The sequence below is a fragment of the Gastrolobium bilobum genome, unplaced genomic scaffold (assembly GCF_033153095.1).
Source record: "Gastrolobium bilobum isolate Gb01-03AN ecotype WA unplaced genomic scaffold, APGP_CSIRO_Gbil_v1 utg16768, whole genome shotgun sequence".
Lineage (NCBI taxonomy): Eukaryota > Viridiplantae > Streptophyta > Magnoliopsida > Fabales > Fabaceae > Gastrolobium > Gastrolobium bilobum.
Window position 1 is genome coordinate 11,457 of NW_026896315.1, and position 72,089 is coordinate 83,545.

General features: G+C 38.1%; 3 protein-coding genes across 4 annotated transcripts; 1 reads left to right on the forward strand and 2 right to left on the reverse strand.

Annotated features, from left to right (window-relative positions):
* The first annotated feature begins 4,411 nt into the window (after positions 1-4,411).
* Positions 4,412-10,743, forward strand: LOC133298908 (ABC transporter B family member 1-like). 2 transcript variants are annotated; one of them, XM_061498297.1, is made up of 11 exons: positions 4,412-4,949; positions 5,086-5,140; positions 5,261-5,436; positions 5,570-5,770; positions 5,874-6,133; positions 6,216-6,532; positions 6,784-7,007; positions 7,936-8,309; positions 8,408-9,122; positions 9,275-9,839; positions 9,927-10,743. In XM_061498297.1, exons 1-11 carry the CDS (start codon positions 4,512-4,514, stop codon positions 10,556-10,558), a joined length of 3,957 nt encoding a protein of 1,318 aa, XP_061354281.1. In that variant the 5' UTR covers positions 4,412-4,511; the 3' UTR covers positions 10,559-10,743. The 2 variants fall into 2 exon arrangements, with proteins under 2 accessions (XP_061354281.1, XP_061354280.1); XM_061498296.1 differs by having other exon boundaries at positions 9,275-10,743.
* A 23,820-nt stretch (positions 10,744-34,563) lies between these two features.
* On the reverse strand, positions 34,564-35,220 carry LOC133298911 (uncharacterized). The gene has a single exon (XM_061498301.1). It carries the CDS (start codon positions 35,218-35,220, stop codon positions 34,564-34,566), a length of 657 nt encoding a protein of 218 aa, XP_061354285.1.
* A 35,756-nt stretch (positions 35,221-70,976) lies between these two features.
* LOC133298912 (glycine-rich protein-like) lies at positions 70,977-71,461 on the reverse strand. Its single transcript, XM_061498302.1, has 2 exons — positions 71,353-71,461; positions 70,977-71,185 (listed from the first exon to the last, which is right to left on the reverse strand). Exons 1-2 carry the CDS (start codon positions 71,459-71,461, stop codon positions 70,977-70,979), a joined length of 318 nt encoding a protein of 105 aa, XP_061354286.1.
* Positions 71,462-72,089: the final 628 nt, after the last annotated feature.

Consider the following 72,089-nt stretch of genomic DNA (forward strand, 5'->3'; position numbering starts at 1 on the left):
ACTGTGGGGGTTAGTATTTAGTACTCTTCTTAAATGCATCCGATAAAAAGTTTTCAGAGTGCATGTTCTACCCTGAGTAAAACAGTATGCCTTAGTTTACCGAAAGAAAAAAAAAACAATATGCCTTAAAGTTTGTTAAAAATGCCAATAAAATGCTTTAAATAAATTTTAAAAAAATCTAACAAAATTGGTCAAATGAAAACGAAGAAGCCACTTAGTCAATCCGCAAAATTAGTATTCATTAAAAAACTCTAACAACCACGAGAGTGCTGAAGCTAATTAAATACTTTTTACATTAAAATAAGTAAATTAAAACGTAACTAGTTGACCATTATCTAATCATAACCAAAGTGGAGAAATGCGCTAATGTTTGCTTTCCCAATCTCCACCCTCCTTGGTTGCTTCAAGATTAGTAAAACAAAGCCACATGACAATGCATAGTGTAATTATTAATATGTATGATTAGATATACATGTAACTAATATGGCATGATTTGTATCAATATCCCTATGTCTCACACAGACATACATGAATATAGGGTTAAGATAATTTTATACTATATAAATTACACTCTAAATCTTGATTGCTGATTTAATTTATATCTAACGTATCTAATTATACGTGAGTCATCATATACAAGTAAATCAATAATTAATATTTAGTGTATGACTTATTGTTCTTATATCGGTATATATACGTTAAGATGCGATATGTTATTGCATGGCAATTGCAGTCAAAGCCTGAAACAACTGAAAATCAGGACGGTTGAGATATTCAAGTGTGATGAGTCTCATGTTGTTATCTCTTCTCTCACTGGGTCTTTGGTATACTTGATGTTTAATGAGGTAATGTCCGATAATGACAAATCTCAAGTGGACAAGGGGTGTTTTTACCCCCTCCATATTATTTCCCTTGTATTTTCTCTCCGTCGACGATTTTTCTCAGTATTCATATAAATAGTCGCTTGCAAAAATCAAGTAAAGGTCTTTTTAATAGTTTATAATATTTTCTATCATATCTTCTCACGCAAAAGCCCTTTGTGTTTGAAGGTAGATTATTGCATAGGTCCAATTTTTGATTTACCTTATGCTTACTTAATTAAAGAATCACTTCAACCCCAAAACTTTAAGGTATCGAGTTTATAGATCCTTCCACTTATATATTCTTCACTTACCCCATTACCAACCAGACTCATCACACTTAAATATCTCAATAATCTTTTTCTCAAGTGTGAATTCCAATATTGATATGTTCTCCCTCAATCACCGAGTACCCAGACCCAAAATACCCAATCCATCTCCTAACCAATATTCAAGTTAGCTCAAGTCTAACTCGATTCTGATACCATATAAAGAATCACTCTGACTTAAAACTTTGGATCGAAGTGGTTGTTTACAAGTAGTGACTTTCTCCAATAGAATTTATGATTTTCCCATTGGGGTTTTAGATTTTCAATATCTGTGGGTCACCTATGTACGCATTTCCATATTAAGAACAGTTCAGCAAGTAGTAATTGGGTTCAGTTTCAGTCAGTCCCTTACATAGAACACATGGATGCAGTTTTTCCACCCTCAACAACACTCACCACGTCACACTTATCATATCCATGAGACTTGTGAATTGTGATTGTGTGTATATCAGTCTTCTCAGACGCTTTCTTCTCGTACAAAAGTTTTACTACTCTCACTCAGGGCTAGGCATAGCTCTAGGTTCCTATTCTTAATATTTGTTTGTTTTTATGTGGATGGAAAATGGGAATGAAGTTTTTGTTTATACACGATAGTGCGATAACATATAAGAAACTAAAAATGTCTCAATCGACTGAGCATAAAAGTACCACTTATCAGTGTATTATTTTTACGGGAAGGATTTGTTTATAATTTTTTTTATAAATATTATATTAAATTTGATTAGTTATATATTTTTGAGTGAAGTATGACTCTTCAGATATAATGTAGTTTATAAGAATTTATAAACAAAAAATTTATAATATAATCTTCCTCTTATTGCTATAGAAAAATTATTATAAAATTTTGTTTTAGAGAGAATGCAGCATAAAAGGTTTCTGTTGGATGTAACATTAATATCCATACAACAGAAAGCCACTATAGGAAGAATCAAATCCAAAATTCACCGTTCTTATAATTGCATTGAATACTAGACATAAATTTAACCAAGTCACCATATTTCATCCAAATTGAACTCGATATTACTTTTTTTATTTCCTAGATAAAGGCCCATGGGAAATAACTATTTTTGTTGGGTGCATGTTATTAAATTTTACCTAAAAGCCAAAAGGGAATTTATATTTTTGTTGGGAAAATAAACTAAAAACACAAGCTAAGTAAGCTCTTTTTCTGGTTTGACAAGTGCCCCTTGTGGAAGGGCACTGAGCAGAAATATCCTTAAGCAGTTAAGCTAACTCTGTACGGCAAACGTGTAATGGGAGAAAGAAATCCAACATACACCTTTTCCCTTTCATATTTTATTATTATTTTTTTAATTTGATTTTTAAATAAAAATTTCAACTTTCATATTCTTTCATGTAGGAGTTTAATATTTCTTATATATTATTAGAAATAAAATTAATTTCTATACATACATAAAAATATACGAGAGTCATATAAAAAAAAAGAAAAAAAATAAAATATAAACTTCATACACTTTTTTGCAATAATTTTATTTCCTATAATATAAGAGACATTAAATCCTTCCAATATATATATATATATATATATATATATATATATATATATATTTCAAAACCTGCCATTATTTACTCTAATACATTGATCTAATTATTGACATAATGCTACTGACTACAAAATTTAAAAAATCCACCTTTAAGGAATTTAACAGTGTCAGAAGACTCAGAACTAAGGTCACGTTATTTCTTTTAAGCTTAATTAAACCCAGAGCGTGATGTTAGTTAGAGGCTCCTCTCCGGTCTCAGAAACATAGATTAATTTAATTTTTGATGCTTAAATATAATTAATGTTTTGAACATTTTTAATTGAACTCTGATTTGAAATAGTTGTACCTTAAACAAACCATTTAATTTGCTGTCATTTTCAATAAAGAATCAAATTTCGGAGGAATCCCCCAGATATGTCGACGATTGCCTGACAATTTTGTTGAATCGTATACTTTGATTTTTTTCATTTTCAGCAATTAAGATTCTTAACATGTTACAAGGTTTTAGTGACGCTGCAAGTTTTAGACGGGTTTAATATATGTTGTTTTAAAGGATATAAATATAAAATTATGTTCTTTTAACAATTATAATTATGTGTTTTTGAAAATATATCATTATAATATTAAAATTATATTTTTTTTCTCTTTCTTTACAAGTTATTTGTTGACATAAAAAATAAAAAAAATATAATTTTAATATTTTATTTATGTATTTCCAAAAATATATAAGCATATATCCCTAGGATGATACTTCTTTTTCCCCTTTTTTTTTTTTTTTTTTGGAGAAAATTCTTTTTCCCGTTTTAGATTTGCTAATTGCACTGAGCCACGTTTCACATTCTTAACCGCATTTTAGCTGGTGGACTAAAATTTTTAATACTCTTTCTTAATAAAATGGAAATAAATGATCATTCACTTATTTTGAAAACAAACAGTTAGGAAAAAATCGAAAATCTATTCTTACAACGTAAGTTTTCTCTTATACACATTCTTTGATGATTGTGTCACTTTTTTTTTTTTTTTTCAGGTGATGAGACTCACTAGTTTGTCTTTATGACATGAAATAACTATTTCTTTAAACATGAGATTAATGAAACCCTATATATAATATAAAAAAAGTTAAAAAGTGGAAATAGATCTTTTTACGTAGAATTATTATATCTATTTTTTTCATTAATAATAATTTTTTTAATATATATAAGAAAAGAATTAAATACAAAAATTTTACGTCATATGACATTTTAAGTTTTAACACAAAAAATTCCTTGATTTTTATTTTTATTTTTCCTTGAATCTGCTTCAGTCAAAATCCCATGTTCAGGTTTGTACACAGTGTTGTTTGTCGGGTGGAAAATCAAACTCTCTCTCTCTTAAAATTTCCAAAATTTCCCTGTCTAGGTTCTCACCATGTGTCACTTTCCAAGTTTTCTTTTCTTTACAGCAGAAGCAAACTGCACATTAACCCACTGAAACAGTTGGTGTTCCCACTCTCACAAGATAAGAGTAAATACTAATAATATTCAACAACACACACACCGCCACATACTTACTATTCCCACATCACCAACAACAAGAAGAATGAAGAATAAGAGTGAAATTAATAGAGGAAGAGAGAAAGAGAAAGAACCCAATAAAAAGGAGATTAATAAACAATAATAGAAAGGAAAAAAAAAATAGAGAGAGAGAGAGAGAATAGAAAAAAGTTGGCAGAAGAAACATGAGCACAATAAAAGCCAGGTAGAGTAGAGTGAGATAATAATAAAGGAAGGGTGGTGGGAAGGTCAAGGTGTTGTTATAAAAGCATAGAAAGTTTCACAATGTCACAAGTTTCTGAGGAGATAAAGAGTGTTGAACAGTGGAGATGGTCTGAAATGCAAGGCCTTGAGCTAATGTCTTCTGATGCTTCCATTTCTGAACCAAATAAATCAAACCCAACAACCACATCATTGGAGGAGGAAAGTGTAGACACCAAGGAAGAGCCAAGGGGAATGGAAGAGGCCTCAGAACCCAAGAAAGGTGGTGTTTTTGATAATGGGACTAATGGTGAGAAGCATGAGAGTGTTCCCTCTGTTGGGTTTAGTGAGCTTTTCAGATTTGCTGATGGGTTGGATTACATTCTCATGGCAATTGGAACCGTTGGAGCATTTGTACATGGCTGTTCCTTGCCACTGTTTCTTCGGTTCTTCGCTGATCTTGTAAATTCTTTTGGTTCCAATGCTAATGATGTGGACAAGATGACCCAGGAAGTCGTGAAGGTCATAAACTAACAATACTATTCAAAGTTTGATGCTTTTTTGTGATTGTTGTAATGTATTGAATGTGAATGTGAATGTGAATTTGAAAATTTGAAAGTTTGAAAGCATTTCATTTTTTGTTTTGTTGTGTTTGCAGTATGCATTTTACTTCTTGGTTGTTGGTGCTGCTATATGGGCATCCTCTTGGGCAGGTGAATTTCCCTCTAAACAAACTTGTGCTTTTGGATTTTGTTGTGTTTTGTTTTTGTTTGTTTGTTTGTTTTTGCCATTTTTGAGGTTGTGAAAGTGAAAAGAGCTTTGGTTTGTTGCAGAGATTTCGTGCTGGATGTGGACCGGAGAGCGCCAATCAACGAGGATGAGGATCAAGTATCTTGAAGCTGCTTTAGACCAGGACATTCAATTCTTTGACACTGAAGTTCGAACATCCGATGTTGTTTTTGCCATTAACAGTGATGCTGTGATGGTACAAGATGCCATTAGCGAGAAGGTGGAGCAGAAAAACACTAACCAATTCAACTGTTTCTTCTTTTTCTTTTTCTTTTTCACTTTTTTTATGTCATTGAATTGGATTGCAGACTAGTGTTTAATATGGTTACTATACTTTTTTGCTTTGTATGCAGTTGGGTAATTTCATTCACTACATGGCTACATTTGTTTCTGGATTTGTTGTTGGTTTCACTGCTGTTTGGCAATTAGCACTTGTTACCCTTGCTGTAGTCCCTATGATAGCTGTAATAGGAGGCATTCACATGACCACCTTGGCCAAGCTATCTGGTAAAAGCCAAGAAGCTCTTTCTCAAGCTGGCAATATAGTGGAACAGGTAAGAATAAGACACCCTAAAAAAATTAACCTTTTTTCTTTTTGTGATCATTTTGTGTGTGTTTCTACATCTGGGTGTTGTTCATGATGAGCAAAATTTGCAGACTGTTGTTCAAATTAGAGTGGTTTTGGCGTTTGTTGGGGAGAATAGAGCACTACAAGGCTACTCCTCTGCATTAAGGATTGCCCAGAAGATTGGTTACAAGAGTGGATTCGCAAAGGGTATGGGATTGGGTGCTACTTACTTTGTTGTTTTCTGCTGCTATGCTCTTCTGCTATGGTATGGAGGCTATCTGGTTAGGCACCAATACACCAATGGAGGACTTGCCATTGCCACCATGTTTTCTGTTATGATTGGTGGATTGTGAGTACTGCATTTTCATGTTTTAGCAAACTTTTGTGATTAAATTGTTTAGCCTTAGTGATTAATAATTTCATCCACACAGGGCTTTAGGCCAGTCAGCACCTAGCATGGCTGCGTTTACAAAGGCCAGAGTTGCTGCTGCAAAGATTTACCGTGTGATTGATCACAAGCCTGGTATAGACAGAAACAGTGAATCAGGTTTGGAGTTAGAGACTCTTACAGGACTAGTGGAGTTGAAAAATGTGGACTTTTCATACCCATCAAGGCCTGAGGTTCTGATCCTTAACAATTTCTCCTTGAATGTGCCTTCTGGCAAGACCATAGCTTTGGTGGGAAGCAGTGGCTCTGGCAAGAGCACAGTTGTCTCCCTTATTGAGAGATTCTATGATCCTTCTTCTGGTAAATTGGGAATTCACTCTATATCTATTTAATAATTATTGGTTTAAGCGATAAATATTTTTATTTTATTTTTAATTAAAGGTCTCAAGTTCGAGTACTAAGAATAGACACTCCTATGAATTTCATTTCCTTTGAACTGATTAAAAAAAAATTGGATTTCTGGTACAAGGTTTAACTTGTTTATTGATTTTGATATTGTAGTTGTGCTAGTTAGTGACTATGTGGTCTGAATAATCATGCTTTTGTATTAGGACAAGTTTTGTTAGATGGGCATGATGTTAAGAATTTGAAGCTTAGATGGCTGAGACAACAGATAGGACTAGTGAGCCAAGAGCCTGCTTTATTTGCTACCACAATTCGAGAAAATATACTCTTGGGTAGGCCTGATGCAAACCAGGTTGAGATTGAAGAAGCTGCCAGAGTAGCTAATGCTTATTCATTCATCATCAAACTTCCTGATGGTTATGAAACTCAGGTCAGTCAACTTTTGAATATTGTTTTATGAAAATGGTTCCAGTGAATGCATATTTTGTAATGGTGGTTGTTAACTTAGACTAATGTTTTATGAAAATGGCTCCAGTAAATGCATGTTGTGACAGTGGTTGATCAACCACCACCATGTAATGGCCCTGTGAAATCAGTCACATCATCTAGCCACTTTTAATATTTAAAAATAAAATATATATGTTGGAAAACAGAAGTATATATGATGTGTCATGTAATTATTAGAGTAGGTAGCTAACGTTATTTAGAAAGAGGGTAATGTCTTTAGACTTCATGGCAGTTGCGCATGGTACAAGAGTAAAGTAAAGCTTATCATTGTAAAATGTGAAACCCAAGTATACGGATCTTGACCGGGTTACTTGTTTGGTTGGACTATTTAGGAGTCTATATAGTTGCAATTTCTATATTATATTCAAGTTAGACAGATTAATATGGTCAACAAGCAAAGCCCATTTTTTTTTTTTAATCAAGCTTTTTAAAAGTCAAAGTCAGAAAGTGATTGGTCATACATTGCATTTTAAAAAGACCAAGTGGGTAACATGCTTCAGTCAACAATGCATGTGCAGGAATACAGAGAAATTGATATCTATTATTAAATAAGCACTGAAACCATCAAGCTTGAGATGCCCAGAATATAACAACAGAAAAATTGAAGAATGACATTAAGCTCGTTTTATAAAACAGATCAATGCTTTCTGTAGAAATCTGAACTCATTATTATGATTTACAGAAGGAATCATATGATATATGATAATTTATATATGATGGATGAAAACTGGTAATAGATTTAAAACAAAAACATAGTCCTAAACTGGCATGTCCTTTGTTATAAGACTTCTAGAAAATGACAGTTACTGAACTACTATTTGGTAAAAAAAAAAAATTATTTGGAATTGAAGGTTGGAGAGAGAGGACTGCAACTTTCAGGAGGACAAAAGCAGAGAATAGCAATTGCAAGAGCAATGTTGAAAAACCCTGCAATTCTTCTCCTTGATGAGGCAACAAGTGCATTGGACTCTGAGTCAGAAAAGCTGGTTCAAGAAGCACTTGATCGGTTCATGATTGGTAGAACAACTCTTGTAATTGCTCATCGCCTCTCCACTATTCGCAAAGCTGACCTTGTAGCTGTACTTCAGCAAGGAAGCGTTTCTGAAATTGGAACTCATGATGAGCTATTTGCTAAAGGTGAAAATGGAATCTATGCAAAGCTTATCCGGATGCAGGAGATGGCACATGAAAATCTTATGAGTAATGCCAGAAAGAGTAGTGCAAGGTAGCTTTCACCAATGTTGAACATTGGCATTCTTTGAAAAACTCATTTTGTACATTAAGCTGAGGATATATCATTCTCTGACACTTTTTCATTTGCAGGCCTTCAAGTGCAAGGAACTCTGTAAGCTCACCCATAATTGCTCGGAATTCTTCTTATGGCCGGTCACCGTACTCAAGGAGGCTATCTGACTTTTCTACATCTGATTTTAGTCTTTCCCTTGATGCATCACATGCAAATTACAGGCATGAAAAACTTGCCTTCAAAGAGCAAGCTAGTTCCTTTTGGCGACTTGCAAAAATGAACTCTCCTGAGTGGCTTTATGCTTTAATTGGCTCTATAGGCTCTATTGTTTGTGGATCCCTTAGTGCTTTCTTTGCTTATGTTCTTAGTGCTGTCCTCAGTGTCTATTACAATCCAAACCACAGACACATGATCCGAGAAATTGATAAGTACTGCTACTTGTTGATTGGGCTTTCATCGGCTGCACTTATCTTCAATACATTGCAGCACTTCTTCTGGGATATTGTTGGTGAAAATCTTACAAAACGAGTGAGGGAGAAAATGTTGACTGCAGTGCTTAAAAATGAAATGGCATGGTTTGATCAGGAGGAAAATGAGAGTGCTAGGATTGCAGCAAGGCTAGCTCTTGATGCCAACAATGTCAGATCAGCCATTGGAGATCGGATTTCAGTAATTGTGCAGAACACTGCACTTATGCTAGTTGCTTGTACTGCAGGGTTTGTATTGCAGTGGCGCCTTGCCCTTGTCCTTGTAGCTGTCTTCCCTGTTGTTGTTGCAGCCACTGTTTTGCAGGTTTGCTTTCTAACATTTCTTTCTGTCATGCTCAGTAACTCAATTTTGTATTTCATTTGTATTAGTCATTTGCCAATGCCAACTAGTTTGAGGTAAAGGTGGTGTTGTTTTTGTATTTGTATTAGTCATTTATTCCATTAAATTTTGAACAGAAAATGTTCATGAGTGGTTTCTCTGGTGACTTGGAAGCTGCTCATGCCAAGGCCACACAACTAGCTGGAGAGGCTATAGCCAATGTAAGGACTGTTGCTGCCTTCAATTCAGAAACAAAAATTGTTGGCCTTTTCACTTCCAACCTTGAAACTCCACTGCGGCGCTGCTTTTGGAAGGGACAAATTTCTGGAATTGGATATGGGATAGCTCAGTTTGCACTCTATGCTTCCTATGCACTTGGTCTTTGGTATGCTTCTTGGCTTGTGAAGCATGGCATTTCTGATTTCTCAAAAACAATCCGAGTTTTTATGGTCCTCATGGTGTCTGCTAACGGTGCTGCCGAAACTTTAACACTGGCTCCTGATTTCATCAAGGGTGGTCAAGCCATGAGATCAGTCTTTAGTCTCCTTGACCGTAGAACTGAAATTGAGCCAGATGATCCAGATGCTACACCTGTCCCTGATCAACTTCGTGGGGAAGTGGAACTCAAGCATGTTGACTTCTCTTATCCCACTAGACCTGATACGCCAGTTTTTCGCGACCTTAGTCTTCGTGCAAGGGCAGGTAAAACTCTTGCCCTTGTAGGGCCTAGTGGCTGTGGTAAGAGCTCAGTCATTGCACTTATACAAAGGTTCTATGATCCAACATCAGGCCGTGTCATGATTGATGGAAAGGACATAAGGAAATACAATCTGAAGTCCCTTAGAAGGCACATTGCTTTGGTACCTCAGGAGCCATGCCTTTTTGCTGCTACTATTTATGAAAACATTGCTTATGGTCATGACTCAGCTACTGAAGCTGAGATTATTGAGGCTGCAACTCTTGCCAATGCACACAAGTTCATATCTTCTCTGCCAGATGGATACAAGACATTTGTTGGGGAGAGAGGAGTTCAACTATCTGGAGGACAGAAGCAAAGAATAGCAATTGCTAGAGCTTTTGTGAGGAAAACAGAACTTATGCTTCTTGATGAAGCAACAAGTGCACTTGATGCTGAATCTGAGAGGTCAGTTCAGGAGGCACTAGATCGTGCCTGCTCAGGAAAAACTACTATTATTGTTGCACACAGGCTTTCAACTATCAGGAGTGCCAATCTTATTGCAGTGATTGATGATGGGAAAGTAGCAGAACAAGGCTCACATTCACAGTTGTTGAAAAATCACCCTGATGGGATCTATGCACGCATGATTCAATTACAAAGGTTCACAAATAGCCAAGTCATTGGGATGGCCTCAGGTTCAAGTTCTTCAGCAAGACCAAAAGATGATGAAAAAGAAGGCTAGCTATTCAAAAGAAAATTACCAGTAATAGAGTAGTATATGCCGTATACCAATTATAAATGTTGGCATTTTTGTTTTGACCATAGTATAGTTTGTGTATCATCCTTCATCTCTTCCCATTTAAGAATGTAACTTCTTATCTTTATGAATCTTACTAAGGAAGAATACAGGAATGATAATGAAATAGATGTCCATCTTTATAAATTTATAAGGCCTCCTTTTTGCATCTTTGTCACCTTTGCTCTAAAGCATCAGGAACTGCAATGAGTTAGGCCCTTGTCTATTAAAATGAGTGTCACAAATAGAAACAAAAAATATAACTTAACGCATAGTTTTACATGATTAGATTATGTAAAGAATCTTGGGATACACACTCCAAAAGCTAGCTCAAAGGGTGGGAGTGTCCAAGGCCTTATAAAGGCCACATTAGTTGCTCACACAATCAATGTAGGACTGTATATCTCAACACGCCCCCTCATGCAAGAGCTCAATTTTTGGTTTACCTTTTTGTGCTTTTTATTTTAATTCCACTTGGAAGTGGGGGGGGAGGGGGGGGGGGCGTGAGAATCAAACTTGTGATCTTATAGTCACTCAAGCTCTGATACCATGTAAAGAACCCTGGGATACACCACCCCAAAACCTAGCTCAAAGAGTGAGAGTGCACAAGGCCTTATAAAGGCCACATTAGTTGCTCATACAACCAATGTGAGACTATATTCTCAACAGATTAATACTAACAATGAATCCAAAAATTACCATAATGGAAAAATTAAATGTGGGTCTTATAAGTGTATGACTAATTAATGAGTTTGTTAGTGCAACAGACATTAATGTTAAAAACAATATAAATTTCTCTATTCACATTAAAATAGACTAACAATAACTGCAACTAAATGTTGGGTGAGTCAGTGAACTCCTATTAGTATTCTGTCACTTTCCAACATCGATAGAGCAGGAATGGTTGTGGCTAGCACTCTTGCCCCTTGACTATTTCATAGAAGTTGCAATCAAATATTGAACACATTATCCTATCATGGCAGTTCTAAATCTCAACTGGGTGCAGGTGCATATGCTGTGGCTTGTATGGAACAAGCATTATTGAGTTTAAACCACATGATTGCTGCACGAACATGCATGCATGACTTGAAGATATATAACAACTGGAAATCGGACAAGGATCTAAATGTAGGACTAATTTGTGGACATGCGTGGGACAAAAAAGAAGGAAAGGATGAGAAAATGACAGAAAAATAAAATAAAAGGGACTCTGCTCCAGTAGGTGCTATATCCCATATGGGGACCAAATATTGGTCAGTGTCCAAAAGTAACAATATAAATACCAACGCATGAGCTTTGACACAAAGTGGCTTCTTGGTGGGGATAAGATGGTCCAAAGTAAGTGATGAGACCTTGGGACGCATAACCCCAAGGCCTTATAAAGGCCATATAATAGTTATCTATACAACCAGTGTGAGACTCCAAATCCCATACCTTGCAAATAGAACCCAACATTCCACCATATTTCCCTAGTGCGTGCCCTCACGCACAACTCCACGTGATGGATGCTCTGATATCATTTGATGAGACTTTGGGATGCATAATCCCAAAAGCTAGCTCAAAGAGTAGGAGTATCCAATACCTTATAAACCCCACATTAATTGTCCATACAACCAATGTAGGATTCCAAGTCCCTTACCTTGCAAATAGAACCCAACAGTAAGGTTAAGACTTTCAGCTCATGTTGTGAACTCAATATGGCAATTGCTTAACAACAAATCTAGGGACATCATCATTTACTGTGGCCCTGCCATAGCTCAAGAATCAAGATCATGTGTGTTTATTTCAACCAACAAAATAGACACGGTGTTATATCCAAATGGAGCATCCAATGAAAGTTATCAGCTTAGAATAACTCCTATTTTCTGAAGTTAGATCCAAACTTTTATGCAATAGAGACTAGTAGGGCACCCAACATTGATAATTAGCCATTAGGTGAAGTTTACATGCTTTGAATTTTTTGTGCACCTGGGCATGTGTATTAATTAGTGTGTAATGTATAGGCATGTCAATGTTAAGTGGGTTATTATATTTCAAACTGAATGAGTCCTCAACTGAAGGAACTATTGGATTTATGCGGAAACGGTTTAGGACCTAGTACATTGGTATGTTTACCGAATTATCCTCGTTTTACAATTACCTCTTGGTGCGCAGGTCTCGTGTAGAATCTTTCCTTGTGTGATTCCTCTTCACGAACAGCTCACCTCAGCGTCGCAACACGGACAACCTCCTTGAAGCTGGACTGTGGCAGATCTTCCGGACTATGTCTCAAGGAGAAATGGGAAGTGTGTGGGCACTCTCTCACTTTCAGGAAGACGACATTACCTCAGCCTCTACAACTGCCAAAAATGAAGACTTAAGAGGCTGATGACTATAAGTGTAGAATATATATGGGTTCCAAGAAACCCTAGCCCTAAGCAGAATGGGCTTTAGGTTTCTTGGGCTCTTCTTACACACTAGACCCTATTGGGCTTTAGTGAAAGAGCAAAACCCAATAATCTCCCACTTGCTCTTGAGTACAAACTTGAGCCCAAAGCCCAAGTCCATGTATCCCACTAGTCGTCATCAAATGAAATTGTCTCGTCTCTTTTCTTGAGCTAGCCTGGAGATCTACCATCTGTTATTAATCAAGGCTCTTGATAATCAACGAATGATTATCTAATTCGGTGTTACTCCACTAAAAGCTTGAACTTGAACTCCAAGATTAATAACACTTATAACACGAATATGCATCGTCCCTTTGTAGAATGTCTACAATTGATTGACAAGTTTTCTGTAACTCAATCAATTATTTATTCCCTTGACTATGATAGTTTCTCTAATGGATTACATGCACTGGCCAATGTCTTTAATATCCAAGTACCGAAACATATCAAGGGGACATATCCTACAAATTCCATGTTGTTTATCTCATAAATACCGATAATCAAATAATCTCACTCCCAAAATACCGAGTTATTGGCCGTCAATAGATCGAACCTCACCCGTTGGTAAATCAAAGAATGAAAACTATTTGATTACCTATTTATAATAAACTCAGGATTAAGAGCAATCACATAACTATAGTTAACTGGAGATTTGATACCTTATGATAGAAAAACAACCTTAATCAAATCTCTCCTTGATCCTTTCAATGTGAATGTTAATTCACACCAATATTTTACAATGATTTGGACAAAACCATTTCATAAAATATTGCCGCCTAAATAAAGTGCCCAACTTTACTTAACAGTTGTGAATCTATTCATCAATTGTGAGAACCTATGATCATGTCCTCCATGAACGTATCCATATGATCATATACTCCACAATTGATTCGGACCTTGATGTTTGTAAATAGTGCGCAAAATAAATAATACCTTATTTGTAAAATTCAGAAAATGATTACATTATTTCATTGTCTTACTCCAAGAGCACAATGAACCCAATATCTCCCACTCTCTTAATGCAAGTCTGGGATCCTCTTAAGACCCAAAGAAGTAACATGTCTCTCGAACACAAGTTCAGGCAAACTCTTAGTAACTGGGTCTACAAGATCCACCTCTAATGCTATCTAAGTTTAGTGAGAAACTCATAGCTCGTGGTTGATTTCTTGAGTCAATATCCACTTGAAATAACTGAATTTGTGAAAACTCAGCTTTTCAAGACTCCCACTAGAATATACCAGCATATAATCTCTCGTTCTCCAAAGATACTTGAGTACATGCTTAACAATAATCTAGTGTTCCTCTAGGTCCATAATAGTACCGTCTCACTACTTCCACTGCGTGGCAGATGTCTGGTTTAAGGCCCAACATGGTATGCATGAGACTACCTTTTGCCAAAGCATAAGGTATCCAACTCATGCATTCTTCCTTCTCAGGAGTCTTTGGTTACTCTTTAGAAAGATGAATTCCATATCTGAGAGTTATAATTCTTTCTTAGAATTCTCATGTTGAATTTTGGCAATAGTTTTTGTTAGAAATAATATTATTTCTAACACTCCCCCTCAAGCTGGTGCGTATATATCAAAAGCTCCCAGATTGTTACAAATATGATCTATTCGGGGACCTCTAAGAGCTTTAGTGAATACATCCGCAAGTTGATCATTGGAATTGACAAATGCTGTCTCGATCTCCCTTGACTGGATCTTTTCTCTAACAAAATGACAGTCAATTTCTATATGCTTGGTCCTCTCATGAAAGACTGGGTTAGAGGATATATGCAAAGCGGCTTGGTTGTCACAAATGAGCTTCATAGGCCTTTGTTCACAGAGATGGAGTTCCTTCAGCAATTGTCTCAGCCAGATGAGCTCACAGGTTGCATTTGCCATTGCCCGATATTCTGCCTCCGCACTGGATCTGGCGACCTCAGTTTGCTTCTTACTCTTCCAAGAGATCAAATTTCCTCCGAAAAGAACACAATACCCTGAGGTGGATCGTCTATCTGAAGGAGAACCTGCCCAGTCAGCATCTGAATAACTAGAGATCTCTGAACTCCCTTTATTTGTATATAATAAACCTCTTCCTGGCGCCTTTTTAATATATCGGAGAATTCTAATAACTGCATCCCAATGGGAGTCACAGGGAGAATCAAGAAATTGACTTGCAACACTCACTGCGAAGGAGATATCTGGCCTTGTCACAGTAAGATAATTCAATTTTCCAACTAGTCGGCGGTAGCGACTAGGATCTGGCAGTGGCTCCCCCTGTCTGGTAATAACTTAACATTGGGGTCCATAGGTGTATCAATGGGTTTACAGCCTAACATTCCAGTCTCATCTAGGATATCCAGTGCATACTTCCTCTAACAGATGGAAATGCCCCGCCTAGACTGTGCAACTTCGATCCCCAAGAAATATCGAAGTCTGCCAAGATCTTTGGTTTGAAATTGATTGAATAAATGCTCTTTCAACTGATCAATCCCGATCTGATCACCGCCTGTAATGATAATGTCATCAACATAGACCAGGAGATAAACGCACTGGCCAGAAGAGCTATGCCGGTAAAAGACAGAATGATCGGCTTTGCTTCTGATTAAGCCAAAGGATTCAACACCTGAACTAAAGCGGCTAAACCAGGCCCGAGGAGATTGCTTTAGGCCATATAAAGATTTCCGAAGTTTACATATCATTCCAGAATTCTCCCCCTGAGCAACAAAACCTAGTGGTTGCTCCATATAAACTTCTTCCTGCAAGTCACCATGTAGAAAAGCATTCTTAATATCAAGTTGGAGAAGAGGCCAGTGATGAATGGCGGCAAGGGCAAGAAACAGGCGAACAGAAGCCATCTTAGCAACAGGAGAAAAGGTATCCCCATAATCAAGACCAAAGATCTGTGTGTATCCCTTGGCCACTAAGCGAGCTTTAAGGCGATCAACAGTGCCATCAGGACCAACTTTAACTGTGAACACCCATCGACAACCAACAACAGACTTCCCGGGAGGAGCACGAACAAGATCCCAAGTGCCATTAGAGTGAAGTGCCTGCATTTCATCAAGCATCGCCTGGCGCCACCCTGGATGAGATAGTGCTTCACCTGTGGTTTTAGGGATGGAAACAGAAGAGAGACTAGAAACAAAAGTAAAATGTTGTGAAGAAAGTCTGTCATAACTCAAGAAAGAATAAAGGGGATGAGGATTTCGAGTGGATCGGATACCTTTCCGAAGGGCAATGGGAGGAGTCTCTGATGGAGGATCCAGAGGAGAAGAGCCGACGGGAAAAGGCGATGAGTCATCAAGAGGCAAAGTCGGAGGAGGTGCAGGCTGACGACGCTGGTATGTGAGGAGAGGACGATCTGCAGGTATGGAGGTAATTGGTTGCTCCTCTGGAATAGGGGAACCTGCAGCTGGTAAAGACAAGTCAAGAAAAGGAACAGGAAGGACCTGATCAACTGCAGGTATGGCCCATGCTAATTCAATGAGTTTTTACACAGCAGTGCAACTATTATATTTGCCTTTTGCCTTGACAAAAATTATATGTTCTTTAAAATTTTATGCAAAGTCAGTATGCAAATTGTCGCTTCCTGTTCTTCTGAATTTAACGGTGAGTTTCTGAATATTTTTATCTTTTGTTTGAGTTTTTTTTTGTTATCTTATTACTTTGTTCTTCCTAGCAGGTAGTTAATTGGATTGATGGGGGATTTGTTAAGAGGAATAGGGGGATTACATTTTCTGTCCTAGTGTCTGTTTAGTTTGAAAATAGTATGATTAAAGCTGCTTGTGGAATCGTCAATCCTCTATGTTCATATGTGCACATTTTTTCTGATCACAGATCAGGTCCACAGGCTGGAAAGTATGATTCCTTTGATGGAATGTTTAATCTGAATTTTGGATATATATTTGGTAGAAATAAGGAAAATCATATTATTGCATGAAAATATAATTTCTTTTTGTTTAATCGGTTATTGGTTGGCGTAGCTCTCCTGGATTTGGAATTTCACTGGTTGCTTCATCTCTGCAGATACTGTTGTTTCTCATGTTAGGGATGAAGAGATACAAGGTCTTGCTGCTTTTTGGGAGCTTCACAGCTTAAGAAAATTCTCTAATTTCTGTAGGAAATATCTCATGCTAGTGGGCTGGGTAGGTATGCTGATGAAAGTAGTAGTCCCATGAATGATTTGCACAATATCAGTTAAGATCTTGAGATCAAAGAGAAGATTGTTCTCGATGGAGATGCATCATGCCTTTTTCTGGATGAGGCTTTACTGCCAACACAAGTTACCCCTGGTACAGCTCAGGGGGCTATCTTGGATGATGTGACCACCCCAAGTTCTTCTAATGGAATTTCACAGTATAACGATGCTTTGCTATAATATATATTTTCAAGTTCACTTATTGAGGATCAATTGACATCATGGATGCGGACCAGAGAAGATAAGAAAAAAAAATCAAGGAATGGATATTGTCCAGATGCTCTAGAAGGAGTTTTATCACCTACAGAGCTTATGTGAGATGAAGTGTGATCACATAAGTTATAAGGAAGCACTGCAGACAGTAGAGGATCTTTGCCTTTAAGAAGGTAAGAAGAGGGAAAATGTTGGTGACTTTGTCCAGCGAAGCTAGGAGTCTGTTTTAAAAAAGCGGATAGAAGAGCTCATTGAGAGTGAGAATGATGTAATTTATATTAGCAGAAGGTTTGAATGGGATGCTATATCAAATGTTTGGCAAAAAGCAAAAACAATTAATGCTAATAAATTTGGCTATGAGGAAACTTATGCTGGTGTGATTTCTCAATTATGTGACTTGGAATCGGGTGAGGAAGATGAATGGAGAATGAAGGACTACTTGCATCAAATGGATGGTTGTATAGAAATTGCTACTCAGAAACTGAAAGAGCACTTATCTAGAGGTCAGTTTCTCCATAATTGTCAAATACTTTTGCCTTGATGTTATAACCTAGTTCTTTTGTTGTGCAGCTTAGCAAAATTGATGCACGAATCATTATAAATGTTACCGAGATGCAACAATTGGAACTCATGCTTGGGCCTGTTTATACTTATGATTATCAAGCAATTTTAGTACAATAGTTGTCATAAACAATAAACCTATTATAACAATATCAGTATCCCAAGCAATCAAAAATTAGAAATGTTACATAGAAGCAACAATTGCAACTCAAGCTTGGGCTTGTTTCTGCTTATGATTATCGAGCAATTTTAGTAGAAGAGTTTGTTATAAACAATAGACATATTATAACTATATCATTATTCAAAGCCCTCAAAAATGGTTGTCTAACATTTTCATACTCGTACTCTTTTCTCGCGGGCTCCATAGCAGTGGAGCAAAGAATGTAGCACTAAACTAAGTATGAAACAAATAAAAAATCATGTAAAAACATAGCATGAGCATAGGGATACACCAAGTGATTCTCACGACTTTACAGAGCAATATATTTGAAGCATCAATATTAATAAAGCCATCAGTTTGGTCATATATTCGTGCCACGAATTTTCATTGTTTATATATATATATATATATATATATATATATATATATATATAATGCATGTTATACGTTTTCATGATTTCCTTCATTTCAATTATAAATATATAAGATCATAAGCATTACATGAAAACAGCTTCATAAAAAATCATGTTTATGCATCATAGAAAGGTGCTTATTTGCCTTTGGAAGTCAAAACCCCATCTCAACTAAGACATGGAAACTTCACACCAATAATACATATTATATATATAAATTCGACAACCATGCAAACCAAATGTATGCAAGTTTATGTATGCATTATGAAAACACATGTAATCAAATAGCACTCCAACTCTAAATATACATATGCCAATTTTAAAAAGCAACTTCCTTCGTCTTTACATGTAACTAGTCATCATTACCGTATGTGATCCACTTTACTATTAATCTAAAAAGTAACTTCCTTCAGCTTTACATGTAATTAGTATCATTGAGAAGGGATTAGTGTTTGTCCTATTAAAGGACATAAAATTATCTCATTTTAATCAAAAGTTGTGTGTTTTATACTTAGAGAAGCAGAAATCATGGTGGAAAAAGTGAGAGTTTTTTAATTTAAACATTAAATAAAAAATAAGAATTTTAGCTAAAATGACTATCTTTAAAAGGACAAATATTTTTTCCTTAAAAGAATTGACAATGCAACCATCACATTCCAACTGTTAATACCCTTATCAAGTTTCCACTAAAAACACTGTTGTAAAACCCGTCCCGACCCGGTGAATCGGGTCGAGTCAAGTATTGGACCGGTCATGCAGTGATACGATCAAAACCTGAACAAAAGCGCTCAAACCCGGTAATCCGGTCGGGTTATGCGTTTGTTAAAAAAAAAAAACCAAAATTGTTTTATCTTGTCAGAAAAAAATGTAGAACTCATTTTAATTTTTTTTTTTGTAATTTTATTTTCTAGTATACTCTTCTACAATGACTTCAAATTTCAGTTTCCAATGTTGAAGCAATTTGCGGAATAATAAATTAAGAGAATGTAACATATGTCATGTTACTGTAATTGAATTTGAAAAATATAAGTTCAATGTCATTGAGAAGTAAGTTTAAGGGAATTCTGAGTTGCAATTTAAATTGACATAATAATAGCGTTCATTTTTATTTATTTATGCTTCATATTTTTGAGCTTATTTAGTTTTTTTTATTCTTAAATTTGATATTCTTTGTAACAGCCTCAAACCCTGTAGCATGATATTGTCCGCTTTGCCCTCGGGCTCACGGTTTTGTTTCTTGGGACACCCCACAAAAGGCCTCACACTAGAAGAGGTATCCACACCCTTATAAGGCATGCTTCGTTCCCCTCTCCAACCGATGTGGGACATTACATCCTCCCCCACTGGGAATACAGCGTCCCCGCTGTACACGCCGGTCCAGGGCCAGGCTCTGATACCAAATGTAACAGCCTCAAACCCTGTAGCATGATATTGTCCGCTTTGCCCTCGGGCTCACGGTTTTGTTTCTTGGGACACCCCACAAAAGGCCTCACACTAGAAGAGGTATCCACACCCTTATAAGGCATGCTTCGTTCCCCTCTCCAACCGATGTGGGACATTACATTCTTTGTCAAAAGCCAAATTTAAATTTTTGAGTATTGTGTGCATCATTTTCAAGCTTTCATTTGAAAAGGCTTACATGTGTGTCGATTGTGCATTAATTTTTAAGCCTTATAATGAAAAGGTATTTATTGTGTGCATCATTTTCAAGCTTTCATTTGCAAAGGCTTACATGTGCGTCGATTGTGCATTAATTTTTAAACCTTATAATGAAAAGGTATTTATTGTTATTGATATAATGATATAATGATATAATGATACAATATGTATATATATATACATTGAGAATTGATAAAGAATAATTTTCTTTATTGTTGTTATTTTATTTTTAAATGTGTTTATTATCCCTAAAGGTTTCTATTTGAAATTGAATATGATAAATTTGTTAGCCGCCAAAGTGGCCAAATTTATAAAGTTTAATTTGATTTCAAATAGGTTGGTCATATAAATATATTTTATTTATGTAAATAATAATCGGCCCACAGGAAGGTTATTGTTTGGCCAAATAACATATGTTGTGTGATCATGTGTGTGTTTATTGCTTATGCGGATAGTGATCGGCCCACAGGAAGGTTATTATTTGGCCAAGTAACAAACATACCTGTGGTAATAAATATGTGACAATTATCAAGAATTCTCCATGTAATTCATAGTCGGCCCACATGAAGGCTATGATTTGACAGGACTTATTGTCAATGTTTGATTACTACACTAAGAGTACCACTTACAAGTTGATATTTTTGTCCACAGACTAAATATTAATGTTGTGCTAGGTATCTTATAATAAACTCATTTTACTTCGGATTATTTGTATGTCATCTTTTTTGTTCTCTGTATAGTTTCTGCTACCGCTGCCAATTATGTTGCTCAAATGAATATGCTTCAAATGCTTAATGGGGCAAATTTCAAGCTGTGGAAAGAGAATGTGGAAATTATTCTCGGCTGCATGGATCTCGACAATGCGCTAAGGACTGAGAAACCCACTTCCACTCAGGAAATTCCAAACACGGATAAAATTGAGAAGTGAGAACGCTCAAATCGCATGTGTCTGATGATCATGAAACGTTCCGTTCCGGAGGCGTTTAAGGGCTCGATTGTTGAGACTACTGATGCCAAGTTGTTTCTGAAGGAACTCGAGCAATACTTTGCTTGAAACGAAAAGGCTAAAATTGGTCAAACCTTGTCCAAACTCATAAACATGAGGTATAAAGGAAAGGGAAACATAAGGGAGTACATTATGGAAATGTCTAATCTTGCTGGAAAACTAAAGGCATTAAAGTTAGAGCTGCCCTCTGAGTTGCTTATGTACATAGTTATTATATCTCTTCCTGCACAATACGGTCAATTTGTGGTGAGTTATAACACTCAAAAGGAAAAATGGACTCTTAATGAGCTCATTTCTCACTGCGTGCAAGAGGAAGAGAGGTTACAGCGAGAGAAGACTGATAGTGCTCACTTGGCATCAACCTCTCAAGACAAGAAGAGAAATAGAGCTAAGGATAATGCAGATGCTTTGCCAAAGAAGCAGGATCAGGAATTCACCTGCTTCTTTTGTAAGAAATCGGGACACATGAAGAAAGAGTGTTCCAAATACAAGGCATGGCGCGAAAAGAAGGGTATGACTCTCACTTTAGTTTGTTCTGAAATTAATTTAGCTACTATACCTATTGATACTTGGTGGGTAGATTCTGGTGCTACTACTCACATTAGTATGTCTATACAGGGTTGCCTGTGGAGCCGACCGCCAAGTGATGTTGAGAGATACATCTTTGTGGGCGATGGCAAGAAGGTTGCAGTTCAAGCTATTGGGAATTTTAGATTATTGTTAAAAACTGGTGTTTATTTGGATTTGATTGAGACATTTGTTGCACCGTCATTTAGACGGGATTTAATTTCTATTTCTAGTTTGGACAAATCTGGTTATTCTTGTTCATTTGGAAATAATAAATTTTATCTTTCGCTTAATTCAAATATTGTTGGTCCTGGTTCTTTGATTGATAATCTTTACATGCTTGATACTGTTTCTACTGATAATGAAATATTGCACTCGAGTGCAAATGGTACAAAGCGAAAGTTAAAAGAGAATTCTGCCATTCTGTGGCACAAACGTTTAGGTCATATCTCTAAACAGAGAATTCAGAGGCTTATGACTGATGGAATTCTTGAACCCCTTGATCTGGATGATTTTGAGGTGTGCATTGAATGCATAAAGGGGAAACAGACAAACATAAGGAAAATAGGTTCCAACAGAGCTTCAGACGTCTTAGAATTGATTCATACGGATATTTGTGGACCATTTCCTATAGTGTAACAGCCCGTTACGTACCGGTATTGTTAACATTAATTGTGATATTAAGCGCAGTTACAATCACAGCAATTCATTTATAAAAATACGAATAAACTTTTTCCGATTATTACGCGTGCATTTAAAACAATAAAACGCGTAATAATTAAAAGTTGTGACAATAACTGTTAACTCTTGCGGAATATTTATTTTATCTATTTTTACATCACAATATACTTATTATAAGTTACTAAGGGGTTCCCATAAACTCACTTAGCCAATTACCAAACTTTACGTTTTTACTTTTTCGAACATGGTTCACTCATCAATTTTCCGCAAACACACCGCTCACAACCATACCTTATTTTCAGATTATATCTTTGTCTTACTTAATTTCCTTTTCAGCAAGCTATCACACGCTCAATTCGGAGCTCATTTGCTCTGGTTATCGCCGTTTGAAGTTGGATAAGCAAAACAGCCAACCAATCCCAAAATAGCATAAAAACCACTTACACTTCTCGAATTACTGCGCACAATCCACTCATCAAATTGCTCTCAAATTTTTATCCTACAAAATAGACATCTCAAACTTCATTTTGGTGTATAACACGCTCAATTTGACTGAGAGACGAAGTGGGAATCAATTTCCCAAAAACTGGCCAGAACAGCCCCTGCATCAGAGGTACCTGGACAGACCAAACTCAATAAATTCCACAGGGCTGCTTACAACCCAGAACTGGCTCATACTTTAACAACATATAGGGTAAATCTCAAGCTTCAAAATGGCGTATGGCACGTCCCTATCAGACATCTGTAGAGGGAGATATGCTCTCCCAAAGTTCACCTAAAATCTGCCAATTCTACAGAAAATTCGCTAGAGTTTCCTTTGTTTTTCCAACAATCCCCAAATTTGTACAAGCTCACTAATGCCTCAAAGTACCTAATAATCCAACAATAATACATTAATAATCCAATGGGTGGCACACACAAGGACCTACAATGCCTTGGGGCACTTACAACCCAATCCAGTTTATATTTATTACACAGTTATACTATAGAGCTAACATTATATTCCTTACTTGTTTCAATCACAAAGGTCTCATTTACATGTAGTTTCACAATATAAGCATATAACCATAACTCTAACATAGGCCTAAAATCCTTCCATCTTAGTACATCATGCATCTCTTTTACATTTACAACATATACTTAAATATTACAACTTACGACTTCAACTTCAAATTACCCTTTACAATATTACAACTTCAATTACAATTTAAACATAAATTCAAATGATACAAACTACTAGACTTAGGCATGCCAACATGAACAATATGCCAAATACTGAAAATGTTCCTCTATCACTCTGCGGGCCTCTTGCCCGCTGCTCCAACGCCACAGGTACATCCTGAAATAAAATGCTCCGAGACGGGGTGAGATATACGAATATATATCAGTAACCCAGAGGTTCTGGAGAAAACTCTGCCCAATGGTTCACTTCGATGCATATGAATAGAATACAACAACCAATTTTAAAACGGGATATAGCAAGGGTTTTAGAGAAATGGGGAATATAAAGATACAAACTACGACGATACGGGATGGTAACCCCAATTCCACGTACACCCTGGACATATATAAGCCTATGGGTATCATCCAAGGTGTGTTCAAAAAATCACAACCATGATGCCCCAACCATCCAAAACGCCAAAGACATTCCTAGTGTGCTCCTACCCGGATCACACACCATGACCCACGGTCAACTGGAACTCCCTCCTGGAGACCTATCCAGTGGAAGTCCGAAACTGCCCGAAGGCTAATAAAACTGTCTATTGGCCAGAGACTCGGTACATAAGTACCCATTGTAATAATGCATGCATGCTCATGTGTTCTATACTACTCATACACACGTCCTACCGTTGCCATCAACTGGCAAGGTAGAACAGAAAAGAGGAACAAGCCCCAGTACCAAGAGGTTACCTTAAATATTGTTTTCACAAGCTCCGCAGCAGCTTATCCCTCAACTTGGTACACAGCAGAATGCCTACACTGAGGACATTCCCAATCTCTTATAATTCAAACAATACATGCTAATTTACAATTATACATGCTTGAACCAATTACATACCTCAATCCACTTGGTCCAGGACCAAGGGAAACTCCTAGATTCAAGGTTCGGGATTCAAGTCAACGTACGGCAACCTATACAATCACGTACATCCATCAGTACGCGTCAAATAGCATCAAAACGCAAAACGTAAAATCACGAAATCACCTCACCCACACTTGGTAGGTTCGGCCATCCTAGGCTTATTTCCACTTTTATTTTTCTAAATTTTATTTCTTATTTTATTACGCCTCAATAGGTTGTCAAGAGGCCAGTTCAAGTGTCGTTTCGCCATTTTCGCGTCGAATTACATCAGAACGCGAAAACCGCAAAATCCCCCCACCTTCCTTGGTGGTTCGGCCTTTGTAGTGTTAATTTAGGATTTATTTTTCTAAATTTTCTTTCTCATTTTATTACGCTTCCTTAGGTTGCTTAGAGGCTAGTTCAATCGTCGTTTTTCCGTTTTACGACATTTACGCATCGTTTTGCGAAATATTTCACTCTAGGTTCTTTATGCCAACTAAGCCACTTACTATTTTTGCATTGATTCTTCCACTTTCCAATCACCACACAACCCATCTAATTACCTTTTTAACACATAATTCATCACTCAAACAATTTCCAACAACATCAATTCCATAATTTTCCTTTAAAGGCCAAGTTGTAACCTAGGGCAATTCTAGGATTTCCATTCACTTTTAATCACTCCACATCTCACACAACCACATTATATCATCATATAATCATACCACAATTCATCAAACAATGCCTCAATACAAAATTCCAAAGTCCCAAAATCATGACCTCAAATTCACTAAGTTAAAAATCATCACATTTCACCTAAAATTTTCATTGCGTTTCTAGCATTAATAGGCTTTTTGACCCTTTTGCCCCTCATTAAATAATTAATAACCAATTTTCCCCTTCCCCAGAACTATCCACCATCCTACCCCCATTTAGTCGATTAAGTTGCACTTTTAATCGACTAAATAGGCAAAACTCAGAAATCATGAAACGCGAATTTTAGTCGACTAAAAACTCACCTTAATCGACTACATTCGTTGCACTTTTAGTCGACTAAGCCCATTATTTAGTCGACTAAATGTCGCAGATCAGGTTTTTTAAAAAATCCCCATTTCGCAAAGGGGGTTATTTTGAAACCCTAATCGACTAAATCTCTCCATTCCGTCCCCTCTCTCCAACCAAGTCTGAATCTCAAACCTTGAAGGTGCGATTGAAGCATCCTTGGTTCACACTTGCGAAATAGACATTTAGGTAACGTTTTCTGACTTGCATTTGGTTTTAGGTTTAGGTTTTTTTTTTGTTTTCTCCATGCATTTGATTTCTGTTTGCGGTTTTGTGGATTTAGGTTAGGGTAGGGTGTTAAGTTTGTTGTGAGGGTGAAGGTTAGGGTTGATGTGGTTCCTTAGGCTTAGGGTTAGGGTTAGGGTTAGGGTTAGGGTTAGGGTTTATGTTGCTGTTTTGTTTGGGTTGTAGTGTTAGGGTTGATGTTTTTATGTTAGGGGCTAGGAATGGTTTTTTGTTATGTGCTAGGGTTAGGGTTAGGGTTTCTGTTTTCTGTTTTATTTTAGGATTAGGTTTTGTTTTTTATATTGAATTTTAAATTTTTTGATATTGTTATTGTTCATTGATATTGTTTCCACTTGCATTGTAGGTACAATTGTTCCTATTGCTGGCCGTAGAAGATCGTCTAGCACTGGAAATGAGAGATGACAGAAGCTACGACAAGACCGTCCGTCTTCGTCAAGGCCACAAGAGGAAGAGCCCGCTCCTGTCGACCTGTCATTCGGATACTTGTTCGAGAATGACCCCGTGGTTCATGAATCATTTGTCCGTGACTTTGTTAACCGACCCATATGTGGGGCCAAATCACTTGATACAGCCTTTTTTGAACAAGAAGGTTTTAACATTGTGAGGTGGTTGGACGAATCACATCTTAGGACCTTGGCTGAACTGTCGTGTTCATATTCTGAGCTGCATGTACGGGCCTTCTACCATAACCTCATCTACGTATAGGGTGAGCTGAGGTCTAGGGTCTGCGGGGTGGAGATCATCATGACGGCTCCGATATGGTTGGAGTTACCGAGGTATGACTTTGATTCTGCGCAGACTGTGGAATATGATGCAGACAGCGGGACCATACTTCTAGGATATACATGTGGTGATGCCGTGCAAGAGCAGATAAGAGTCCGTGGGCAACACATTGCCTATACGGTGGGGTTGCTTACTGTGGAGTCCCGTATACTACACTATGTCATCACCCACATTCTGTTTCCGCGAGCGTTCAATCATTCCAGGGTGTTGGAGCATGACATTCCCATCATGTGGGCTATCCGACATGGTACTTCGGTGAACTGGAGGCACTACATCTGTTGGATGATGTATAAGGCCAAACACAAGGGTGCACTTCCATTTGCTTGTCTTGTTCAGAGGATATTGGAGCATTTTGATGTTCCCATGGGTAATGTGACCTTGAAGAAGACCACAAGGTATAATCATAAGTTTGGAAAACGTCTACTGGAGCAGTGCAAGATGACAAAGAACCCCCAAACAGCAGTGTGGCAGTTCACAGGTGCGGCTGATGTTGAGGTTCCTGATGTTGCTCCACTTGTAGACATGGTTGAGCCCGAGGTGGAGGATGATGATGACGATGATGATGAGGGTGACCAGCAGGAGATAGCTGAGCCTGAGGGTGGGTTTTCATTGCGTGATGTCAGGAAGGACATAAACGCCACGCTGAAGAAAATAGGAAAAATGGCGTTGAAACACAAAAAATGGAAGAAGAGTCACGTGCAGAAAGGGAATGAAAGATTTAGACATATACAGGGACGGTTCAAGGGTGTTGAAGATAGGCTTGCTCGTCTAGAGCTTGGACGAGGAAAACAGCAGGTTGAGGATGTTGCAGGACAGGGGACTGATGTGTCAGACGAGGATGACGAGGAGATGGCGTCCGAGGAGGAGGAGGATTAGATTTAGGGTTTATGTTTTTTACTTTACGTTTGTAGTGTGTGTTGTAATGTAATTGACTTCGGTCTTTATATTTGACATTTGTAGTTTATGTGATATTATGTTTATGAGTTGAACTATTTAATGTTCCCATCATGTTGTGATTCGTTTACGTAATTATGTCATTTTTCTTGTTTACCAAATGAAGGAACATGGTAATTTTACATTCTTGTTTTCAATTTGTGTCTAATCACAGTCCAACGGGTCTAAAATGTCCAATGAAATTCAGAACAGGTGCTCATAAGAGAGTTAAATGAAGAACACAAGTTTCGGGTACCCTAAACCAAGATTTATGCAATACATGTACATTCATGGTTTATAACCTGTACAATACAATTTTGTACCTGAAAGTGTGTTCCCCAAGTAATTATATGCGTGTACATTGATATTCGATCGGTTCCGTGCCAAAAAAATGCGTGCAAAACAGAATGGGGTGTCAAAACCACTTATTTAGTCGAGCAACCTGTACTGGTTGAGTCGACTAAACTGTGTAGTCGACTGAACCAGCACAGGTTGCTCGACTAAATAATTGGTTTTGACACCCCATTCTGTTTTGCACGCATTTTTTTGGCACGGAACCGATCGAATACTAATGTACACGTATATAATGACTTGGGGAACACACTTCCAGGTACAAAATTGTATTGTACAGGATTCGTATGCAATTGGGTATGTATTGCTTGAAACCGTTTGTTTACGCTCCCCGAAACTTGGTGAATTCATTTAGGGGTAAAATTAGTATTAGTTATGAGTTTCAATCTATCAATATGGACCAATGTTAGATAATGGACTTAGAAATGAAAAGTCAAATAACATAATGAGTTATACAGTAACACAAAGTAACATAAAAATTCATAACAGAATTACATGAACTCTTACAAAAGACCTTAAATACATGAACAACATTGGTTCAGCTTTGTCTAATCCTCATAGGACATGTACGTTTATTGTGACCAATTTGCTTGCAGGTGCTACATCTAGTTTTACTGCTTGTGGGTTGGGACTCAACCCAATCCATTTCATTCTGTATCCTTGAAGACTTCGGTCTCCCTTGTGCACGAACCAAAGATGCATTTGGGATAATAGTTGGACCATCTATTTCTGGGATCAACAACTCATTACCCATTGGAAACCTATGTGCAGCATAGACCTTCTCAATTTGTGTAATTGAGAACACAGGATCGACATAGTCATAGTGGTTCAATTTTTCAACCTTGCACACTGCTAACACATGACTGCAAGGAAATCGTCTAGCTGTGAACCGTCCACATTGACATTTACGATTTAGCAAGTCAACCTTCATAATGTCGCCGGCATCATGTGTAGATTGATTGTAGGCATCCTCAACTTCAAACAACTGCAAGTCTCTATCAAAAACACGAACACGGAGACTGACAGTTAACTAATCATTCTTTTGTAAGAAGGCCTCAACCTTTTTTGCAATTCTCCAGCCTTTGTCCTTTGCTTTTTTGATCTTTTCACGCCTCTTCACAAAATACTCTACAAGTCTACTTTGCGTCATCTTGACCAATGCAGTTACTGGCAAATTACGTGCACCCCGTAGGACCTTATTGATACACTCAGATAGGTTAGTCGTCATATGACTAAACCTTCGACCCTCCTCATCATAAGACCTGCACCATTTCTCTTTGGGAATCTGATCTATCCATGAGGCTACTTGTGGGTTACTGTCGACAAATTCTTGAAATCTTAAATCAAAGTGAATCTTCGAACACATGTAACCTGCAAAAAATGAACCCAAATTGAATGAATTTTACATAAACAACATTACATACAACATGTACACATTCATGAAAATAGCTTACCTAGTTTCATCAGCGTTTTCTTCAGTTCCACGTCCCTAAACTTAGTGTTAAAGTTGCTTCCAATGTGACGAAGACAAAACACGTGATACGCAAATGGAGGCTGCCAACCGGCATGATCCTTCACAGCCCTGATGATGCTGGGGTGACGATCGGATATTAGACATATATCATGCCTACGTGTGACATGGAAACGCATCTGGCTAGGAAACCACAACCAATCATCCAATCTCTCACCCGGTGGAAATATGGCAAACGCAATAGGCAGAATGAATCCATCACCATCCTGTGACGTAGCAATCAAGAGGGTACCTTTGTATTTCCCGTACAGGTGTGTGCCATCAATTTGGATTATAGGTTTACAATATTTGAAAGCCTCAATGCACTGGTGAAAAGTCCAAAATACCCTGCGAAAGACAGCCTTATCGGTGTAGACACGTCGTTCGTCACAACACTGGTCCGTATCAATCTTGAACACAGAACCAGGATTAATCTGTGTCATGTAGGTCAGCCAACCAGGTAAGATGGCATATGATTTTTCCCAGTCGCCAAACAACTTCACAATGACCTTCATTTTAGCCTTCCAAGCCTTCCTATAAGATATGTTGTATCCATACAAACTTTGTACCCTCTCCTGAATAAGAACTGGTTTCGTGGATGGATCTTCTTTTAACATACCTATACAAAATTCGAAGTCAACACAGTCAATAAATATACTGAAAAATTAAACCATAAACAAAAATTCTGTAATACATACTTATAATGGCTGCACAGATTACATCAGAATCCAGCTGTCTATGGTCCTGAGTAAGGCCTTGGTTAGGCAGGTGTGTTTTTTACCCCACTTACTAACAACCCAACTATTTCCATTCTTGGGCAACATAGCCCGCACGTACCAGGGACAACCATCATTATGGTGTCGACACTTCATCACAAATCTATGGTCATCACTTTTTGCCACCACAGCAGTACGATGAGACTTCATACAATATAATTTGACTGCATGTTGCATTTCAGATTTAGTTCGAAACTCCTGGTACAAATATAATGGATCCCCTAAATGCCAGCCACCGTGGATGTCATCGTCGCCATACAATATCTTCGTCTCATCATTAGGGTGAGCCCAATTAATGAAGGAATAGTGTGGGCTGTCGTTCCAAAATGGCTCAATCTCAGAACCTACGTCCAAATTTAAACTTATCCGTCAGTACGAAAGAAAACACAAATATATATATATATATGCAAAATTAAAACTTTAATTTACAATCTTACCACTGCTAACAGGGTCAACACGGAGTTGTGGCATAACTGGGAACTCAAGTTTCCTGAACTAGTATCAGCGTCAAAATTCCCCTCTACGTCCGTATCTGAGGTGTCACCCAGTGGAATAACACTCTCGGGTTCACCATCGTCTTCACTGTCCATATCCTCGTCATGCTCATCCTCATCCTCGTCTATTTCCCTCAGTGTTATCTGACTTAAGACAGGTGTAGGTGCAGATAAACCGACCACTCTGTCTTCTTGACTTTGACTACTTCCATGCACAAGTGCAGATGAAGATTGACCACAGTCTATTTCAACATATATCTCAATAAAGTTTTGAAATTTTCGGTCCACAAATGCATCTATGACACAGTCCACATCTTCATCGTCACATATATCATTACCAATGTAGAATATAGCATCATTACCAACTGTAGACTCTACCCTGGCAATCATCCGTTGAACGCCATGGCTGCCGTGTAGCCCCAATTTTTGGTGAATCCTCCCCTTCAGCTCATTGTACGTAGTGCCCTGTTTGATTTTCAACATTTTTGTTTTTCCTTCAAATTGAACACCGTTGGGGCCTTCATAATGCTTTCCATCATAGTAAATCATGGTAACATACATGTTTGGACTTGAGCTCATCTTTCACATGAATTTTGGGGGCAGGAATCGGATTTTAGGGTTTTGGGTTCGGATTTGGGGGAAACAATTGAGAAATAAAGGGAAATGACAATGATTTCACAATTACTATGCCTTAGAGGTGGTGTGATGAAATGGAAGGGTGATTGGAAGGATCACAGCTGACAAACAAGAGAAAGAGGAGTTTTGATTTCGAATATAATGAAAATGAGACCAAGAGAGGTCTTGATATAGGATTTTCCGCGATATTTAGTCGACTAAAAGTGCAACAAATCTAGTCGATTAAGGTGAGTATTTAGTCGACTAAAATTCGTGTTTCATGATTCCTGAGTTTTGCCCATTTAGTCGATTAAAAGTGCAACTTAATCGACTAAATGGGGGCAGGATGGTGGATAGTTCTGGGGGAGGGGCAAATTGGTTATTAATTATTTAAAGAGGGGAAAAAGGGTCAAAAAGCCAGCATTAATACATCATTCTAAGGCATTATCATCTAATAGACATTTTCCATTTGAGCTCTCTAACACAACACATCATAAAATCCCTCTTTAGGGTTCATAAACATAAATCACAAATCAACCATTGAAATGCTGAAATAACTCACCCAAAAGCAAGGCAAATGACTACTCCTAAGTATACTCCATCATTGGAGCATTTGAAAACACCATGGTCACTCTTTTTCCTAAGCAAACCGCGGCCTAAAATGGGGAGGATCTCAAAATCCACTCACTTTCAAGGTTAAACAAGGCCACCAATGGCTTTAGATGGTGATTTCCTATGGAATTCAAGTCAAAGTTTGTTGATTTTGGTTGAGTTTTGTGTGAGTTGTGATCAAAGAAAGATTTGCACAAAAATGAAGGGGGAGGGGGTTGTTTGCGCGGCTGAAGGGAGAGAGAGGGGAGTGGGAAGATGATGAATAGTGATAGGATGAGGTGGACTTAAGTGATTTTAAGTGGGGTGGGTCCCACGCCACCTCACGCGATTCAAAACGCGTCAAAACTCTCACTAAACGTCCGTAAATTCAAAACCTATTTAGAAACTCTAATTTTTAACATTAACTATTCCATTTTAATTAGGCTTGACCAGATGAATTCAGAGTCCTCCATTCGTTCGGAGAAAACACTGTTTTAAGCTATCGTGCGCGCCGTCGGCATGCTTCCCCAAAATGTACTTTCATCAAATTTTATCAACAATCATATTTCCTAACTCAATAGACCATTTATGACTCATAATTGAAACCTAGAGCTCAAAATTCAACTGGAACGTTTTATGGTGCAATCATAACGCGATATTTTTACCCGCGAAAAACACTATTCACTGATTTTTCTGAAACTTGCCTATTGTAACAGCTCGTTACGTACCAGTAATGTTATCATTGCATATGGTATTAAACGCAGTTACAATCACAGTAATTGAGTTAATTAAATTACGGGTAAACTTTTTCTTTTATTACATTCCTTTCTTTAAACATTAACCATTTCCTTAATCAATTAAAACAACGTCATAATTGTAAATGCAAAAACTCGTGGAAGCTTAAAAACTTACTACACATAATCCCTCGAAGCAATGCCATTTATTTTAGATTTTTGAAAACACATTTTTGAACTTTAACACAGTGGTAATCGATTACCATACTTGAGGTAATCGATTACCAAAGGTAACTGTAGAAGTCAGAACCTCAAATTCAGCTCCCCTGTTTTCTAGTAATCGATTACCAGAGATTGGTAATCGATTACTGAACTAGGTAATCGATTACCAATGCTCTGGTAATCGATTACTTCGAAGACAGAAGCTCATTTTTTCGTCCCCTGTTGCAGGTAATCGATTACCAGTGAAAAGTAATCGATTACTATGCAGCAAAAATGACAGATGACAGCTTTTAAGACCCAAAATGAGTGGTCTAACTTACTCTTAACACCTTGCTACTTCATATACACCTTACACATGTCCTAATGTAGGCTCTAGGCCCTTCCATCATGCATATTCATTAATCAATGCATCAATTACAATGTTCTCAATATCATAGCCATTTACACATTAAATGGTCCATATACAACATAAGTTTTCCAATGCCTCAAATACAACATAGGTGGCCATGGACAAGTCCCATGCTCACACAAAATGCGAATAGAAACAAGAGGCATAATGTAAATCCAATACAAAAGACTTAGAATATAATCATGAACATCACAAAAGCATGGAAACCTCCACATGCAATATGTTCATAATCTAAGTCCCAAAATGCTAACTAAATCCTATGTGCATCATATATGCTTCTCCAAAACACCATGTACTCCATATGCACCACATGCTACTGCCATCCACTAAGTGGGCTTCTTGCCCGAAACTCCTCCGTGCTCATAATGTTCTGAAACAATGTCCCCAAACGTGGGGTGAGATATACATATATATCACAGTAAACCAAGGGTACTAGAGGATCACTCCACCCCATGGCTCACTCAAAGTGCTACAAATGATATCATGTAAAAATGCATGCATACAAAATCACACACAACTGGGCACATCCAAGAACATCCTCATAAGAATTCCGTTCGAGGACCCCTTCATATAACTCTCGGGAATCTTCCTGGTGCCTCTCCCATTGTTGAGACGACCCCATGGCAAAACCCAACTGGAACTCCTCATGAGCCTTATCCAGCGGAAGTCCCACATTTGGATCATCCTGGTACCGCTCCCAGAGTCGGTTCCACGGCAATACCCGACCGGAATCCCCAAAGGATATCTCCAGCGGAAGTCCAAACCAACACACATCTACTGGCCAGAGATCACAAACAATGCACACAACAGTAATGATGCATGAACATACATTTCCCACACCACATCATACAACACAAATTCCAACCATAACCTTCCACTAGGTGTGGTGGAGCACACAAGGGACTAAACTCCAGTTCCAAGGGTTTACCTCAACTCCAAGAATAAGGCTCCAAACGTACGCTCCGAGCTCAATCTTCCACTATCGCGTTCGAGAGAGGTAACTGATAGGATCAAGAATGGGAAACCAAAACAAGGAAATGTATATTGCCAGATTCAACGGTAATTCGAGTTTACCGGGGACTCCAAGAAGAATACAGAGGAAGAAGAAAGGGAAAATTCAGTTACAAACTTCAGATAAAATCTCCTAAGACGTGACTCTCACTATAAAAGAGAGTTCCATTGTATTCCTATTGGGCTACTCATCGTAGGCCCATTATTTACAAGCAATCCAGGTACTTAATGCCTCTATTCCTATTTCACCTATTGGGCTTCTGACCCCACTACGACCCACATCATTCCAAGTGGTAATCGTTGATCCACTTGGAGCGCACTTTCAACCTGCTCCCTCTTCTAGGAGCTTCTTTCCTCTGCTCTGATGTCGGTTCCACCGTCACTACCTCTTCTATCTCAATATCACCGCTTCCTTCTTCTATCTCTGGTTCAGGGTGCGTATCAATTCCCCCCTTCCTTAAAGATTCGAGCTTGCCCTCAAGATCGAAGTGAGGAAAGGCCTGAGCAAACTCGGTTAAAGACACCCAAGAAGCATCTTCGAGGGAAAGCCCACTCCACTGCACAAGCACTTGAAAGTCAGTAGCTTTTCCCTTGGGAATGGTCCTGGAACGCAGGAGTGCCATGGGTTCGGTCACAGGGTGATTATCCCATGTCACGGTTGGCAGTAGCAACGGGTGAAAGAACGCATTTTGCCGATACGGTTTCAAGAGGGAAACGTGGAACACCGGGTGGATTCGCGAACCGGCGGGCAAGGAGAGACGGTAGGCTACTGCACCCACGCGTTCAGTCACCGGAAACGGGCCGTAATAGCGGCGGCAGAGCTTGGAGAAGGATTGATTCCGAACGGATTTCTGACGGTACGGCTGCAGTTTGACGAGAACTTGGTCACCCACGGTGAACTGTACATCTCGACGATGTTTGTCCGCTTGGATCTTCATGCGCTGCTGAGTGCGGTGGAGAGTCTCCCTGATCTGTCTAATAATGTGATCTCTCTGGGTCAGCAAGGTATCTACAGCCTCGATGGGGGAGTCTATCGTACAACACTTGGAAGGGGCTGGAGCCAATGGCCGAATGAAATGAGGAGTTGTATGAGAATTCAGCCCATGGTAAGTATCGTGTCCATTCTTTTGGATTTTCCATAGTATAGCAGCGTAAGTACTGTTCCAATCCTCGATTGGTGACCTCTGTCTGACCATCACTCTCTGGGTCATTGGCAGTGCTGAAATGGAGCTGGGTACCACTCAGTCGAGACAATTCCTGCCAAAACTTGCTGAGAAAAAATCGATCCCTGTCTGATACTATCGAACGCGGAATACCATGATGGTGGCATACATCCGAAGCAAACACAGAAGCCACCTTCGAAGCTGTAAAATTGCCTGTCAACGCAGAAAAATGGGAGTACTTGGATGGGCGATCCACAACCACCATAATAACAGTCTTGCCTTCCGATGGTGGTAATCTGATTATAAAATCCATGGAGAGATCGTCCCAGACCGCCTTTGGAATAGCCAGTGGTTGCAAGAGACCAGCAGGGGACAGAGGCTGGTACTTAGTAACCTGACATATTGGGCAGGAACGAACAAATTCCTGAACATCAAACTTCATTTTTGGCCAGTAGTAGTGATTAGAAATCCGATGAAAAGTCTTGCGGATACCACCATGACCGCCCACCACTGTCGAATGGAATTCATGGAGCAAGGTAATTCGGATAGCTGAAGTACTAGCTAACACAATACGGCCTTTGAAGTAGAGCAGATCATCCTTAAAGTGGTAATCCTCAAACCCTTCTTTGTTGTCTTGAAGAGCAACTAATATTTTTTGTAATTCGGGATTATTTGTGACCTCTGCCTTAATAGCAGGTAGCAGGGGATTAATCCTGGTAGATAAGACCAGCAACTGAGAAGTTGTCCTGTCAGTGCTCTTTTCACCTTCGTGTTTCCGGGACAGAGCATCAGCGACTTTGTTGATTGCACCAGGGTAATATTCAATATCAAAGTCATAGCCAAGTAATTTGACTAAAAATCTTTGTTGTTCAGGTGTCTGGATCACCTGAGCCATCAAGTTCTTTATGCTGCGCTGATCAGTACGGATGGAAAATTTAGTACCCAACAGATATTGACAAAATTTAGCCACTCCTTCTGTAATGGCGAATAGCTCCCGGACGTATGTAGAAGCTTGCTGCATTTGTGGAGTCAACTTGCGGCTAAAGAAGGCAATGGGTTGGTTTTCTTGGCTGAGTACAGCTCCCACACCAGTTCCTGAGGCGTCTGTAGTTAGTACAAAAGACTCACTGAAGTCAGGTAAAGCTAACACTGGATGATTAGTCAAAGCCTCCTTCAATCGGTGCATTGCTTGTGTGGCCTTGGGATCCCATTTAAAGGCATCCTTTTGGAGGAATGCAGCCAGTGGAGCTGCTATCTGGGAGAACCCCTTGACAAACTTGCGATAGTAGCCAGCCAACCCAAGGAAGCCCCTTAACTGCTTCACAGTGGTAGACTCCTTCCAGTCCGCAACAGCCTTAATTTTGCCATCATCGGGTCTAACACCTCTTGCATCAACCACATGGCCGAGGTACTCAACTTCAGATTGTGCAAATGAACATTTTTCTTGTTTTGCGTAAAACTGATTAGTGTGTAAACATTCCAAGACAGCATGCAGGTGCTTTAAGTGGTCGTCTAAGGTCCTGCTGTAAATGAGAATATCATCAAAGAAAACAATTACAAACTTTCGCAAATATACCTTAAGGATGGAGTTCATGATTCCCTGGAAGGTAGCTGGGGCATTGGTTAAGCCAAATGGCATAACCACAAATTCATAGTGGCTGTCATGCATGCAGAAGGCAGTTTTGTAAATGTCATGATCAACCATGCGGATTTGGTGGTAACCAGCCCGGAGATCCATCTTAGAAAAAATGGTAGCTCCTGCCAACTCATCCAGCATCTCATCCACGGTCGGAATTGGAAAACTATGGGCTACAGTGACCTGATTGAGAGCTCTATAATCTACGCAAAATCTCCAGGTACCATCTTTATTTTTAACAAGCAATGCCGGAGAAGAAAATGGACTGATACTAGGACGCACCACCCCTGATTCCAGCATTTCTTTGACCAATTTTTCCATTTCAGTTTTCTGAAAATGTGGGTACCGGTAAGGTCTGACACTAACTGCCTTTGTTCCAGGTTCTAACTGAATCTGGTGATCTTGCTGGCGATGTGGAGGCAATGTGGAAGGCTTGGAGAATACTTGTTCAAATTCCTTGAGAACGTGCAGCACCCGAGCATCAGGTTCATTTCTACTTGCTATCAGAGACTCATGAGGGTGCACAGTGGCATGCAATTGATAAAGACAAGCTACTGAGTTGGAAGCATTCAACCTCCGAAATTGATTTAATTGGATGGGCTGCATGTTAGCAGTGGGCTCCCCTTGTATCTCCACTGGTTGTCCTTCTCGTTCAAATTGCATCACCAATTGTTTGTAATTGATTGTAATATTCCCCCACTCAGATAGCCATTGCACCCCTAAAACCACCTCAGCTCCTTGAATTGGTAACACATAAAGATCAGGACAGAAACTATGCCCTTGTATATCCATAACTACCTTAGGACACATTCCCAAACAGCCCATCCTCTCTCCATTTCCCACTAATACTTGAAATTTCTGTGTTGGTATGATCTCTAAACCCAAGAATTTCACCAAACGTTCTTGGATAAAATTGTGGGTTGAACCACCATCAACAAGAATCTGCACTGTTGCATTACTGATCCTTCATGTGACCCTCAGTGTACTAGTTGAGTGCTGCCCTGCCATGGCATGCAAGCTAATTTCTGGTGTCAGAAGGTCTTCTCCTCCCAACTCTTCAGCAACCTGCTCCAGTTCTAAGAGCGTATCTTCCGGCAGTGGTGGATCATCACCATCTTCCTGCATGACTAAGATGAACATCTTCCCTTTGCAGACATGACTTCTACTAAATTTTTCATCACAATAGAAACACAGTCCCTTCTCTCTTTTTTCTGCCATTTCAGCAGTGGACAGCTTCCTCATGGGGAGAGGGGTTTTAGTTGCACCAGTGCCAATAGCCAGATTTTTCGAAGGTGTAGGTAATAACCCAGCTTGGTTATTTGCAGTATTGTTTACTTAATTTTTACTGTAAAAATTTCTGCTAGTGCTTTGATCATCCAGCTTGTCTTCAATTATTTTAAATAAATCAATTGCTTGCTCCAAGCTTGCAGGAAGATGCATTCGTACCTCTTTGCGGATCTTTGGTTTGAGACCAGATTCAAAGTAACTCTGCAAAGTTAAATCATCAATCCCAATAACTTGATTGGCCAGCTGCTTGAAGTGTGTCTGATAATCATCCACGGTAGTACCTTGGGTCAGCCTACCCAGTTCTCCTCTCAAATCCCTATACCGTGAAGGGCCAAATCTGGAACGCAAGGCTTCCAAAAAATTGGTTCCAGGTATGCAATCTGCCATTACGGACCATCCAATGGTACCATTCTTCAGCCTTCCCATCCATGTGAAATGACGTGAGCGTAAATTTCTCAACATCAGACAAATTGTGGAATCCATAGAATTGCTGGATCATGTGAATCCACGGCTCCGGGTTACCTCCATTGAATCGAGGTATGGTTAGTTTGACTGATTTAAAAGGATTATTACCGAATAAACCACCAATTCCCTCTCCTGATGAGGTTTCTGTCTTACCTTTACCTCTATGCTGTTGATCTATTTTAGCCTCCATCATTGTTAATTTCAAGTTCATTTCCTTTAACATATTTCCTAAGGCACTGAATTGTTCTTCGTGGTGTTGCACGCGGTTCAAACATTCGTCAATGGCGTTCTGCTGCTTCACAGCACTGCGAGTTCCCTCTGTCATGGTGACGATGCACAGAAGTTGCCTCTCAATGAAAGCACCAAAATGATAGGATCAAGAACGGGAAACCAAAACAAGGAAATGTATATTGCCAGATTCAACGGTAATTCGAGTTTACCGGGGACTCCAAGAAGAATACAGAGGAAGAAGAAAGGGAAAATTCAGTTACAAACTTCAGATAAAATCTCCTAAGACGTGACTCTCACTATAAAAGAGAGTTCCATTGTATTCCTATTGGGCTACTCATCGTAGGCCCATTATTTACAAGCAATCCAGGTACTTAATGCCTCTATTCCTATTTCACCTATTGGGCTTCTGACCCCACTACGGCCCACATCATTCCAAGTGGTAATCATTGATCCACTTGGAGCGCACTTTCAACCTGCTCCCTCTTCTAGGAGCTTCTTTCCTCTGCTCTGATGTCAATTCCACCGTCACTACCTCTTCTATCTCAATATCACCGCTTCCTTCTTCTATCTCTGGTCCAGGGTGCGTATCAGTAACCTATATGATCAACAAATGACCATCAAACATATGCAAACAATTCATCAATTTCACACATTTAGAAAACCAACCTATAGTCACTTAGGCCTAATGGCCCATTTCCATTTAATTCAATTATCTTAACTCCTTGACTCATCAAAGTGATTCATCAATCCCACCATTATACACTAAATCAACATCCATTGCCTAAACCATATTTTCGCATCATTTTTCCTACCAACTACCTATGGTTCGAATTCATCAATGAAACACCCTTCAAGGCTTTCAATCCAATTCAAAAATTACACATGTCATAAAATCCTATTATTAACCTATACGATAAACAATCATGCCATTTTCACACAACTAAATTTCTAAATCTCGTGACACTTAATTTTCTTCCTAAGTTAAATCATCGTTTTCACTTAGAATTTTCATAGCATTTCTAGCTCAATCATGTCATTCTAAGACATTATTGTCTAATGCAATTTTTCCATTTGAGCTTCCAATCATCATAAATCAACAATTACAAGCATAGGGTTCATAAATTTGATCTATGAAATCAATCATAAAAACCATGTAAATACATTCACAATCAATGCTAGACTATCCACCAAGGCTTCTCCAAGCATCTAGAGGTCCGATGCCTCCATGAACATCACTTTCTTCCAATCTTTCAAAACTGACCTAGGCTAAATACTCACCAAAGGAGCGATTTCAAGGCTAGGGGATATCACCAATGGCTTTAGAATGGTTTTTCCAATTGATTTCAACACCAAAATCAAAGGATTTGGCCAAGAAATGATGGTTTTGGATGAAAAGCTTTCAAAGCCTTCAATGGGTAAAAACGCACGCAGGGAAGGAGAAAGAAGATAGAGAGATCGTGAGGTTAGTGAGAAAATGAGGGAAACTTAAGTGGATTTTGGTTCCGCGGGTCCCACACGCGATTTAACTTTAATGAAACATCTAATTTAAACCACAATTTCATAGACTACGTATTTTTCCCGTTCGTGTCATATTTTTGTTTCCTAAAAATACTGATCAAAATTTCACGCATATCGGTACAATTATACCGCAGTATTTTATACCGGAAAATCACTATTCATCAAATTTTCAGAAACTTGCCTATCCACTCAATTTTTCGTTCTAAAACCATTTCCGGCCTTATTTTTACCATTTAAGACCTTCTACTCGATTTTTCATGCCTAGGGATACGTGTTTGGTAAATTACCATTTTGCCCTTCTTATACATTTTGACCCTAATCTCAGGATTTTCACTAATCCTAACCTTTTAAGCGACACTATCATCTATACATATATATTTAGAAATACGAGGTGTTATATTCACCCCACTTTTTAGGAATTTTGTCCGCAAAATTAAATGATACCTGTCCGCTAACTCAGGATACAGCCGGAGAATCTCATCCTCCCGCTCCCAAGTAGCCTCCTCAGGTGTGCGGCCTTCCCACTGAATCTTCAACATGGGAATAATTTTACTTCTCAGCCTCTTTTCACTGCGGTCCAGTATTTCAATAGGACCAATGGGAGTCTTCAAATTCTCCCGGATTTCAATATTATCCGGTATCACCACATGTGATTCATCCGGAACATAACGCCGCAACTGCGAAACATGGAAGACATCATGTAAATTGGACAATTGTGGCGGCAAGGCAAGCTGATAGGCTACCAATCCTACTCTTTTCATAATCTGATACGGCCCAATAAAACGAGGACTCAGCTTCCTCACACCCAAAGCACGGCCGACACCCGTGACCGGAGATAACCGAACGAATACATGGTCACCTTCTTCGAATTCAAGCGGTCTATGCTTATTATCATAATAACTTTTCTGCTTATTCTGTGCCTGTTTCAGTTTTTCTCTGATCATTTCAATTTGCACTGTGGTCTCCTGCACAAAATCCGGACCAAATCTCTCTCTATCACCTACCTCAGTCCAGCAAGTAGGAGTACGACATCTCCGTCCATACAACGCCCCATACGGTGCCATACCCAGACTGGAGTGAAAACTGTTATTATATGAAAATTCAACCAGTGGCAAATACCGATCCCAAGCAGTACCCTGCTCCAGAGTGCAAGCTCTCAGTATATCCTCAAGTGTCTGTATGGTCCTCTCAGTCTGACCATCAGTCTGCGGGTGATACGCAGTGCTCAGCCTAAGCTGAGTGCCAAAAGCCTGTTGCAAAGCTCCCCAAAAACGAGAAGTAAATTTAGGGTCCCGATCACTAACAATACTAATCGGGATCCCATGGAGCCTTACAATTTCATTAACATACAACTTTGCCAATCTCTCTGTGGTGAAATCCACTCGTACTGGTAGAAAATGTGCAGACTTTGTAAGTCTGTCCACAATAATCCAAATCGAATCGTAACCAGCCTGAGTCCGAGGCAACCCAACAACAAAATCCATAGAGATGCTCTCCCATTTCCACTGTGGTATATCCAATGGCTGCAGTAAACCAGCAGGTTTCTGATGTTCTATTTTTACTTTCTGACAGATTAAACACCTTGATACATATTCAGCAATATCCTTCTTCATCCCAGGCCACCAGAACTTAGTTCTCAGATCTTGGTACATTTTTGTGGCACCTGGGTGGACAGCATACTGACCCTTATGGGCCTCAATCATTACCTCCTCTGCTAATTCCTTGGGCACAACAATCCTGCCCTGGTACAATAACAATCCTTGCTCATTCACAGATATCCCACTCCGCCCTTTCAAATACTTGACACTGTCGTTCCGTACCTATGTTTCTTTAATCTTCTCGTATAATTCATTTTCCACCTGACAGCTCTCATGCAACCCATCTTCAACCCGTGTATTACAGAATTCATCCACATTCCCAATAAAGACATCTGTTAGCTTCAAGTCACGGAATTGCTCAATTAATTCATTATCCCTCAACAGCAACTGGGACACGCTGACAGACTTCCTACTCAATGCATCCGCTACCACATTAGCCTTACCCGGATGGTATTTCAACTCAAAATCATAATCTTTTAGAAATTCAACCCATCTCCGCTGTCTCATATTCAGCTCTTTCTGATCAAACAAATACTTTAGACTCTTGTGATCACTGAACACAGCAAATTTCATCCCATACAGAAAATGCCTCCAAATTTTTAAGGCAAATACTATGGCAGCAAGCTCCAAATCGTGTGTCGGATAATTCTCTTCATGAGGCCTCAATTGCCTCGAAGCATAAGCAACAACTCTCCTTTCTTGCATCAGCACACACCCCAAACCTTTCTTGGAAGCATCACAGTATAATTCAAACTCACCTTCCGGATCGGGGAGGGTCAACACAGGAGCAGTAGTCAATTTCTCTTTAAGGCCCAGAAAACACCTCTCACATTCCTGAGTCCACACAAAATGAGTATCCTTTCGTGTCAATCGGGTCAATGGCAGTACCATTGTAGAAAACCTCTCAATAAACCTCCGATAATATCCAGCAAGACCCAGAAAGCTGCGAATTTCAGTAACAGTTTTTGGTCTTTCCCAGTACATAACAGCATCAATTTTATTTGGATCTACAACAACACCCCTCTCAGAAATAACATGCCCCAGAAATTGTATCTCAGATAACCAGAATTCACACTTTGACGGCTTCGCATACAACTTTTTATCCTTTAACACCTGTAACACAGTTCTCAAATGCTCATTATGCTCCTCTATGCTCTTAGAGTAAATCAAGATGTCGTCGATGAACACGATCACAAACTGATCCAAATACGGTTTAAAAATACGATTCATATAGTCCATGAACACTGCCGGGCCATTTGTAAGCCCAAAAGGCATCACCTGATACTCGTAGTGTTCATATCTAGAACGAAAGGCCGTTTTAGGCACATCCTCCGGCCTAATCTGAATCTGATGGTATCCGGACCGGAGATCAATCTTTGAAAACACACAGGCACCCCTCAACTGATCTAACAAGTCATCAATCTGCGGCAATGGGTACCTGTTCTTAACCGTAACTTTATTCAATTTCCGGTAGTCAGTACACAGTCTCATGCTTCCAACCTTCTTTTTCACGAAGATCACCGGTGCTCCCCACGGAGACACACTCGGCCTGATAAAATCCTTTGCTGACAGTTCCTCAATATGTTTTTTCAACTCAGCCAACTCAAGCGGTGCCATCCGGTACGGAGCCAATGAAATAGGCCCCACACCAGGCAACAATTCTATTGAAAATTCAATCTCCCTTTCAGGTGGAAATTCCGGTATCTCATCAGGGAATACATCCTCAAACTCATTAACCACCAGAATCGTAGAAATTTCAATCTCCTTACCACCCACCAATCCACCCAAGAAAATATAACCCTGATCCCTAGCCTTCAAGGCTTTAACAGCTTGACACATAGACAAAAAGGGAGACGGAGTAACCGAGGGCTTCTCGTGAGACAATACCAACCTCTTGCCGCAGCAGTCAATCATTGCGCAGTTTTGAGACAACCAATCCATGCCCAATATCAAATTAACGGAAGCCAGGGGCAAGATAATTAGATCAATAGTGTAACCCCTGCCTTCGTAGACAAACCCGACTTCTTTGCAAATGAAGGAGGAATCATTAACCTCTCCGGTAGCCGTAGTAATACGCATAGGGTGAACCATCCGTGATACTTTTAATCCCAACCCCTTAGCAACATATTCCGCCACAAACGAATGCGTAGCTCCAGTATCAAACAACACAGACAAATCAACATTAGAAATTAAAATTATACCTTTTACCAAGTTCGGGGCCTTTTCAGTATGTTGAGCAGTTGTAGTATACACCCTTCCAACAGTAGGGATAGTAGCAGCAGTAGTAGTAGTAGTAGTAGTAGTAGTAGTAGTAGTAGTAGTAGTCGGTAGGGCCTGTAGATTCGCAGCCTGTCCCGCAGTAGGAGTATAAGATGCCCAGGCCTGCAAATTCGCAGCCTGTCCAGCAGAAGACAGACAACTCCTAGCAAAGTGGCCTGTCTGACCACATTTAAAACAAGCCCCCGGGCCAGCACCACATACACCTCTGTGGTATTTCTTACACTTCCCACACTGTGGGGTATAGTATTTATCGGCAGTTCCACCACCCGGGGCTCCACTCTTCTTAAATTGACCAGGAGACTGCCTTACTTGCAACCCCCTTCCCCTGTTGTTATTGTGATGGTATCCACCTCTATTACTATTTCCAGAAGGACCAGCCATCCTTTTGTTCTCTTGCTCTTTTGCGGAATTAGATTTCGGATATCTACCGTAAACAGTCTCAACCCTCTTACATGGGTCACAAGATCAGCAAAATTTCTCACTGCCGTATTTGACATCCTCTTGGCAATCTTTTCACTCAGCCCTCTTTGGAATTTTGCAGATAAGAACTCGGGCGTAGGCAGAGTACCTCCATAATTGGCAAACTTGACCAACTCATTGAATTTAGCCACATAAGCATCCACAGACATTGACCCTTGCACCAACTTATCAAACTCTCCCTGTTTAGCTTCTCTCACATCATGGGGAAAGTATTCTTCATGAAATAGGCCCTCAAACATGGCCCACGAGATCTCTTCACCTTGAACAACATAAGGACGATAAACGTTATCCCACCATTCTTGGGCATCGCCCTCCAACATATACACAGAATATAATAACTTCTGCGGATCTTGGCACCTCATCACCTGGAATACCTTATCCATTCCCCTCAGCCAAGTAGTAACCTCCTTCGGGTCCTTTGACCCCAGAAATACGGGTGGCTTGTGTTTCCTAAACGATATGAGCCTTCGCTCATCAGCAACATCATCAACAACTGGCTCAGCAGCCCTAGTGGACTGAACAACAGAAGGAGGATCAACAGAAGGTTGCGGAACATATGTAGGATCCGTAGTATGGTGGCTAGCCTCACCAGTGTGGTGACTAGCTCCTCTCTCCCCCTGTTGAGGAGTAACAGAAGGCGTAGGTGTAAGTGTCGCTGTAGCCGTATGTGGAGGAGAATCATCCCTCCTATGACGATCTCTATCAGCCCTCATCTCATTCATGAAGGCAGTCATCATATCCTGATTGTTTTTCATCAGGTTTTCAGTCATGGTTCGATTCGAGGCCGTTTCCGCCTGACGAGCATTAAGAACTGCAGTAATCGGATCCGGCGGCTGAGGATCTGCACCTCGTGTCCCACGGCGACCACGAGCCCTCCTTATGATATCTGTACATGTAACACAAAGGAATGAGCCGATCAGACTCATACTGAGAAATCACATATGCATACATCATAAAGTGTTCACAGATAGCTATGCAACACAAGATACAATTAGACATAATCAGAGTCCCACACAAAACTGCTCTGATACCATAAAATGTAACAGCCTGTTACGTACCGGTAATGTTATCATTCATATGGTATTAAGCGCAGTTACAATCACAGTAATTGAGTTAATTAAATTACGGGTAAACTTTTTCTTTTATTACATTCCTTTCTTTAAACATTAACCATTTCCGTAATCAATTAAAACAACGCCATAATTGTAAATGCAAAAACTCGTGGAAGCTTAAAAACTTACTACACATAATCCCTCGAAGCAATGCCATTTATTTTAGATTTTTGAAAACACATTTTTGAACTTTAACACAGTGGTAATCGATTACCATACTTGAGGTAATCGATTACCAAAGGTAACTGTAGAAGTCAGAACCTCAAATTCAGCTCCCCTGTTTTCTAGTAATCGATTACCAGAGATTGGTAATCGATTACTGAACTAGGTAATCGATTACCAATGCCTCAAATACAACATAGGTGACCATGGACAAGTCCCATGCTCACACAAAATGCGAATAGAAACAAGAGGCATAATTTAAATCCAATACAAAAGACTTAGAATATAATCATGAACATCACAAAAGCATGGAAACCTCCACATGCAATATGTTCATAATCTAAGTCCCAAAATGCTAACTAAATCCTATGTGCATCATATATGCTTCTCCAAAACACCATGTACTCCATATGCACCACATGCTACTGCCATCCACTAAGTGGGCTTCTTGCCCGAAACTCCTCTGTGCTCATAATGTCCTGAAACAATGTCCCCAAACGTGGGGTGAGATATACATATATATCACAGTAAACCAAGGGTACTAGAGGATCACTCCACCCCATGGCTCACTCAAAGTCTACAAATGATATCATGTAAAAATGCATGCATACAAAATCACACACAACTGGGCACATCCAAGAACATCCTCATAAGGATTCCGTTCGAGGACCCCATCATATAACTCTCGGGAATCTTCCTGGTGCCTCTCCCATGGTTGAGACGCCCCATGGCAAAACTCAAATGGAACTCCTCATGAGCCCTATCCAGCGGAAGTCCCACGTTTGGATCATCCTGGTACCGCTCCCAGTGTCGGTTCCATGGCAAAACCCGACCGGAATCCCCAAAGGATATCTCCAGCGGAAGTCCAAACCAACACACATCTACTGATCAGAGATCACAAACAATGCACACAACAGTAATGATGCATGAACATACATTTTCCACACCACATCATACAACACAAATTCCAACCACAACCTTCCACTAGGTATGGTGGAGCACACAAGGGACTAAACCTCAGTTCCAAGGGTTTACCTCAACTCCAAGAACAAGTCTCCAAACGTACGCTCCGAGCTCAATCTTCCACTATCGCGTCTGTAACACCCTCTCTTGTAGGCCTCCAAGAGAGTTGTTTGCTAAGCGGAATTAGAGTTCTTTAATAGTATTTTAGAGACAAAAAAAAATTCGCTTTTACATTGCCAATTAAAAATAAAGAGGGGACCTGGTTAATTACAAAAATCAGGGTACACAAACTCTCTTAAACTTATTAAAAATATAAATTTCCTGATAGACCTTGCTGTCTTTAAAAATTCGTGTGAAATCCAGTTCAACGATTCAAAAATATATTCTTTGTAATCTGGAAACTAGACATCTGGGGCTTCACGTTCAGATAAAATAATAGTGATTTGGAGTTCGTTTGCCCCTCGAAACATAACTCGCAAAATAAGAGAGAAAACAGTGGAAATATCACAAACGTCCTGGCTGGTAAAATTCATAATAAATCGAGATTTCAGAATTTCTTTGCAAGGTTTAAATATAATGAAACTAGACACCTGGGGCTACGCCTGTATATAAATTATAAGAAAATCGGAGGTCCGTAGCCCAGTATGACAACCTACAAAGTGCTCGCAAAGACTTTTCAAAATTCAGCATTTAGACAACATGTCAAAATCCTTTTCGCAAACGTTTCAACATCTGTTTCCAAAATACTTGCTGGTCATAAAATCGTAGTGCAATAATAAAATCATAATTCACAGTAATAAAAGCTTCTCAATTTCATACAGTCATCCATAAAATATCACATCAATAGCAGCATGCCCAAACAGTAGAAGCCAATAGCAAATATCCAAGTCCTCAAAAGCTTTTACGTCCTCCTGCCATTTTGTAAAAATAGCAGTCCCAAAGGGGTGAGAGAAAATCCCAGTAGTGTGGCAACAAAACCATAATGCAACAATATTAACTAGGCACAAAATCATAAATAGTCACTTCAAACATTTAATCCTTTTCATCATATATCATAACGTGTATATAACGCCCTTTTTCCTTTACGCTCATAGCACCGTCGTGCGCGTAGCATCACAGTGGGTATTCCTAATGGCTCCCATGAAGGTGAATCCCACTGTGGAACCTATGCGGACTGAAGCCAAGTGTCCCCTCTCCTGGTACCAGGCATGCCTATATGATGCATGCTCAGTCACATGTCCTCAATACAAATATATATATTCAAGATGTCATGAATCAAGTATACATGCCATGTTATGCAATCGCACCCAACAGAAAAATGTATTATGATGTAAAATGCATGCATATTTCATATCATCCTTTCATATTCTTACCATTGGCTCATCATCATCGTAACATACATAGAATAAATGTGAGCAACACCTCACAATTCCATACACTAGCCAATAGTCACAGAAGGTAATACCGCCTACACATACCTTATGTCCATGCAATAATCAACAGCACCAAAATTCAGCCCACTCAATAAGAATTACGTGCACCTAAATACATGCGGTACAAGTCAGAATTTTATTCATACATTCCTATTATTTATAAGAAATTCGCATGCCTCTTATTCTTGTATTTCATTCGATTTAGCATGCTTCTTGCGCATCACCATTTTTTGCCTTACCATTATTTAATTACATATTATCATACTAAGTTTCCCATGCTTGCCAATTCGATTTTCATCATGCCACTCAACTACAACAATTTTCTGACTTCTCATTAATTTTTCAAAGGTTAAAAGGGAGGTTTCCAAGGTTCTCCACACATACTAATTCGGTTCTGTTTAGCACCATAAAAGGTTCATAATATTTTCTGTTTGCAATCTCAGTACTTCACTACATGTTGCGCTAAGATGGACCTAGAGCATGCGGTTAAATTTACTTAATTCAAATAAGGTTAATGTAGTAACACATTCCAACCCGGGGAACCATCTTCTAAACTAAAAATTAATTCATTGACATGTAACCATAAAACTCAGTTGATTCCAACAAGGCAGAATTAATAGACTGAAGCAACACAGGCTATTCCTCATATTACACTTGCAAGCACCATTCGGCTGGAGTTAAGGGCACCCATTGTAGCTATTCACAAACTTTTTCCTACAAAACTCAAGTGAGGGTTAGTAAATTCTATAGGGGCTGACTATACCAATTTAATGCATGCCAAATTCAACCAAATACTCCAATCCAGGGCTGGTTTAATCTATTAGGGGGGCCAATGTTCAATTTTACAAATTCATTTTAATCTTACAAGTATCCAGCCTTAGAGTTTCACGAAGGGGCAGACTAAAAAAAAGAAATGGGCGAAATGTCACATTCTCCTTCATACATGTGGGGACCAAAACATGAGAGCAGGGACTAAGATAACAGCACCATTATTCATCTAAAACATTATTATAAACCGAACAATGAGGGAATAAGAATAAAACTAACAGAATTATTTCCTATGGTCCCAAGCCAGTCGAAACAGTGAGGAAGTGGAAAAGAAATTTGAAACTCACTTACCAATTCCCATACGCACCAATGACCACAACCAACAAGGAGCAGCCCAATCCCTTTTCCTATGTGCTAAGGCTGCATGCAAGAGAGGAGACTTAATCACCGCCTCCTTGGGAGGTGTCTAGGCTGAATCAGTGATATGGGAGTTTGCTTAGGCATTTGTTGCCCTTGCATGTGCTTCACGGTTCAAGGAGCAGAGGAAGGAAGGAATACAAGCATTGTATTCCTTGATTGCTTCTTTGATGATTCACGATTGATGGACAACGAAGAAAGGAGAGTTGCAACTTAGGTTCAAGAGGTCCTTGGCTTAACAATTTCACGGTTGTTGAGTGGAACAATAACTGGTTTTGATGCTGTATAGAGAGGAAAAGAAACAATCAGCTTTGTTTTCCCCACTCGACGCAAGAAGAAGGGGTCTAAGAGATGGCTGGGTTCTGTTTTCTCTTTGAATGCATATTATATGAGAGGAGGATGGGATGAGGGACATGCAAGCTTGGGTTTTCTTCTTCTGATGATGCGCGGCCAGTGGAGAGTGTGGAATTTTTAGTAACCGGTTTTGTAATGTTAGAATATAAATTGTGGATCCACACTAAGTCTTGACCGAGAGATAGAGGGAAGAATTCAAACATCCCCTTTTTGGTGTAAAGGTGGCGAACATGCAAGGGGAGGGAAAGATAAGGATAGATATAGGTGGACATTTGTCACCACTTAACCAATGGGAATTACTCATGCAGATTTTATTTTGATCCCTTAAGGGATTAACTAAAAGCTAGGGGACAAGGCTTTTTGATTTGTTTTGGGCTGGTGGATGTCCTCCAAGAGGTCTTGGGCCGTGGCCTTTGATGTAACTATGACCCCAAATTAACTCTCTAATAAATCACATCTCTCATATACCCTACTAGTAGCTATCATTTCAAGTGTCCACTAAGTGGTTCCTAACGTTCCTACATGTGTAAAGATTTAAATTACTCCTATCCTTTTTGAATAGCGTTTCCATTTCCTGAAACATATGCCCCCACAAATTATAATTAACCTCGTTTTCATGAATTAAATTAAATTAAATCCACCCTAAGTAGATGTACCTATATATGTATTTAAAGTTCAAGACAACCTCCTATGTTCCTGACAAACATATATATATATATACACATACATTTATATATATCTTCCTAAATTTGCGGGATGTTACAGCGTCCGAGAGAGGTAACCTATATGATCAACAAATGACCATCAAACATATGCAAACAATTCATCAATTTCACACAATTAGAAAACCAACCTATAGTCACTTAGGCCTAATGGCCCATTTCCATTTAATTCAATTATCTTAACTCCTTGACTCATCAAAGTGATTCATCAATCTCACCATTATACACTAAATCACATCCATTGCCTAAACCATATTTTCGCATCATTTTCCCTACCAACTACCTATGGTTCGAATTCATCAATGAAACACCCTTCAAGGCTTTCAATCCAATTCAACAATTACACATGTCATAAAATCCTATTTTAACCTATACGATAAACAATCATGCCATTTTCACACAACTAAATTTCTAAATCTCATGACACTTAATTTTCTTCCTAAGTTAAATCATCATTTTCACTTAAAATTTTCATAGCATTTCTAGCTCAATCATGTCATTCTAAGACATTATTGTCTAATGCAATTTTTCCATTTGAGCTTCCAATCATCATAAATCAACAATTACAAGCATAGGGTTCATAAATTTGATCTATGAAATCAATCATAAAAACCATGTAAATACACTCACAATCAATGCTAGACTATCCACCAAGGCTTCTCCAAGCATCTAGAGGTCCGATGCCTCCATGAACATCACTTTCTTCCAATCTTTCAAAACTGACCTAGGCTAAATACTCACCAAAGGAGCGATTTCAAGGCTAGGGGATATCACCAATGGCTTTAGAATGGTTTTTCCAATTGATTTCAACACCAAAATCAAAGGATTTGGCCAAGAAATGATGGTTTTGGATGAAAAGCTTTCAAAGGGTAAAAACGCACGCAGGGAAGGAGAAAGAAGAGAGAGAGATCGTGAGGTTAGTGAGAAAATGAGGGAAACTTAAGTGGATTTTGGTTCCGCGGGTCCCACACGCGATTTAACTTTAATGAAACATCTAATTTAAACCACAATTTCATAGACTACGTATTTTTCCCGTTCGTGTCATGTTTTTGTTTCCTAAAAATACTGATCAAAATTTCACGCCTATCGGTACAATTATACCACAGTATTTTATACCGGAAAATCACTATTCATCAAATTTTCAGAAACTTGCCTATCCACTCGATTTTTCGTTCTGAATCCATTTTTGGCCTTATTTTTACCATTTGAGACCTTCTACTCGATTTTTCATGCCTAGGGATACGTGTTTGGTAAATTACCATTTTGCCCTTCTTATACATTTTGACCTTAATATCAGGATTTTCACTAATCCTAACCTTTTAAGCGACACTATCATCTATACATATATATTTAGAAATACGAGGTGTTATACCTATTCACTCAATTTTTCGTTCTGAACCCATTTCCAGGGTTATTTTTACCATCTGAGACCTTCTACTCAATTTTTATCTTCCTAGGGTTGCGTGTTGGCTAATTACCGTTTTGCCCTTTCTTTGTATTTTGGCCTAATCTCTAGGATTTTCACTGAATCTCCACTTAATTACACACTTAATGGCTTAAATACTTAATTTAAAATTGTGAGGTGTTATACTCACCCCAACTTTTAGAATTTTGTCCGCAAAATTAACTCATGCTCGTCTGCTAACTCAGGATACAGACGGAGAACCACATCCTCCCGTTCCAAGTAGCAACCTCAAGTGTGTATCTTTAGTGTTTTACTTTTATCATAAACATAGTCTCCTTTTCATGATACTCATTATCCTTTGATCCTTCACAATTACTTGTCTCTCATGGTTCTGTGACCTTTTAATTCACAATACTTTACACTTTCTCTGGTTTCACGTTACCCTTTCGCTAATTTGTAGGTAATAATATAACAATATTACGGATTTGTCGGTATCAATTTACCTCATTCTCATCTCTATCCATCTTTCTGACCCATGGTCGTTCTCAAAAGCACCTAATCGTTTTCACACTAGGCTCTAACCGTTCTCATGCACATTCGCTAGTTATTCCTGCAGTATTTCCAACTCACATGTTCTTTAGTACTTAACTCTTTTCGCTGTCCTCACTGTTTTGGCAATACCCCACAACCATTTCTTTCCATTACTATTACTACTCTTATCATTTCGTTGTTTTCTTGGCTTTCACCCAAGCACATACTTTCTAGTTTCAAAGGCACTTTGTCGTGTCCTACAATTCTGAGTCACATTAAATTCTATACTCATATACTTTATTTTTCCTTGTCACGTGTTTTCACCTCTTTTTAGGTACTCACAACTATATCTTTCTCTTTGTGATACGAAACTAACAATCCTCATCATAGTTTATGTTTCCGATTAACCATTTAAGGTCCTTTAACCACAAACACACTCCTGAATTTTTCCATCAACAAACTCATATTCATAGTTTACATTCACTGTTAATCTCTTTATTAACTTAACCATCTCAACTTTATCGACTCAGTCAGCTCAACTCCATACTTAGACCTCTCACAGTCTAAACACAACACTCATCAATGACTTTCGTATCAAAGGTCTTATGCCTAAGGTTTTCACCAAGTAACCATTTTTACTCATCATTCTGTAACAATATTATAGATTCAACATCAGTTTTCATTCATTTATACCCCCACTTCTTCATTATCGACATTTTTATCATGGATGTCCACTTTAAAATACTATAAACTCACAGCTTTACTAACTTCCACCAAACACCTTGGGACGAATCATTTTCTAAACCCATTTTACTACTAACTGATGGACCCTTAAAATGCCATGTCTCTCACATGCAAGTCTCATCCTATAGGAATCTTTGAAACTTAATTATCAAGTCACATAAAACTAAATCCATCCTTGCCACTACTTATACAATTTACCATCGGTTGGTATATCAGTCTCTCGGAATATTCAAAGCTACCAGAAGCACTCAGCCATACCTCATTAATACTTAACCAAAACAACATCAACATTGTGCATTTTCCACACACTTTCCACCATAAGTGGCATATGCAATTATATATAACACTCCTCAATCCACTCTATCAGTACAACCAAGTTATCAACTTTTAGGCAACCGATCTCAATTCCAGTTTCCAACTATTATTACACATTCGTGCTTGATTCCATCACAGTTTACCTTTTATAAGGGCTAGTAATTCACCGTTTTAACCTGAACTCTTGATCATCGCCAGTCTTCCTAGAAGGACACTTAATCCATCTGTCAACATTAAATCATACTATTATCTCTTTTATCATAAGGCGAGAATTCCAACAAACTTATTACCTCGCTTTGAGCCAAAATTATTTCATCGAACTTACTTTACACCCACAATAGTGCTTCACTATCACACTTCAAAAAAATTTACACACAATGCCTCACCTCTTGTATCCAATTCTGACATACTATTGTCCATTAACAAATATCTGACCTCATATTTTGCGTTAATCACATGGAAGAACTCTCTCAATACAATGGGTAACAACATTCACAGGTTTTAACCGCTCGAGCTCTTGCTGTCCTCAGGGCCCCAGATGTAATAACCCACCGATCAGAGAATCCACCCATATGATCTCTGCCGTAATAATAACTTACCACTAGCTATCCTGTTCTATTAGCATTTCCAACGTTTCTTATTGGTGCATTTATATAAATCAACTCAACTATACTAACAGTCACATCAATGCGGAACACTTCCTCGTCACCCATTACTCATATAAGATGACAATTGTCTCCGGGAACGTAATCCACACGGAGATAACTATACCCTCCGGGCACATAAGCCACACAGAGATATCCATAACATCATGTCGTACCACATGCACCCAGTGCATAGAGAAATTTATATTCACAATATATCTGTATATCACAACCAACGTGTACCCAGTACACACCAGATCACACTTGGACCCTGTCCATTTGGTGTATGTCTCACCTCTGTATATATAACAGCAAAATATCTTTGGTATATTCACATGGGGCTATCCCCCTAATCATAGTAGTGGTGGTATAATATACACCTGTTACATATAAGTCAATTCATCTTACTCTCTCATTTCATTCTTCTCACTGATAGTTTACACGTAAGTCACTATTATAATAATTCACATTCTCTTCATAATTTCGTACACGTTTTCTAACTTTTAATAGTTCTTTCTGTCATGTTACCGTTCAAATCCATAGTCCATTATCTCTTCCTTGCTTATTCTTCTCACAGATTGTTTTCTCTCTTACTTTGACTATTCAATTGGCATAGTTCATAACATAATCTCTATTCCGTGAATCCAGAATTTTCTCAAAGTTCTGTACACATCTCACATATACTTCCCATCACACAGGGATCTTCTAAACATATTCGTCCTGTCACAGAGGACTAATTTCACCTCGATCCGTGCACTGAAAAATTATATCAATCCTTGCTCTAACACTTATACCTCAACTCATTAACTAATCTTATCATTTTTGTTTTGACATTACACATGAGCTCCTTTGCTAAACACATAATTCCACACTCTATGCACCTTTGGCAATTCCGTTTTCATACTAACCGCTTAATTTCACACTTTATTGCAACCTAGTTCATACAGTAATCACATGATTTCACCTTAGGTTGCACATTAGCTCATTCTCCGATCATACTCCCTCACTTTGTGATAGTACAACAATCACTCATAAAATCCTGTCTCTGTTCTAATCCATTGTCTGATACAGCTCACATAAACCTATACTCAATATTATAAAGCAACCCATCAATTTTCCTAATCACTTCCACCCTTGGTGGTTGTAGAATATTCCTTACATTGAAAATACCTCCACACAGTCTATCAATCCATATTAAATACCAACGATTTCACAAGCACACCACTATTAGTAGTATCTATATATAGGCCACAAGATCATAGTTTCTTTACAATTCTCATTATCGTCTTACACATGACTATACATTTCAACCGTACTATTCATTTATCACTGATAAGTCTTTCAATTTGAATCAACGTTCATTAACCACATTAGTGCCTTCATAGTACATTTACCTTATGCCATACATGGCGATTTTCTCAATTTCTTCCTTCTACTCATACTTCATAATTATTTCATCTCATCTATGTTTACTCAGTACTAACTCATTATGGATTTCAATGCCATATTTCAATGTCTCTCAATTTAACACTTTACTAACATGACAAATTTTTTTTTAAACTTCCCATCCTTTAGGATTTGATATCAAATATTCCATTTGTTTCTCTATATTAACCATCCAATTCATTCGAGTTTACACCATCTATCGGGGACTTATACCTTCGAATCAACATAAAATATTCAACTCATCCCTAAGCATATTTGTTCTAATTTTTCAACAACCCGTTAGGTTCTAAGTCTCTCATCTTGATGAAGTTTATTCACCAAGTCCACTTGTACATACTATACTACACATTTATTTGGAAGTTTCAACAATGCCATCTTCATACTATAGACTTATCTCAATTATATATATTTATTATTCATAGTATTACAAGGTTCACCCATGCAATACCGTACATATCATAGGTTTGGTTACAACTTTTACTTATAATACAATCTTTTTAACTTTCATCAAAAGTCAGACAAAATATTTAAGTCTGTTTTCCCTTAAGTCCTCTAATATTCATATTTTACTTACTGCCATCTCTTGTCCACGAAGCAGTCAACACTGCATCCACAACATCAGGCTAAGGACTTACATTCGGTGCTCCAAGGTTGCCACGCAGGCTTCTTACGATGACTACGCATGCAACACAAAGGAATGGGTTGATCAGACCCACACTAAGGAATCACATATGCAGTAATCGATAAGAATCTACATACAACTATGCAACACACAACACAACTATACATTATCAGAGTTCCCTAACAAAACTGCTCTGATACCGTAAAATGTAACAGCCCATTACGTACCAGTATTGTTAACATTAATTATGATATTAAGCGCAGTTACAATCACAGCAATTCATTTATAAAAATACGAATAAACTTTTAACGCGAGCATTTAAAACAATAAAACGCGTAATAATTAAAAGCTGTGACAATAACTGTTAACTCTTGCGGAATATTTATTTTATCTATTTTTACATCACAATATACTTATTATAAGTTACTAAGGGGTTCCCATAAACCCACTTAGCCAATTACCAAACTTTACGTTTTTACCTTTTCGAACATGGTTTACTCATCAATTTTTTGCAAACACACCGCTCACAACCATACCTTCTTTTCATATTATATCTTTGTCTTACTTAATTTCCTTTTCAGCAAGCTATCACACGCTTAATTCGGAGCTCATTTGCTCTGGTTATCGCCGTTTGAAGTTGGATAAGCAAAACAGCCAACCAATCCCAAAATAGCACCAAAACCACTTACACTTCTCTAATTACTGCGCACAATCCACTCATCCAATTGCTCTCAAATTTTTATCCTACAAACTATACATCTCAAACTTCATTTTGGTGTATCACACGCTCAATTTGACTGAGAGACGAAGTGGGAATCAATTTCCCATAAACTGGTCAGAACAGCCCCTGCATCAGAGGTCCCTGGACAGTCCGAACTCAATAAATTCCACAGGGCTGCGTATTACCCAGAACTGGCTCATATTTTAACACCATATAGGGGACATCGCAAGCTTCAAAATGGCGTATGGCACGTCCCTATCGGACATCCGTAGAGGGAGATATGCTCTCCCGAAGTTCACCTAAAATCTGCCAATTCTACAGAAAATTCGCCAGAGTTTCCTTTATTTTTCCAACAATCCCCAAATTTGTACAAGCTCACTAATGCCTCAAAGTACCTAATAATCCAACAATAATACAGTAATAATCCAATGGGTGGCACACACAAGGACCAACAATGTCTTGGGGCACTTACAACCCAATCCAGTTTATATTTATTACACAGTTTATACTATAGAGCTCACATTATATTCCTTACTTGTTTCAATCACAAAGGTCCCATTTACATGTAGTTTCACAATATAAGCATATAACCATAACTCTAACATAAGCCTAAAATCCTTCCATCTTAGTACATCATGCATCTCTTTTACATTTACAACATATACTTAAATATTACAACTTACGACTTCAACTTCAAATTACCCTTTACAATATTACAACTTCAATTACAATTTAAACATAAATTCAAATGATACAAACTACTAGACTTAGGCATGCCAACATGAACAATATGCCAAATATTGAAAATGTTCCTCTATCACTCTGCGGGCCTCTTGCCCGCTGCTCCAACGCCACAGGTACATCCTGAAATAAAATGCCCCAAGACTGGGTGAGATATACGAATATATCTCAGTAACCCAGAGGTTCTGGAGAAAACTCCGCCCAATGGTTCACTTCGATGCATTTGAATAGAATACGACAACCAATTTTAAAACGGGATATAGCAAGGGTTTTAGAGAAATGGGGAATATAAAGATACAAACTACGACGATACGGGATGGTAACCCCAATTCCACGTACGCCCTGGGCATATATAAGCCTATGGGTATCATCCAAGGTGCGTTCAAAAAACCACAACCATGATGCCCCAACCATCCAAAACGCCAAAGACATTCCTAGTGTGCTCCTACCCGGATCACACACCATGGCCCACGGTCAACTGGAACTCCCTCCTGGAGACCTATCCAGTGGAAGTCTGAAACTGCCCGAAGGCTAATAAAACTGTCTACTGGCCAGAGACTCGGTACATAAGTACCCATTGTAATAAAGCATGCATGCTCATGTGATCTATACTACTCATACACACTTCCTACCGTTGCCATCAACTGGCAAGGTGGAACAGAAAATGGGAACAAGCCCCAGTACCAAGAGGTTACCTTAAATATTGTTTTCACAAGCTCCGCAGCAGCTTATCCCTCAACTTGGTACACAGCAGAATGCCTACGCAGAGGACATTTCTAATCTCTTATAATTCAAACAATACATGCTAATTTACAATTATACATGCATTGAACCAATTACATACCTCAATCCACTTGGTACAGGACCAAGGGCAACTCCCAGATTCAAGGTTCGGGATTCAAGTCAACGTACGGCAACCTATACAATCACATATATCCATCAGTATGCGTCAAATAGCATCAAAACGCAAAATCACGAAATCACCTCACCCACACTTGGTAGGTTTGGCCATCCTAGGCTTATTTCCACTTTTATTTTTCTAAATTTTCTTTCTTATTTTATTACGCCTCAATAGGTTGCCAAGAGATCAGTTCAAGTGTCGTTTCGCTATTTTCGCGTCGAATTACATCAGAACGCGAAAATGGCAAAATCTCCCCCACCTTCCTTGGTGGTTCGGCCTTTGTAAGTGTTAATTTAGGATTTATTTTTCTAAATTTTCTTTCTCATTTTATTACGCTTCCTTAGGTTGCTTAGAGGCTAGTTCAATCGTCGTTTTTCCGTTTTACGACATTTACGCATCGTTTTGCGAAATATTTCACTCTAGGTTATTTATGCCAACTAAGCCACTTATTATTTTTGCATTGATTCTTCCACTTGCCAATCACCACACAACCCATCTAATTACCTTTTTAACACATAATTCATCACTCAAACAATTTCCAACAACATCAATTTCATAATTTTCCTTTAAAGGCCAAGTTGTAACCTAGGGCAATTCTAGGATTTCCATTCACTTTTAATCACTCCACATCTCACACAACCACATTATAGCATCATATAATCATACCACAATTCATCAAACAATGCCTCAACACAAAATTCCAAAGTTTCAAAATCATGACCTCAAATTCACTAAGTTAAAAATCATCACATTTCACCTAAAATTTTCATTGCGTTTCTAGCATTAATACATCATTCTAAGGCATTCTCATCTAATAGACATTTTCCATTTGAGCTCTCTAACACAACACATCATAAAATCCCTCTTTAGGGTTCATAAACATAAATCACAAATCAACCATTGAAATGTTGAAATAACTCCCCCAAAAGCAAGGCAAATGACTCCTCCTAAGTATACTCCACCATTGGAGCATTTGAAAACACCATGGTCACTCTTTTTCCCAAGCGAACCGCGGCCTAAAATGGGGAGGATCTCAAAATCCACTCACTTTCAAGGTTAAACAAGGCCACCAATGGCCTTAGAAGGTGATTTCCTATGGAATTCAAGTCAAAGTTTGTTGATTTTGGTTGAGTTTTGTGTGAGTTGTGATCAAAGAAAGATTTGCACAAAAATGAAGGGGAGGGGGCTGTTTGCGCGGCTGAGAGGAGAGAGAGGGGAGTGGGAAGATGATGAATAGTGTTTTGATGAGGTGTGTTTAAGTGATTTCAAGTGGGGTGGTTCCACGCCACCTCACGCGATTCAAAACGCGTCAAAACTCTCACTAAACGTCCGTAAATTCAAAGCCTATTTAAAAACTCTAATTTTTAACATTAACTATTCCATTTTAATTAGGCTTGATCAGATGAATTCAGAGTCCTCCATTCGTTCGGAGAAAACATTGTTTTAAGCTATCGCGCGCGCCGTTGGCACGTTTCCCTAAAATGACTTACTTTCATCAAATTTTATCAACAATCATTTTTCCTAACTCATTAGACCATTTGCAACTCATATTTGAAACCTAGAGCTCAAAATTCAACTGGCACGTTTTACGGTGCAATCGTAACGCGGTATTTATACCCGCGAAAAACACTAGTCACTGATTTTTCTAAAACTTGCCTATCCACTCAATTTTTCGTTCTGAACCCATTTCCAGGGTTATTTTTACCATCTGAGACCTTCTACTCAATTTTTATCTTCCTAGGGTTGTGTGTTGGCTAATTATAATTTTGCCCTTTCTTTGTATTTTGGCCTAATATTTAGGATTTTCACTAATCCATCACTTGATTGCTCACTTAATATTTTAATTACTTGATTTAAAATTGTGAGGTGTTATAGCTACCGCTGCCAATTATGTTGCTCAAATGAATATGCTTACAATGCTTAATGGGGCAAATTTCAAGCTGTGGAAAGAGAATGTGGAAATTGTTCTCGGCTGCATGGATCTCGACAATGCACTAAGGACTGAGAAACCCACTTCCACTCAGGAAAATCCAAACACAAATAAAATTGAGAAGTGGGAACGCTCAAATCACATGTGTCTGATGATCATGAAACGTTTCGTTCCGGAGGCGTTTAGGGGCTCGATTGTTGAGACTATTGATGCCAAGTTGTTTCTGAAGGAACTCGAGTAATACTTTGCTCGAAATGAAAAGGCTGAAATTGGTCAAACCTTGTCTAAACCCATAAACATGAGGTATAAAGGAAAGGAAAACATAAGGGAGTACATTATGGAAATGTCTAATCTTGCTGGAAATCTAAAGGCATTAAAGTTAGAGCTGCCCTCTGAGTTGCTCATGTACTTAGTTATTATCTCTCTTCCTACACAATACGGTCAATTTGTGGTGATTTATAACACTCAAAAGGAAAAAAAATGGACTCTTAATGAGCTCATTTCTCACTGCATGCAAGAGGAAGAGAGGTTACAGCGAGAGAAGACTGATAGTGCTCACTTGGCATCAACCTCTCAAGACAAGAAAAGAAAGATAGCTAAGGATAATGCGGATGTTTTGCCAAAGAAGCAAAAGAAGCAGGACCAGGAATTCACCTGCTTCTTTTGTAAGAAATCTGTACACATGAAGAAAGAGTGTTCCAAATACAAGGCATGGCGCGAAAAGAAGGGTATGACTCTCACTTTAGTTTGGTACTGGTTATGTGGCACAAGCATTTAGATCATATCTCTAAACAGAGAATTCAGAGGCTTGTGACTGATGGAATTCTTGAACCCCTTGATCTAGATGATTTTGAGGTGTGCATTGAGGGGAAACATGCAAACATAAGGAAAATAGGTTCCAACAGAGCTTCAGACGTCTTAGAATTGATTCATACGGATATTTTTGGACCATTTCCTATAGCCTCTTGGAATGGTCAACAATACTTTATCACATTCATAGACGACTATTGAAGATTTGGATACCTATATTTGATTAGAGAGAAGTCACAATCATTGGATGTATTCAAAGAATTTAAAGCTGAAGTTGAACTTCAGTTAGGCAAGAAAATTAAGGCCATTAGATCTGATCGTGGTGGTGAATACTATGGTAAATCTAATGGATCAGGTGAACAACGTCCAGGGCCCTTTGCGATCTTCCTAAAGGAGTGTGGAATCGTCCCGCAATACACAATGCCAGGTAAACCTAGCATGAATGGTGTTGCGGAAAGGAAAAACTAGACTCTTAAAGACATGGTGAGGAATATGCTTAGTCATTCTTCATTGCCAGAATCACTTTGGGGGGAAGCACTAAAGACTGCAGTTTATATCCTTAATAGGGTTCCCAGCTAAGCAGTGACAAAAACCCCTTATGAGCTATGGAATGGAAAGAAACCTAGCATAAGGCATTTACACATTTGGGGTTGTCCAGCAGAAGCAAGGCCTTATAGGCCAAATGAAAGAAAGTTGGACTCAAGAACAATCAGCTGCTATTTTGTTGGATATGCTGAACGCTCTCGGGACTTTAAGTTTTATAATCCCACTACAAGATCCTTTTTGGGGGGGAAGATAAAATAAGGAATGTTGTCTTTGATGAGGAATAAAATAATATTTCTCTTCTTAATATTGTCATCATTCAAGATGCAATTACGGAACAAGCAATTAATGATCAGGTCCCTGTTCATGACATTGTTATGGAACAGGCTTTGGTCCCTGACATTGCTTTGGGTCAAGACAATAATGAACCACCCCATATGCCACTTATAGAACAAACTCAACAAACTAAAGAAGTGCCATTAAGGAGATCCGCTAGAGAAAGGAGAAATGCAATTCCGAATGATTATATTGTGTTTCTTCAAGAGCATGAAAATATTTTAAGCTTGAACGAAGATGATCCAATCAACTTCCAACAAGTCTTAGAAAGCTCTAATACTCATAAATGGATTGATGCCATGAAAGATGAGATGCAATCTATGAAAGACAACGACGTTTGGGATCTTATTGAGTTGCCTAAAGGTGCGAAACCCATTGGTTGTAAATGGATATTTAAAACCAAAAGGGATTCAAATGGCAACATCGAAAGATATAAGGCACATCTAGTTGCTAGAGGTTTCACTCAGAAAGAAGGCATAGACTATAAAGAGACTTTCTCTCCGGTTTCTACGAAGGACTCTTTTAGGACAATAATGGCGCTTGTGGCTCATTTAGATTTAGAGCTACATCATATGGAAGTAAAGACAGCGTTTCTCAATGGTAACATTGATGAGACAATTTATATGGTGCAACCAGAAAACTTTGTATTGGGAGATTCAAAGTCTATGGTTTGCAAATTGAAAAAGTCCATCTATGGCCTTAAGCAAGCTTCTCGTCAATGGTACCACAAATTCCATCAGTTTATTATCTCTTATGGCTTTGAGGTGAACTTAGTGGAAGATTGTGTGTATCATAAGTTCAGTGGGAGTGAATTCATATTCCTGATATTATATGTTGATGATATCTTACTTGCCAGTAGCAATATAGGCTTATTGCATGAAACCAAGAAACTTCTCACTAAAATTTTTGAGATGAAGGACCTTGGTGATGCATCTTTTGTCTTAGGAATACAGATACTTCGAGATCGCGCTCAAGGTATCCTACGTTTATCACAAAAGGCCTACATTGAAAAGATTTTGGATAGATTTGGCATGAAGGATTGTACGTCGGGAGATACGCCCATATCTAGGGGAGACAAGTTTAGTCTTGCCTAATGCCCTAAAGGTAAGCTTGAGATGATAGAAATGACAAAGGTACCTTATGCTTCGGCAGTAGGAAGCCTTATGTATGCCCAGGTTTGTACTCGCCCTGATATAGCATTTATAGTGGGAGTGTTGGGAAGATACTTGAGCAATCCAGGAATGGATCATTGGAAAGCAGCCAAGAGGGTTATGCGGTATTTAGAGAGAACAAAAGATTATATGCTTACATATCGGAGGTCAGATCAATTAGAGATCATCGGATATACTGACTTTTATTTTGCTGGATGCCAAGATAGTAAAAGATCCACGTCAGGTTATGTCTACATGTTGGCTGGAGGAGCTATTTCTTGGAAGAGTGTTAAACAGACACTCATAGCTTCCTCTACTATGGTCGCTGAATTTGTAGCTTGTTTTGAGGCATCCAACCATGGGGTATGGCTGCGAAACTTTGTCACAGGGCTGCATATAGTAAGTGGTGTTGAAAGGCCACTGAAGATTTATTGTGACAACAAGTCAGCAGTGTTGTACTCCAACAACAACAGAAGCTCTTCAAAATCGAAGCACATCGATATAAAGTTTCTAGTTGTTAAAGAAAGAGTTCAGAGTGGTCAGATTTCCATAGAACACATAGGGACGAACTCCATGCTTGCAGATCCGCTTACTAAAGGCTTAGTGCCTAAGGTCTTTCACGAGCATACTGCTCATATGGGTGTTGTTTTGTTCGATGACACTACGGTTTAGTGGGAGTTCTTTATGTTGGTGTTCTATGTAAATAAATAAATGAAATATTCTTGTGTTTGTTTTCTGCAGAATAAAGAATTCAATGATATTTTCCCTCTGAATGTATTATATTTTGTGCTTGTGTTTCTGCTTTGTGTATGCAGAAAATTTAGGATTGATCTCATAAAGATTAAAGTAGGACCAGTTGGAAATAGGCATGGTAAGATCACATTGCATGTAATTTTCATGCCACTCATCCATACTTGATCTATGTCATTGAATATATTGGTGCGATGACCATGGAAGGTTTAGTTATGCTTGAAAGTGATAAAAGCCGCCATGATCTCATATTGATATAGGAGGTGGACCAGATTGTATCTAAGGAGGAATCTAAAGAAAAATAGCATACAGTTGCGCACTAAAGATATACGATATAATTATCTCAAGTTAATATGTGGCCCAAGTGGGAGATTGTTAGGAAATTATATTTTCCAATAATCATTGTGGGTCACATATTATATTAATAATTATATTGTGCTATTTATATATTTTGGGTAAATTAAAGTGATCAGTTAAATATTCTCAAATAGATTCCTAAGTGAGTATGGGCTGAATGAGTGGATACCGGTGTTGGGCCAACTAGGTATAATGGGAGCTTATTGGCCCAATAATAAAGATAAAAACACTATAAGGGTTATGGTCCCCAAGACGTCAAATAACAACCCTAGTTTCTCTTCCCCATCAAGAGAGAGACGGCACACTAAGGAATACGGTTTTAGGATGATTTGACTGAGGATGACTACAAACCCCAACAGACAAGATAAAAGTTATTCCGCTGCAATGGAGACAGGTATGCCTCCACCTTTATGTTCTTATTTTTTTATGATTTAGTATGATGGAGCTTGGCTTGTAGGTGATAGTTATCACCAAAAGGTTTAGAGGAATTAAAAATTCCAACAATCAACTTGCTAGTAATTTCTCCATTGTTCAAGTCATATGTATATTTTGTCCTTCTGTACTTTCTTGACAAAAGAGTTGGGTGACTGAATCATATCAATCAAAATTTTGGGTTATTTATTAAAGAAACATTCTATCAAGCAATCTATGCATTTCAGTTGTCAAATTATGTTTTTTGTCTGTTGCTTTAATACGTAATGGAGTATTAAACCATTCTACGAGTATAGCACGTAATAATTGGCAAGCTGCAACGAGTATAGAACGTATCATAGGTGCAACTAATTGTGCACCAAGTACAATATGCTTACACAAAGATGCACAAGTAGTTACGGATGCTCGGTGTGCAAATATTTGCATCTATGGTCAATGCGTCCCTTCACAGGAAATTATCACATGGCAATTGCATATGGATCATGTGCACAACTAGTTACATAATAGGATTTAAGGTAAGATAATTAATGTCAAAATCATACCATAATATGATTAAATAACAAAAAATTCATGATTGTTTGGCATTGTGATTTTCCAATTTGGAGAATTTGTAGCTGTCAATTGATTCACATAAATGACTTTCCTTGTTTGTTCTAGTCAATTGTTTTATAAATTTATCAATTGAGTACTTTTCTTTTGTTTGGAGCTTAATTCAATAAAGATTATAAAGATTTCTTATCAACATATTTACGTGTTGTGTAACACCCTGTATGCATCCGGTTTGTTAACATGTCATCGTATTAAGCCACACTTAATTAAAATTGTGGAATCTCTTTTTATTTCCAATTATGACGTCATTATCATTACCAAGTTGAATTACTTAATTCATTTTCAAAACATCGCCTGTATGTAGATTGCAAAAGACAGCTAACTGAAATACCTCATAAAATAGAATAACTGTGTGTATCTAAATCACGGAACTACAACACGTAGCCCGGACAATATTCTTGATACATTATTACAACTCGAATCTAAGTAAGACATAGTCAATCAATGTGGCATGGACAATCTCCATGCTCACCAAATAAGGCAACATAGCCCAACAAAGTCACAGCTCAACAGTAACAACATAATCATAAAATGAAGCTAATAGCATAATAACAACAGACATAATCAAGCATCCAAGCATATTCAGAATAAACAGGCAAGCATCAATCAATTAAGCTCTGGCCTCCTGTCGCCTGAGGTCTCAACCCCAGCATTACCTGAACTTGAAATGTGTGTCCCAAATGTGGGGTGAGATCTCTAAAAAGAAATCTCAGTAAGACAAGGGGTCCTCAAGGACTCTCTCGCCCCAAGCTCACTTACAAGTATAATATAAGTTTAAAACAGTAATTTTCAATGCATGTTCATGTTAAGACATTTATATCATGACATTATCATCTCTTGCTCAACGAGCCAAGTACTATGACTTATTAATCATGTGATGTATGCAAGTGCATTTCGACTGGTCAGGGAACAGGATAGAGCTTATACACGTCTGTTACCTACCCACATGAGGGAGGCTGCCTCATGCCTTGCACACCAGGGTGGCTGCCTGATCGTACAAGTACTAACATCACATTCATACATTACATCAACAGCTATAGTGCCTTGTACACCAAGGTGGCTGCCTGATCGTACAAGTACTAACATCACATTCATACATTACATCAACAGCTATATCAACATGTCTCAAGAATATATCAATGCATATATCATTTTCATAAAAGCATACTATGCATATAAACCACCCTCCCATGGAGGTCGGTGGAACAAACAACAGACTAATCCGAGGACACGAAAGCTTACCTTGCAAGCTAACTATCCAAGCCAAGAGTCCAACCAACTCAAAGTCAACACACAGTCCAATCACAATCTGTTTTGGACCGATAAATATATCAATATTCAAACACAACAAGCATACGATGTAAAGACAACACATTTCCTTTACGTTTCATGTCTTTAGGCTATTCACAAAGCCATAAATCCTTAATTCTAGTGACATATACACACTTTTCATAATTTTCCGGAATACTTCATCGGTACACATTTATACCGAGTAGCAGAACCGGTATCTGCACTTTTCGTCAGAAAAGCGACTTTCAGTATCATTACTCACTTACCAATATTATTTAAGCCTCATAATAATTATTAGGGTCAATTATTGAATTATTTTCTAATTCTCACATTTATTTAATTAATTTTCTTAATTAACGGTGTGGGTTCTTACATGTTATCAGTTCAATTATCATGTGAGAGGATCTGAGTATCATTTTTGTATACTTACAAAAGGGTACTCATAACTCCATCCACTACTTTAACACTTCCAGTTGGTAGTCACTACTTGCATTCACATGCGAATATTCAAATATGTATTTACAATACCATAAACACTTATAGTCGACTGCATTCTTGCATAAAAGGAATTTAGGATTTTTCATAATACCAAACTTCATACTATAAGATTAAATAGCATATGATTCCTTGACTAGTAAAATTTACTCAAAAATTAATAATTTTTGTCGTATTTTTAGACGAAAAAAATTTCTATCGAATTAACAGAAAACAAATTCTGTCGAAATTTTCAACGAAAGTGGTTTTCGTCAAAAATTTCAACGAAATTTAGTTCCAGACAAAATTTATCGTCATTAATTTTGACCAAATCCTTTTAGGTCTCTATTTTCAAAGGAAATATGGTTTTCGTCAAAAATTTTAACATAATTTAGTTTTCATCGAAAATTTCAATGTAATTTTTTTTCCTTCAAAAATTTCAACAGAACTTTTGTTTTGTTGAAAATTTTTGTCGCTGAATATGACCGAATGTTTTTCCGTATCTATTTTTGACTGAAATTTTTTTCGTCTCTATTTTCGATGGAATTCAATTTTCATCAAAAATTCCATAATTGTTTTTAACGAAATATTTTCCATCGATAATGGAGCATTTTCTACTAGTGACATGCATAATAAAATTTTTCACTTCAACAATGAATTTTAGAAAAAAAATCATCCAATCGAAAATCATTAATTAGTAAAAAAAAATGTCGTAGATTCATTCATACGTATTATGGAATATTTCTTTGATGAAATTGTTACATTCCAATTTTTTTCTTTAAATCACAATAATATATATCTAACATTTTGTATTTCAAATTCATATGTAGCATCATAATTATTTCTATGTAGGAAAAATATTTAATTAAATTTATTTGAGTAATTAGTTTCTCAAATTCTATTAAAACTATAAAATTATTTACTAGTCTAGCCTATTACGAATTGATCTTCAATGTGACAAAACGAGTTCACTCGTTTTAGTTGGAATTAGAGCCTTCTTAATATGTCTAGTGAAATAAAAAATAATTAGGCCCAAAAAAAGTTTATTTAAAATAAGACATGGATTTACTTTAAAACGATCTGATGTATTGGCTTATAGCCATCTTCTGTCGTATTATTTATTTGGAATAAAAACAATTTGTAAATTAAATAATAAAATAATATTATTGTGGTTATAATTTTTTAATTAAGCTAGCAGGCATGATAGAAATGCCAGGCCGGCCATGTTTTTATTTTTTAAAAGTATATTAAATCAGACACATAATTTAACCTTTATCAGATTATATATATAATAGATTATATTAAGCTTAAAATACTTTATATATTAGACTTATTTGAGCCAAAGTCTAATGTAATATAGCCTATTTACACATGAAGTATATGTTTTTGCGTCAAATGTAAGTATATTTTGTTGGGCTTCCTCCTTCAATGCTAAGCCCAAGCCCATTTGAGGGGTTTCCTAAAAACCCTAATCCTAATTTCCACCTCCTCTATATATACTCATTAGTTGAGGGTGGAGGCTAGGTCAGATTTGAGAGAACAAATTTGAGAGAATTATTTGATTGTTTGAGCAAGGCTTTATGCTTTGCATTTGAAAGATCTCTAGAGAGAGAGTTTGAGTGAAACATCACTAGGGTAGTTTGATATCACCATTGTTGGAGAGGTTGAGTTAACCACCACATTGGTGTATTTGATTATTTGTAACCATTATTTTCATAGTGGATTTCTGATCTGGACTAGGTCCCGTGGGTTTTTACTTCTTCATTGGAGAAGGTTTTCCCACGTTAAATCTGGTTGTGTTCTTCTTCTCTCTCCTGTTTTCGTTTTGATTTTTCCGCTGCGCTGCCTGACCTGGTGAAGTTCAGGTTGAGGTATTGCCGAGATCCGAGATCAGGATCTTGTTGATTGACTTCCGTACAAAGGCCCCTGAGCCGAGCTTGAGGGAACCGAGTTTTCCCAACATATTTCTCCCAAGAGGTAGAATATGTCAATATAATAAGTGATATAGTGAGTTAGAGGTATAGAACTAAGCTCAACATAAAAGTCACCGCCAGTAGGTCCGATCAAGCACAAGCTGAGATTTAGGGTGAAATGTATAAGGCACGGTAGCTATGTGACTAGAGTAACAACAAGGAGAATAAGTGTGCAAAAGAGTTGCATTCTCAATAACAAATGAGGGATTTTTATAGGCAGAGAAGATTCTATAATAATAAGTGAGTGAGAGTTATAATAGTTTCTGCCATTGTGGGTCCAATTAGGAATGAAACAAGTATTCTCATTTAATGTATGAGATGGGGGTGCAAGGGAGTAAGAATTATAATAGTGAGGTAAACATTTCCCAACGGTAGCGGCCTCTTTTAAATTTAAGTCCATCTTCCTTTTTGAATATAATATACTTGAATATTATAGAGTTGAAATTTTTATCCAAACTGTCACGGTATCATAGTCACTGAGGTAACTATGAACTTGACACGTGTCACGTTTTCAATGGTTGGACACGCAACTCAATCAATCCAAAGTCGCTGAGGTAATTAGCTATTTTGGTGCAACCAGGCTTTCCAGTCATTGGAAACGTGACCGTGTCTAGTCCATAGTAATTGACTACTCAACGACTATTATTTTTTATTTAAGCAAGCCTTTTCCCCAGACAATTTATAGCCATCTCATTGATCATACACGGCCCACTTGCATAGATTTAGCTTGTTTGGATCCTCTTATTTTTAAGCTAGAAGCTACTTATAAGCTAAAGCTAAAAAAAGAGCTTAAAAAAAGAAGCTAAAAGTTGTTTGAAAATTACATGAAAATTTTAGCTTAAAATTTACTTAAAAGCACATATTTCAAGAAAATTATCTCTCTCTCTATCTTTATCACTCTTTATTTTAAAAAAAAAACACACAATTCAAGAAAAATAGATAAGAGCTGAAAAAAAAGCTCCTAGGAGCTTTTAATTTTCAGCTTTTTTCTTCATTATAGAAAAAAGAGTTTTTCATTATAAGAGCTTTTTCCAAAACCTGTTTGGCCTAGTTTATGCTTATAAGTAGCTTCTAGCTTAAAAAAAAGAGGATCCAAACAGGCACTTAATGCCTCAGATTTTAGATGTTGTGATCAGAGGTTTAGTGTCTCGGTTTTTACTCTTTTGTTGAATGCTGAATCTTTATTTTGTTATATGGGTAAAAAGCAAAGAAGATGGATATATAAATCAAGGGATAACAAGAACTAATCGGTAAGTACAAGGAATATGTCAAATCTATTAGTAATCGTTGGATAAGTACAAGGAAAGATTTTCACTTTTATTATATTTATAACCACACTTCTCATGAAGTTTTATTTATAGTGATAACAAGAACCCATGCTTAGTTGTGAGGTTCAGCATCGGTATCAGCCTCAACATGTTCACCAGGATAATGGCAGCATCTTCTACAACCTCCATAGTAGCTCCAACGGCAGCAACCAAAGCGACAATAACCACCATAACCTCCACCATAACCACCACGCCATGAACCACCATAACCACCACTTCGGTAATATTTGCTTTCATCTATGCCATTTACATCAAGGTCATCTACAAAAAAAATAAAAAAAAATTAATAATCTAATCAGGTCATTGAATTAAATAATATTGTTCATCATCAATATTTGGTAAAAAACATAACGAAATTGTCGACTTGCATGCATGAAAATAATAATAATAATAATAACTAATGATGAAAAACTAATGAACAGAATTACCATTATTCTTGTCAAATTTCTCGTTTAAGTCTTTGGGTGCAACTTTGGAAGAAATCAGAAGGGCAGAAGCCAAGAATATAACAAGAACAAGCAAAGCCTTGGAAGCCATTTTTCCAAACTGACTATAGGAAACAATTGAAAACTATTGAATCTATATATTTCGATGAAAAGGAAGTGGCTGAATGTTCTCTATTTATAGGCAGGGTGGGGAAGAGATAGAATAGGATTATTCAATTCTTTAGTTCAGTCTTATCTTATAGCAAAGTATTTCAATCCAAAATGATCTTCATAGTTTTGTCAGTTTTCTTCTTTGTTTATGTTTTCATATCCGAGTTGTTATTATTAATGAATGAGTAGTGGTCACATTGTAAGAACAATTAGCAGTAGTAACATGGTTATAGGTATGATCTTTTTGCTAGAATTTGAGTTGAGAACGATAATGTGTCCACCTCCAAGATTGGTACCACATGTACCGTAAATGTAACCGCGAATGCAAGTTTTAAAGTGCAAGTGACAAGGGATTCAATTAATTCTCGGTGCAAGAAATTCCGGGTAAGGTAAATCTCATGACGTAAGATGTAGGAGCAGAATTGCAGAATTAAGAAAAGGAGAAAAGAGAGTTGGGAGAATTTATCGATCAATCTTCATTAAGATTGCTGAATTCTCAATACAACCCTCTTTTTAAATAAGTCTAACTCCTATGAGTTCTAAATTATCTAAAATCCTGCCGTGGATAA

Excerpts from the sequence above, each read along its gene's own strand:
- LOC133298908 (XM_061498296.1), top strand. The coding sequence starts at position 4,512 with ATGTCACAAGTTTCTGAGGAGATAAAGAGTGTTGAACAGTGGAGATGG. Across the intron at positions 6,134-6,215 it reads TCTGTTATGATTGGTGGATT|GGCTTTAGGCCAGTCAGCAC; the intron begins GTGAGTACTGCA and ends TCATCCACACAG. Across the intron at positions 6,533-6,783 it reads ATTCTATGATCCTTCTTCTG|GACAAGTTTTGTTAGATGGG; the intron begins GTAAATTGGGAA and ends CTTTTGTATTAG.
- LOC133298911 (XM_061498301.1), bottom strand. The coding sequence starts at position 35,220 with ATGAAGATCCAAGCGGACAAACATCGTCGAGATGTACAGTTCACCGTG.
- LOC133298912 (XM_061498302.1), bottom strand. The coding sequence starts at position 71,461 with ATGGCTTCCAAGGCTTTGCTTGTTCTTGTTATATTCTTGGCTTCTGCC. Across the intron at positions 71,186-71,352 it reads GAAATTTGACAAGAATAATG|ATGACCTTGATGTAAATGGC; the intron begins GTAATTCTGTTC and ends TTTTTTTTGTAG.